General features: G+C 34.0%; 4 protein-coding genes across 4 annotated transcripts; 3 read left to right on the top strand and 1 right to left on the bottom strand.

Moving 5' to 3' along the window:
• Positions 1–3,577: 3,577 nt before the first annotated feature.
• Positions 3,578–6,340, bottom strand: LOC139881884 (uncharacterized). Its single transcript, XM_071866282.1, has 5 exons — positions 6,206–6,340; positions 5,028–6,123; positions 4,247–4,506; positions 3,974–4,120; positions 3,578–3,880 (listed from the first exon to the last, which is right to left on the bottom strand). The coding sequence occupies exons 1-5, from the start codon at positions 6,338–6,340 to the stop codon at positions 3,578–3,580; spliced, it is 1,941 nt and encodes a 646-aa protein (XP_071722383.1).
• A 7,960-nt stretch (positions 6,341–14,300) lies between these two features.
• LOC139881883 (F-box/kelch-repeat protein At3g06240-like) lies at positions 14,301–15,383 on the top strand. The gene has a single exon (XM_071866281.1). It carries the CDS (start codon positions 14,301–14,303, stop codon positions 15,381–15,383), a length of 1,083 nt encoding a protein of 360 aa, XP_071722382.1.
• A 16,242-nt stretch (positions 15,384–31,625) lies between these two features.
• Positions 31,626–33,657, top strand: LOC139881888 (U-box domain-containing protein 4-like). The gene is made up of 2 exons (XM_071866286.1): positions 31,626–32,603; positions 33,580–33,657. The coding sequence occupies exons 1-2, from the start codon at positions 31,626–31,628 to the stop codon at positions 33,655–33,657; spliced, it is 1,056 nt and encodes a 351-aa protein (XP_071722387.1).
• A 34,211-nt stretch (positions 33,658–67,868) lies between these two features.
• LOC139881889 (probable strigolactone esterase DAD2) lies at positions 67,869–69,261 on the top strand. Its single transcript, XM_071866287.1, has 2 exons — positions 67,869–68,239; positions 68,832–69,261. Exons 1-2 carry the CDS (start codon positions 67,869–67,871, stop codon positions 69,259–69,261), a joined length of 801 nt encoding a protein of 266 aa, XP_071722388.1.
• Positions 69,262–72,089: the final 2,828 nt, after the last annotated feature.

Below are 72,089 nucleotides of genomic sequence, written 5' to 3'. Positions count from 1 at the left end.
ACTGTTTAGGGTCAAAAGTTAAATGAAACGGTCGACTTGTGGCTTGTTCATTTAACCGTGTAAACAAGCTTGTCACCGTTAATGGTGAAAGTTTGATTAGAGGTGCCCTAGTTTGTGAGGATATGCAAAGACCTTGAATGAAGTTTATATGCTTTGCTGCTTACCTTAAAAGAATTGAACAAAACCAAGACTTAGTTACCTTGAAGAACAAGTAATCCAATGAAAGAAAAGTGTTCAACAAGTCAGACCAAAACGAAGCACCAGTTTGAAGAAGATTCAAATGTAAAATGAAAGTTTAGTCTAAATGCAGAAAGGAAGAGCGTGCAGAAGAAAGAATTACAGTATTTGGAAAGTTTATCTTATAGTTTTACCTTAGCTAACTAGGAGTTACTTTTGTCGACATGTGACAAGAAAAAGTAGCCTTTTGCTTTTTTTTTTTTTATTATTATTATTATTATTATTATTTTCATTTCCGAGCCGTTTGTGCTTGAGACACCCCTCCCTCCCAATTTCTCCTTAAGGACGGGAGATCACTCGAGAGGCGTCAGGGATTTCGTTTATAAAAAATGTTCAAATTATGATCTCTCCTACTACTATGTTGTTCTATGGACCGTGGGAGTCTAATTACGCTAAAAATAAATAGATTTGAGTACAGGGAGTGGTCGGATTTTACCTTCGATGATTCCGACCACCAATTCTCATGACGGCATCTAAGGAAGCTTTTGGATACCCAACTCGGTGAAGAATCGGTCGAGTAAATATCGACCCGAGTTCAACTCGGTGTTGACTCAGTGACCTTCCGGTGATTATTCGGTTCAATTCGACTGGTTCCGAACTCCTCTCCACTCCGTCCACAACATATATCGATTTGGGTTTATTCTGGGCAACTCGAATTTTTCGACAGTAAGTTGTTTACGATTTTGTAAATTTTGACAGTTTAATCTTCCGTAAGCTTGTTACGGAAGAACTTTGGACTAAATTTTTTTGTATTTGAGACTGGTTGTAATCTGTATTTGTGTCTTGCGTTAGAACTAAGATTGTTGTATATAACAAGCCTCTTGTCACTTGAATTATTGAATTTCATTTAATGAACCTAGGGGAGGCTTCAACGACACTCGGTAAGCTTTTTGACAATAACAGTGTAATTATCAGTCTCTCCCATTTTTTTGTTTGAAATTTGAGGCTGTGCATGTGAGGTTTGTGAAGAGAAGCTTGCTGACAAAGTAGAAAATGTGCAAAATGATTTGTCAACAAGGTAATAGTATAGTTGAAATGGAGATGTTGGTGGAATTGAAAGAAATGCCAAGTTTTCAATAAGTCATATTATATCTACTACAGTAGTGGTCAAGAGGATAGATAGATATTTAAATATTTATTTGTATATGTTAAAATTTATACTATTCTACTATTAGTTATTAAATTAATAGCATCTAAATCGTTACGCGGAAAAAAATAACTACGACTAATCGGAATATCTAATTATAATACGCGTCTAAATTAGAGTACGGGTGTTACAATTCTCCCCCACTTAAGATATTTCGAACTCGAAATAGTCCTAACCTGGAGGATTAAATAGGTGCAGATATTTGGCCTTCATATCCACTATGTCTCCCATGTCTCCTCCTCGATCCTAGAGCTCCTTCAAAGCACTTTTACTAACGGTATCACCTTTTTCGCATCCTCTTCTTGATCTATCTAAGATCGCAACTGAAACTTCCTCGTAGGATAAGTCCTCTCTCAACTCAACTGGAGGATGCTCAAGAACATGTGATGGATCGTGAACATACTTTTTGAGGACTGAGACGTGGAACACATCATGAATCTTTGCCATCTTCGATGGTAGGGCCAATCAGTATGCAACCTTACCGATCCGCTCTACTATTTTGTAGGGCCCAATGTATCTTGGAGTCAACTTCCCTTGTTTTCCAAATCGAAGTACTCCCTTCCATGGTGATAGTTTCAAAAACACCATATCTCCATCTTCTTCGCCTGCCTTGAATTCTAATGGTCTCCTTTTGTTGGCATACACCTATTGCCGTTCTTGCGCCATTTTTACTCTATCTCGGATCATTTTTACGCTCTCTGACATTTGTTGTGCTATCTCCGGAGTCATTAGTTGTCTGTCACCTTCCTCATCCCAACATATTGAAGTTCTACACTTTCTGCCATACAATGCTTCAAACGGTGTCATCTGTATGTTTGCTTGGAAACTGTTGTTGTAAGCGAATTCTATTAACTTGATGTGATCATCCCAACTGCCTCCAAACTCTAAAATACATGCACGCAACATGTCTTTTAGAGTCTGAATAGTTCTTTCTGATTGTCCATCTATTTGAGGATGAAACGCGTGGTGAACTTCAACTTAGTTCCCATCGCCTCTTGTACTTGCTTCCAAAGTCTAGAGGTAAATTTAGCATCTCTGTCGGACACTATAGACCTTGGAACTCCATGCAATCTAACAACCTCATCGACGTACAACTTAGCTAGTTGTTTTACATCAGTAGTTGTCTTCATAGGTACGAAATGTGCCGACTTAGTTAGATGGTCCACGATTACCCAAACTTTATCATTACCTTTCCTAGTGCGAGGTAATCCCGACACGAAGTCCGTGGTAATATCTTCCCACTTTCATACGGGAATAAGAAGTGATTGGAGAGTTCCTGCTGGACAACGATGTTCCACCTTGATCTGTTGACAAGTCAAACAACGTGATACAAAGTCTGCTATACTCCGCTTCATTCCAGGCCACCAATAACTTTGCATGATGGTCCTGTACATCTTGGTGCTTCCTGGATGCATAGCATAAGCTGAACTATGCACCTCCTCCATTATTTGGTTTCAAAGATTACCAACACTAGGAACACACAATCGAGTTCCATATAAGAGAACTCCATCATTGCTAAGAGAAAATTGAGTGATCTTCCCATCACGTATCCCTTTCTTAATCCCTTCAAGTATGGGATCTTGATCTTGAGTTGAGTTTATCTCCGATAGTAAGGTTGGTCTCACTCTAAAAGAAGCCAACAAAGCACCTATCTCATTGGTTCCGAGGTACGTCCCTATACTCCTTAGTTCCATCAACAACGATATTGGAGTAGCTGTCAAATAAGACAATTGCGCTTCTCCCGCCTTCTGGCTCAAAGCATCTGCTACTATGTTTGTCTTTCCTGGATGATAATCGATGATTAAATCATAATCCTTCAGTAACTCTAACCATCGACGTTGTCTCATGTTAAGTTCCTTGTATGTCAAAAAATACTTCAAGCTCTTATGGTCGGTGAAAATATGACAAGTCTCACCGTATAGATAATGCCTCCATATCTTAAGTGCGAATACTACAGCTGCCAACTCCAAGTCATGGGTTGGATAATTCACCTCATGCTTCCTTAACTGTCTAGAAGCATAAGCGATGACTTTATCATTCCGCATTAGTACTGCACCAAGACCTTTCCCTGAAGCATCACTGTACACCACAAATTCTCCACTACCTACTGGAAGTATAAGTATTGGAGCAGACATCAGTCTCGCCTTTAGCTCTTGAAAACTCTTCTCACATTTCTCCGTCCAAATAAACTTCTCATTCTTCCGTGTCAAAAGCTGTCATTGGTGCTGCAATAATTGAGAAGATCTCCACGAATCGTCGGTAATATCCTGCTAAACCAAGAAAACTTCTCACTTTTGTTGGAGTCTTTGACTGCTCCCAATTATTGATCCCTTCAAACTTCTTGGGATCAACATAGATTCCTTCCTTAGACACCACGTGCCCAAGAAATATTACTCGGTTAATTAAAAACTCACACTTGCTAAACTTGGCATACAACTGGTTTTCCCTTGGCGTCTGCAGTGCCAATCGCAGATGTTCTGCATGTTCCTCTTTAGACTTGGAATATATCATGATGTCATCAATGAAAATGATCACGAACTTATCCAGGTATTTCTTGAACACTCGGTTCATTAGATCCACGAAATATGCTGGAGCATTAGTCAACCCGAATGACATCACTAAGAATTCGTAATGTCCATATGGACTCCTGAAAGCAGTCTTAGGAACATCTTCTTTCATGATCATCATCTGGTAATAACCTGACCTTAGATCGATCTTCGAGAACACTGTAGCACCCTGCAGTTGATCAAATAAGTCATCTATCCGCGATATAGGATATCTGTTCTTTATGGTGATCTTGTTCAGTTGACGATAATCTATGCACATCCTCATAGACCCGTCTTTCTTCTTCACGAACAGTACTGGCGCTCCCCATGGTAAACTGCTTGGTTGTATAAAACCTTTCTCCAACAGTTCTTGTAGCTGAATTTTCAACTCCTTCAATTCCGTCGAAGCCATTCGATAGGGTGGCAATGAAATTGGTGTAGCTCCAGGAAACAGATCAATGTTGAACTCCACTTCTCTTTCTGGTGGCAATCCAAGTAGTTCTTCTGGAAATACATCCTCGAATTCACGAACTACATGGATATCGGTCAGCTCTGGAACTTCTTTTGTAGTGTCCCCTCACATGCGCCAGATAAGCGTGACACCCTTTTCTCATTAGCTTCTTCGCAACCATTGGTGACATTAGGTTGCGCCTCAGCTTTGAGGTTCCGCTATAGAAAATAATCTCATCCTCTCCTGGCTTCTTGAAGGTGACTTGCTTCAAACGGCAATCCACATTCGCATGATGCTCGACAAGCTAGTCCATACCCAAGATAACATCGAAATCTTGTATGGGTAGTAGTATCAAGTTCGCCTATAGGTGCCTCCCATTCACTTTGATAGGACAATTTGGATACCCTTCCATTGTCGTAAGCGTCTCCCCCACTGGGACATCTACCGCTAATCTTTCTATCAAGGGTCTATGTTGGACTCTAATGCATTTAGCAAATTTATGAGACACAAATGAATGTGTCGCATCTAGGTCTATCAGTAATGCGGTGTCATGACCGCAAACAGGGATTGTTCCTATGAGTCACTTACTCTAAGTGAGTATTCATGCTTACATTATTTATATTAAAATCTTTAAAATGATGCTTACCAGAAATGACGTCTTTGTTGCCCGTAACGTCTTTCTCATTCATGGCGAACACCTGAGCTTTGTTGCTACGATTCCCGGCTTGGGAGTTTTGACTCGTTCCTCCAGCTGCATTCTGCTGAGATCTTTGTTGTTGCGGCTGCTGGTGTTGGCGCCCAAATGTAGAGGCTGCATGAGACTGTTGAGTCAGTTGCGGGCAGCTAGATTTGTAGTGTCCTACCTCGCCGCAATTATAGCAAATAGTTCCCTTTTTGAACCAACATTCGTCTAGGTGTCTCTTGTTGCATGTACCATAAGTAGGTATTGTAGTGTTGCTCTGGGATCGAGCTGGAGTGTGAACCGATCCTTGACTTGGTTGAGCTCGAAAACCTCCTTGGTTACCCCTATGTGTCGGTGGCGTCGATGAGTAGCTACGACTCCTCTTGTTTGAGGGGTTGCGTGAAGTCTGCCTTGGTCCATCCTTCTTTTTCTCAATGTGCTCCCTTTGCCTGTTGTCAGCATCTTCCCATCTTTGGGCAACATCAAATAACTTCCCGAAATTCTTCCATTCGCGAGAAGTCAAATCCTTCATTAGAGTGGGCCTTAGCCCCTGCATAAACCTCTCGCATTTCATTTCTTCCGTCTGCACTAAGTGGAATGCATAGTGCGACAACTTGTTGAACCCATGGTGGTATTCATCAACAGTTTTGTTTTTCTGGGCTAGATCCATGAACTCTCTTATCTTTTGATTCTTGTGAGCATTCGGTGTGAACCTCTTTATAAAGCGTTTCTTAAATTTAGCCCATGAGAACTCTTGACCTAGATAACGCTCATTGATTTCATTCCACCAAGCATAAGCGTGATTTTTCATCATGAACGCGACACATTTGACCTTCTCAGCATCGGTGATATCCATTAGCTCAAATATGGTTTCAGTTTCGTGTAACCATTGCTCTGCCTTATTAGCATCTGGTAGACCTTCAAATTTTTTCTCTCCATAGGTTTTCAACTGCTTAATGGCAGATGCTTGTGGTGCTATAGGTTGCGGATGTGGAGGTGGTGGAACATGCGCCGTCAATTGTTGGAGTGCGGTTAACAGATCCTCAGCTGGGAATTGGAACTGCTCATTGGCTGGTGCATTTCCAACACTGGCATCTTCTTGCGGTGTCCTCGACCTTTGATGCGGATTCTATCGAAGCTACCGGTGGTGGAGGTGGTGCACCTCTACCCCGTCCTAGAGCTGGCATCCCCACTTGTCCACCACCCCTTCCATGAGGTGGTGGTGGTGCCTCCAATTGGTACCTTCTTGGTACAGGTGCATTCCTTCTTGGTGGCATCCTGTATGGATATAAAACTTAGATACAGACCTCGCAGAGCTTAATTTTTCCTAGATGTTTTTCTATGTTCATTTTATAACCCAATATTTTTTTTTAAAAGATACTTAACTTGGGCTCTGATACCTAAATTGAGACACCCCCCTCGCGATTTCCCTCTAAGGACGGGAGATCATTCGAGGGGCATCAAGGGTTTCGTTTATAAAAATGTTCAAATTATGATCTCTCCTACTACTATGTTGTTTTATGGATTGTGGGGAGTCTAATTACGCTAAAATAAATCGATTTGAGTGGAGGGAGTGGTCGGATTTTACCTTTGAAGATTCCGACCACCAATTCTCGCGGCAGCTTCTGCTTAGAATGACTCGCCAGCATCCAAGGAAGCTTTTGGATACCCAACTCGGTGAAGAATCGGTCGAGTAAATATCGACCGAGTTCAACTCGGTGTTGACTCAGTGACCTTCTGGTGATTATTCGGTTCAATTCGACTGGTTCCGAACTCCTCTCCACTTCGTCCACAACATATATTGATTTGGATTTATTCTGGGCAACTCGAATTTTTTGACAGTAAGTTGTAATTGAGACTGATTGTAATCTGTATTTGTGTCTTGCGTTAGAACTGAGATTGTTGTATATAACGAGCCTCTCGTCACTTGAATTATTGAATTTCATTTAATGAACCTAGGGGAGGCTTCAACGACACTCGGTAGGCTTTTTGACAATAGCAGTGTAATTGTCAGTTTCTCCCATTTTTTTGTTTGAAATTTGAGGTCGTGCATATGAGGTTTGTCGAGAGAAGCTTGCTGACAAAGTAGAAAATGTGCAAAATGAATTGTCAACAAGGTAATAGTATAGTTGAAATGGTGATGTCGGTGGAATTGAAAGAAATGCCAAGTTGCCAATAAGTCATATTATACCTACTATAATAGTGACCAAGAGGATAGATTTATATTTAAATATTTATTAGTATATGTTAAAATTTATACTATTCTACGATTAGTTTATTAAATTAAGAGTGTCTAAATCGCTACGCCGAAAAAAAATAACTACAGCTAATCGCGATATCTAATTATAATACGCGTCTAAATTAGAGTACGGGTGTTACAGTGCTCTCGTCGAATTAAAACTCGCCGGCTGTTGGCATGTTAGGACAAAACACAATAGGATTTCGTGAAGGATTGTAGTATAAATATCATTGGAAGCAGCCACCAAAAACTTAATGAAAGCAAAAAGGAAATTTTCATTCAATCTGTGTTTTTGAGTTTTTCCAGTGTTTGCAGCTTTCTTCTAACGTCTTCTACCAGATTTAATCTTTAATAGGATCATTAGGTATTATTCCTAGTGTGATTATTGAGTATCGAATCTTCTCACTCAAAATAGGATAGATTAGATAGGGTGAACTTGGTTTTTACTCTGTTTTTTCAGAGCAAAGTTTGTGTCTTTTTGGTTCTACACTGCCGGAATATCAACCGCCGGTAGAAATCTCAAGTGACCGTGACCTGTGTTAGTCTACAATAATATTCTAAAAAAAAGGACTAATCTTATATTCTTATCTAATGAGAGACTATCCAAAAGATAATCTTTACCGCAGTAGCAACATGTAGATAACATGATTTTTTTTATTATTTTGATAATTGGCTAAGCCATCCTTCATTCAATCGAAACGTCCAACCGGACAAGTTCTATTAATTAGATAATGCATGTGCGAGACAATCATAAGTTTATTACCGTATCTCTTTACAAAATTAAAGGAACATAAGGAAAAAGTAAGAGCTTCAGCTTTCAAATCTTTAATGATAAGTCCACAGGATGAGGAACTTTGACGATGGTTCTTCAATTAAGCAATGAGCCTTTGACAATCACCTTCGATTATAATCTTGGATAGCTTCAGTTGCTTTGCCAATAAGATGGTGTTATCTGCCGCAACTTTTCTGCACGAAATGCATCCTCCATAAGACCAAGTATCCCAGTTTCAGCCATCAAAACGCACAATAAATAAATGCTGCATCGAATTGATCTTCACCATATATGTATCAGGCATGCGGTCACCATCTCACATTAACGAGCTCCTGCACAGCTCCCGGAACCACCACCTGAGCTAACATATCAAGTCCATATATAAGATATTCCCAGAGCAAAATCAAATTAAAGAAATTACGAAGTATTCAAACACTTGCTAATATCTATTAGCTAATTAAGCCGCATTTCATTGACCTAAAGGGAAATGAACTCATAAATCCAAAACAACGACTACTTTCTCGAGTTTATGACCTTGGAAACCTTGGTTGCCGAAGCACCTTCTTTCTCCACAAAATTCGAACTTTCAAATAGTCACTTTGAAGTTGTGTTCACATATTTTATATATGTATCACCGAATGATTCTTGGGTTAATTCATTAAAGTGTTTGGTTAGAAGCTAAGAGAATAAGATCAAAGAATGTTACAAAACAAATATATACACCTTCGAGTTAGGAGTGCAACCTTCATTCAATATTATTATTATTATAAATATTATATAAGAGAATGAAAGACTTTTCAAAATCACTCACATATCACTATTCCTCCCACTGTTCATTGATCATGAGCCGTCCAATCTTCCACTTCAACTGATTTCGACCGTTGATCTTTCGTCTTCCCTATGGAAACCAGAATAGTGAACAAAGTTGATATGTTTGAACAAAACCCAAAACTCACAGACATCCATAGACCTTCTTTCTCATCTTTTATGATGAAACCTCACTTCCAGCAAAAACTGCATTTTAACTAGTCCAATATAAGAAAAGAAAAATAAAAGTATTAAAGAACTCAAATTTCGTTATATTTATGCCGAGTATAATGCTTGTGAGTAATTTGAGTTAGTGCATGATTTCAATAAGCAGTGACATTGAGATAATGAGGAAACCATTACATGCATATCACATGTCGACTTTTTTACCCGATACCTCAACTTCTAAGGCCATGCTTGCACCAAAGGGACGATGACAATGTGGACGAAGTATTGGCGATGTGGCTTGAGTGGAACCATACAAGTGTCTCCTTGGGTAACAGTAGCATATTTCCTTTTCTATTCATATGCAAGATAGTATCAGAGTAGGCATGAATCGATGTGCTCTATGAGGCAACATGCACGTGAGAGTATGTAAGTTGTTTCAATTTTCATATAGAGTATTGATATTGAGATAAAAACAATTTTTGATTAAAGGTTTTTTTCTTTCGTCGGCACAAGTGTTATATTGAGGTAGAGCAAGTGCCGTTCGGTGAACTAGGAAAGTCCATGCCGGGGTGCAATCAATGGTATTAAGTAGTGTAATTTTTTGTTAGCATGCAGCTATTAGTTTTTTAGTTTAGGGGATAGATATTGGTTGAGGAATTTTTTATATTTGACGGTTCATTTTGAGCCATTTTTTCGTAGGCCTCTCAATCCTCCAAATTTTAATGAGAAAATGGAGGATTACATCACTCAATCCACAAGTACGATTCCCTTTTCTTCGGTTTAATAAATCATTTAGCCGCCCGTCTGAAGCAATAATTTGATGAATTACATGCATGATTTCTTCTATTGCTAGGTTTGTGCAAGAAATTCTCCCGGTGAGCCTTTGCCTAATATATTATAAACACGATCTCATGATTCTATTCTATACATGATTAGGGAAATATATTAAAGTTAAAGAAACTCTATGTGTTATGCCGTCCAATTCATTGGGAAACGTCTCGTCATTATAATCCTATAAATTGTTATATTTTACAATAATTAATTTGTTATAGAAAACATAATTTTGTATCTTCAAAGCGTAACTTGAGCGCATTACGTCACTTTTTTTCTTTTACCTCCATCTCTTGGGCTGCCATGTCATAGATTTGAAAAGCATTTCCTATCCCATAAGAATATATGGTCATTGGTTTGAATCAATGTCAACATTAGCATTGTACTGTTGGAGATATTAGAAACAACAAACCGTTGTCATGACCGGAAAGACAAGAGCAAGTCAAGCTTTTCCGACCGAGACGACACCAACTAGTAGTTTTTGTGTAAAAAGAAAAATAAGTGATAGAGAGAGGTGCTTTAGAAAGAAAATATTTTTGTGGCAGTATATGAGAAATGAAAACACTATAATCGAGCACATAAACTGTGTTCATTATAGTTCTCAATAATGCAAAGCTCATATTGAAATAACTTCAAAAAAAAAAAATGGCTAAAACAGTAAAGTAGCTTAAGATAGTTGTGGATGGAAATTTCTTATTTTTTCTAATTAATTCGGCTCAGTCTCCCAATGAGACATTATATAGTGTTGCACATTACAAAACCCTAGAAACCTTAACTAATCAAGCCAAGACAGATGACGCTGTCTAATTCAATATAGCTTCCATTGGCTCGATCAAAGTTAAAGCTAAAAGCAAAATTTTCACTACAGACATACTAACAGCTAGTTTTTATCCTTCAGCTAGCTAGTCTTTGCAGCAGTGACTTGGTAAAAACGCATAGAGAGCTATCCTTGGTAGGTAAAACTCCTTGCATGACTTGAGTAATCATGGCCTCGACTTTACCAGGATGCCGACAACTTTACTCCTGGCATTTGGTCAAACACCTTGTCTTCGCGGCAGACTTCTTGTCCAAGCAATTAAGCTTGCTTCTTTGATAATGCATCCAATGCCAGCATCCAGACGACACACTCTAACTTCTAATTTAACTACTAACATGATAATTTAAGCTAATACAGACTCAATAACAAAAGCACAAATTACGTTCTATGCTACTGTTGACCTATTCTTCATTTCTACTTTTCGAGCATCTATCAATAAGCCGATACATTGCATCGAAATTCGAAAATTATTAGCATGCCAACTACTAATGCTAACTAACTGAAGCATTAATTTGACCTTAGCAAACCACAGAACACAATTCCCAAATCTAGCATTTTAGGGTTCAGAGGATAAAATACCTAGATTTAGAAGTAATCAAAATACCAAATTGAGGGCGTGGTGATGAAAATCTTGATGTTGCGAACATAATTCCTCAATGTATTCCGTCAATTTCATTGAGATTTGTGTTCGTCAAGAACAAATTCCCAAAATTCTTTAGAATTTAGGGAACCGTCAATTCCTTGGCTTTCCGGCGTCAACTGCATTTGGTTTGGTTCTCTCATTTTCGTTTTGGGTTCCGTCAATTCGTCTGAGAGAACCATCGGTTCCGTCAATTTCATAAATCATTCCGTCAAATTCTATGAAAGTTCCGTCAATTGCTTTATTTTATTTCATTTGAACCACAAGATTCTCCAAAGTTTACATTGCAGTCCTCCACATTTAAAACTCACTTCTTTTGAGTTTCAACCCTTTTCAGCTTCCCACTTCATTCTCTTCAATTTTTCACCATGTACGACAAGGTCCTCCTTTTTCTCACCAGCCACAAACTCCTCCTCACTTCTGTTTTCGTCAAGCTTCTTCACTATATTTTTTCCTTCAGCTTCCAATTACTCAGCAAGCTTACTGAACATTTGTTTGGCAACTGCACTTACAAATTGCACCTTCAATTGACATTTCTTCCTTCTCAGAATCTTCTTTCTTACGATTCAAGCCATCAAACTCTCTAAACCTCCATCGTTACAGGATTTGCGAAACAACCATAGTCAACACTTATTTTTTTATGAAATTTGCATAAAAAATGTGAAGTTAAATTAAAATGGTAATCAATCAAACTATATGTAATACCTCTCACATCAAGTATCTTGAATAGTGATCGTCGGATACTTTAAATTATGGTTATATTTTTTCTAATTTGTAATCTGCATCCTGACTGGATTTTGACTTATATATTATGTCGATACGTTAAAGTATAGAGAAAACTCAACTTTTGGTTCCTCACGTTTTACCCATAATACTTTTTTAGTCCCTTTCATTTTTCTGTTAGCCTAATAAACTTTCATGTTTTCATATAGCGGCCAAAATGGTCTCTCTGCCGTCAACTTCACCTATGTGGCACCTACGTGGCACCGCGTGGCGCTAACTCATGCATAATCAGCTAACAGAGTCATAGAATTTTGACACGTGGCAGCTTACACATCAAAATTTGACACGTCAACAACACTTAATCCATATCACAAAATCGAACAGGTTTGGTCCGATTCAAAGACGAACTGGTTCGGTCCGGTTCAAGGTCTAACCGGTTCGTTCGATTTAATTTTTATATTTTTTTTTTATAATTTATAAATATTTATTAAATAGCTTATTTTTAAAAATATTTCCTGTTTATTTCAAACATCAATAAATAAAATTATTTTTTAAAAAAATTATATTAATTTTGTTTGTTTTTATTACTATGTTTTTATTAATAATTTATATTTTAATTAAAGTTCATTTTAAAGTAATTAAAAATAAAAATGATTATTCCATCTGACGCGTTTTTGTTCGGAACGGAATATGCATTTATTATTTTATCCTTTAATGCTCCATCCGGCCTTGAGCTCCCTTTTTACACTTCATAAGAAAAGTTGTCAAAGACGTGAATTGATATGTAAAAAGTCCATTTTTACGTTTTTACATGGCCAATTCGTTTAAAATTGCAATAAAAAACGTGAGTGGACCAATACGTTTTAAATTTTATAAAAAAGTATTTTTTTAAAGTAGTTAAAATTAAACTAATAAAAATGATTATTTTGAAAATTGCTCTCTTTATGTTAATAATTTTTTTTTAAAATTTATTATTTTCTAAATTTTTTTAAAAATTTAATTAATTTATAAACAATTATTTTAAATATATGATTTATTAATTTGTAATATTAAAATTTTAAAATAAATATTTATAATTTATAAAAAAATCTGATTAGACCGGACTGAATCGGTTCGACTTTGAACCAGACCGAACCGGTTCGTCTTTAAATCGGATTGAATCGGTTTGGTTTTGAATCGGACCGAACTGGTTTGTTTTGAGTCGGACGGAATCGGTTGGGTTTTGTAATGTGGATTAAGTGTTGTTGACGTGTCAAATCTTTTATGCGTCAGCTTTCACGTGTCGAAATTCTATAGTTGGCGCTACGTGGGGCCACTTAGATGCCAAATGGGAGAAGTTGACGGCAAAATGACCATTTTAGCGGCTATATTGAAACGTGAAGATTTATTAAGCTAACGAAAAAAAAAACTAAAAAAGTATTATGGGTGAAACGTGAAATAAAAATTGGATTTTCTTTTTAAAGTATATATAGAATTTACATAATGCACAATTATTTTCATTGATTGATTACTTAATATTGTTCGATTACTGTTTATTTTTCTAATGGTCTAATAGTCACCTAAAGAAATTATTCACATTTAATATATTTTCTACATTTAACAAAGGTAAGTAAGGAACTAAATTGCCACGAATAGAAAGTCATAACCGACGATACTTAACGCCTGTGAAAAAGCATCAACACGAATAAAAAAAAGTATACACTAATTTCTATTGATGCTCAGTTTGGTCCTTTTAGTTTTTTAATTCGTTTGGGTCCGTCCAAATAATCAGCTGTTGGGGCCTTTCCTTTGGAAGTAAGCTTAGGAAGCTGGATCCAAGAAAGACAAGTTAAAGGATGAAAGTGGGACAAGTGAGAAAGTTGAGGAAGGACATCGATCTGGCATTCTGTCTGCGTATTTATCTTATCCGTAAAGTTTACCGCATATTATTAGAATGACAAGTGTCATATCAACAGACAAGCAAAAAAACATTACTACCATTTTCTCTAAATTGCAGTTATTCATTCATGTTTACATTAAAAACCAATTCGCATTCGCATTTCACTGTACCATAGATTTGGCAGAGGAGACGGAGAGGAGCTTCATCTCAACATAGGAAAAAAGGCTGTGCCGGTGAGTACTTTGTTTGGTCCTCTGCTCTGTTCTGATTCATTTTCAATTGTGTGTTGATATATAATCATATAGATAGATTTGATCTTTATACGGTTTATGCTTTTCTAGCCTTTACAGTTTGTGCTTCAATGATGGATGGTTTGCCAGATGAGCTTCTTCTCAACATATTCTATAGACTTCCTGTCAAAGCTCTTGGAAGTTGCATCCTTGTGAAGAAGCCATGGCTCTATCTCATCAAATCTCCTTCATTTATTTCCTCTTATAACATCAACGATGGGCAAAACAATGAATACTTTATCTTCTGTAACGGTAATTATGATTTGGAATTGCATGCTGATAATGAAGGATTCGATCTCCATAGGGTCTTCACTCGCTGGGAGCAAAGGAACACAAGAGTCCTTATTCCTGCTTCTTGTTGCAATGGTACAATGTGTGTTACCGATAATAAAAAAGGTGTTCCTATAGTGTTATGGAACCCTGCAATTCGAAAGACTTTAACACTCCCAAAGCCTAATCTGGTCGTTGCCAAATGCAATCATCTTCTAGGATTTGCCTACGATTCAATCGAAGATGACTACAAGGTACTTAGAATGCTTATAGACGTTCATTCTTTACCTCAAGTTGAAATTTTCTCCTTGAATAGGAATTCATGGAAAACAATTTCTGAATTTGCTCCCAACTTTAATTACCGCGAGCCTGTGCAACCATGTTTTAATGGTGCCCTGCATTGGATTGGCTACTACGGTTCAAATCACAAGGCAGTGATTTTGGGTTTTGACGTTAACAAGGAAGAGTTTCGAGTGCTTCCGTTGCCAGAAGCTTTGGAGGAAAACAAACTGAAACCTACATTATTAGTGTTTGAGAAGTCTTCCCTTGCATTGTGTAGGTATTTTGAAAGTCCCCAATTTCATATTGAAATATGGGTGATGAAAGAATATGGTGACGTGGAGTCATGGTCAAAACTATGGAATTATGGGTTTCATGAACTTGGTTATGGGGATGTGTTGGGATTTCGGAATGATGGGAAGTTGTTGTGTACAGTGTTTAACAGAGATCAGGTGGTAGTTTCAGTTGATCTCGAGACAGGAGAGTCGGAAGTGCTTCTTGAAGAAGCACCATATACTAGTTTTGATGGGCTAAAATATCGTGAGACTCTATTTTTATTAGACAATGCTCAAGCTCAGAGTTACATACCACATGCTCAAGCTTAGAGTGAGCTTGATTTTTCCATCTTCATTTTCATTAGATATTGTCTTATGCTATTTCTCTATAATCAAATCGTTATCAATAAACATGAGATGGTAAATCTTTTCTAATAGGAACTGAAGTTCTCTAAACTATGAGCAAGACCAATTTCATATTGTCTAGTGAAAGTCAAGATCTCATATACTAGTAGCTGCCCGTATATCAAGTTCTGCATTTCCATTTGTATGCTTTACTTGAGAGAATCGAATGGAAGTATGGAATAAAGATCAGTTAATAAATACACCACTATATATGATCATTACTAATTAAAACCATAATACAAATCATTATAGAAGTCATTCCTAATCAAAATTGATCATAGTGTAGTTCATTTCGGTAAGACCAACATATATCAATTCGGAAAGAAACAACATTACAAATAAGATATTGTAAATCAAGAATGGGTTGCTAACAATTATCATTCCTTGTAGAGCAGATGGAGCCCCTCAATGTAAATCAATTTTGATTCAAAGCTTTCATTGGCTAAAATTTATTTATTATCTTTGTAAAAGTTAGATTGGTTTTCTTATTTTTTATAAACTCTATATATAAATATATTTGTAGGGCAATGGCAATATTGCTGCAATGGTAAGTGAAGCACTTGTACATTCTTTCGATATTCCTATGTTCGTCCCATTTCCATCTGAACCAAAAGAGATCGAGAGTGCCAAACTATAGTTTTCTAAGCGTCGCAATCATTTCCGGCCATAAATCATTGACGCTATGTTTGAGAAATCCATTCTGAATATGAATCAGGCCACGAGATATTTTTCCTAGCCTTCATGCGGAAGCAGCGGAACCAATACAATTTCCTAATTAATGAAAGAATAATATTTTGTGATTATCACAATCTCATATCAAAGGGATTCCAGTACAGTTGAATGTTCAATGCTATAAATTGTCTAGAACAGCATATTCACGACTCAGTGGTTGTCAAAATCGTATGTATGAAGGTATTGGCCATTCCTTTTGAAACCAAAAACACCAATAATTATGCTTGATGATTAACTAAATGTAATCAAAATCTCCACAAACCTTTTTTGGGATAGCAATGCATTAGAATAAACCAACGATATTATCAATTGAAAAGAGATGTCAGAAGTATTTCTGCACATACATACTTTTGTATCACAAAATCTAGAGAAATAACATTCACGCTTATATATATCGGCGAAGAATTTCAGCATATATATACTTTTTAGAACAAAGTAACCTTTTGTCCTTATATATGATGGACGACCAAGTACTCCTAATCAGGGTGAAGTACAAGATCTATTGTCCGAAAAACAGAGAAATAAAGTAAACCAGCAACAAACCAGCAAAAATATTAAGAACAGAATTTAAAACTTGTAACAAAACAATAATAGGCACTCATGCTTTTTTATTTGATTTTAATGATGTAAATTGAGCTAATAGAAAGGGTTTGTGTTTTGATCCTAAAAATTAATTTAGGTGATGATTGATTTTCGTTTTTCTCTAGAACAATTTATTGATATAAAAAAAATGCAAAAACAAGAAAATGGAGCCTTTTGATTTCATTGCATAATTTCGGCTCAAAGATTTTTTGAGATACAAGAGAGCTTATATATTGCTCATTTTGCAAACCCTACTGATTTGGAAAAGAAATTACAGCTACTATTTCTTTTTTACTAAAACCAGAAAAACAAAAGTGTGAAAATGACATCTACACTACTTGTCAAAATTGCATAACAAAATTTTCTTACTCTCTACTTCTTCTCGTATTTTATTATCTTTAAAGATAGATAAAACAGTAAAATGTGAATGCCATATCAGTAAAACTAACCAGCTTCTTCTTTCTTTGTTTTCTAGAATTTCAAATTTGAAAAAAGTGTTGATCAATAGGTTGAGTTTTGATTCAGCTTGAATAATGGCAAATGCAGTTTGTAAACATCTTCATAATACTGAAATACACTTGTAGACTGAAAAATAAACTCATTTCTTCAACTGGTAATGAAAACTAACTTCTAATTTTTGCAAAAAGCTAAAAATACTAATCTGCTGCACTTTTCATTCCTATGAGCTAAAATCATCCGCAAACCATCTTGACATCTCACAAACACCTAATGTGAACTTTCTGAATGAACACATTCAATAGAAACTGACCTGAATTGATTTTGATCCTTCCAAGTACCATTATGTAGCAAAAGATCCATCCCAACATACATTTTTATTCATTAATACTTAGAATTAAAAATGGACTTCATAAATTGATTCAGTGACTCATTTCCAAGTTAAATAAACACTTAAACCAACCTTAACCATATCACTGCTGCATTTTAGATGAATTTCCAGAAAAGAGCACAAAAAGGCTTGTAATTTGACTTGTAGGTTGATTTTTCGATCCAGCTTAAAAAATGGCAATGTCTTCTTGTAGAAAGCTTCACTACACTACTAATGACTTGTTTGAATACTAAGATCTTCACTTGAATGCTTAAAACTGAAACTTGAAACTAAAATGCAGAAAATAGCTAAAACAAGCTACCACAAGCTTCAAAACCATTTCTGTGAGCTCTCATCATCCAATCACCATACAAACATCTTCCAAGGACTTAATGTGAGCTTACTGAATGAAAATCCCCATCAAAATCGAGCCATAACAGAAAAGCCCAAATTGCATCCACCATTTATGAACAATCGACAACTTCAGCAAACAATTTATTCTAGAGTAGTTAATTGATAAAATTGTCTTCATAAGTAGACTCGCAACATCATTTCCAAGCTAAATGAAGTTTTGAATCGTCTCAATCCATCAAGAAACAAAAAAGATATGACAAACCCTAATTTATTGTAGAAAACGAAATAGCAGAGTATTGTAGCATAAAACCTAATCAGAATTGGGGCTTCTTACCGCAAGAAAGTTCAATTGAATTACCCATTTTGGGGATGTAGGCGACGTCGTTATGAGTTGATTCGACATGCTCCGGTGGTCTGCCGAGTTTTCCGGTCAGGAGAAAGTCAATTGCATTGGCATGAATAGTGGCGTTCTGAGCTGCTGCAAATTTTCTAAAAATTCTACCTGAATCCTTGTATGTTTCACCAGATACACCAAGGTCCTTGAACTTCTTCCTGCATGCATTTTGGTCCATCCCAGTAAGACAACCTAGATTTCCAACAGAATTCACTCCAACATTATCAATCCATCCTGTATCAACTTCTAACACTTCACCATCATCCATTTTCTTCAAAAAAACCTCAACAAGGGTTTTTACACCCATTTTGATCAACACATATTTGCATAGGCTGTGCTTCTTCTTTTGCAAGGTTTGTTTCATCTTAAATTTTCTTGTTTTCTTCTCTTGCAAGCAGATGGGATTTTCAATCATGTTTGGCAAATCAAGCTTCCTGAAACAACTGAAACAAGCTCTTCCAACAGCTCCTCCTTTGTTGAAGGAAGATTGATTTGCAATCAAATATAATCCTCCAACACCTTCAATCATTTGTGCTCCTCCTTGATCTTGTAGAACATAAACATCCTTCATTCTTTTCAAGTCCTCAATCCTGAATTTTTCTACTGTATCCAGCATCTCTACAACATCATTTTTTGCTCTCTTTTCTATAAAACACACATTAATACCCCTCCTTTGTCATAGCAAGTTTCATCATACGAAAGACCATTTTCATGCTTTATCATTCTTTCATCATACAAGCTGTGAGGTGTTAGACAAACACATAGAGCATTTGTTCTAGCATCAATGTGGCACACATAAACCTGATTAGAGCAAGGTTTATCTAGCATCCATTCACTTCTTTTCTTAATCACAAATTCATCATATTCATGCACAACAAAGACATTTTTCTCCTTCCATTTCTTAAAACAGAACCATTCATCATGTCTTTCCAATTTAGAAATTTCAGGATCATCTTTGTCATTCAACAACAAGGTTTTCTCATCATATACACTACTTTCACAATACTAGAAATTTGAAACCATACCTCTTATAGTGATTAGAGGTTTCAAAATTCAAAAGCCTTATCATTTACATGAAATCCTCCTAAGCTCCATGATTGTTGCATTTGAGTGACAATAGAGTCCACCATTTGAGCTGCTTGTGGACCTTTAATGAAATATGTATTTCCAGTAACTTCAAAGATCATCTCCTCCTCAACATATTCCTCTTTTGCTTCAATACTTTCATTTGTTTCTTCATCAACACCTTGAATAGTTTTTAACTTTGAGCTTTCAATGAGTTTCTCCTTTTGTTCTATCTCACAAGCTTTGATTTCTACATTTCTAGGTTGTTCCTCAACATCAACGATCCACTTTTCACTTGAATCTTCAACTAACTTCTTCATTTTCTCCTCCTCAAAGATTTTCTCCTTTGTAGATTCAATTGTCTTTCCTTTGATAGATTCAAGATCTTCTCTTATATTTCTTATTACCGTTTGAAGAATGCAAGATCTAGCATAAGATCCACCATATTTATCTTTTAATACCTCCCAAGTCTCTATATCATAAAGTCTATCATGAAAACAGTACAATCTAGTTTGATTCATGTCTTTAAACTCCCTAATCCACACATCTTTATGATGTTCTCAAACCGACAACTCACTCTCTCTATGCTCAGCTATAGATCTAGAATGTGTATAACACTACTAACCTTAACACCATATCTCCTCTCTAAACTCCAGTTCTAATAAATCTCAAAATCAATATATCTATCATATGAATACCTTAATATCATCAGTTTTCCTTTCCATTTTGATAGGTCCTCCCAAGATCTCAACCTAAAATTCTGATACCACTGTTGGTGCACCTGTGCTCCTAATCAAGAAGAAATACAAGCACAAAGAACAAAACACAGTAAAAAAAATTCAACAAAACAGAACAAATAGATAACATAACTTGTGATTTTGTAATCGAATAGATGATAATCTAATTTGTGCAAATATTTGAATCTAATATGAGGCTAAACTTAGGCATCTAAGGTGTTTGGATCCTTATAAGCTAGTTTAGATTCGATTTAGTACTAAGATAATCACTCAAAACCAATGCAACCAAAATAAAGGTAATCTGAAACTGGAAAAATAAAACAGATGATGAACTTTAATGGAATTTTCTGAATTTGATTTTTCATTCAACTAAAACTCATGAAACGAAAAGAGTAAAGTTAAGGACCTTATATACTTGATCCAACTTCACCCTAGACGTCATAAAAAGATTTTTACAATTATGGAAATAAAAAATACAACTAGGAAATTCAAGAACAAAAATGCTTTTAGGACCACTTTTAACAAAATGCCACCTCGTTATTACAGGTCGGTTTTCTTGAGCACCACTCCTTTCCGAAAGTTTTAACTCATTCAGTAAAGTAAAATGGTTGATAATTTGCAGTAAAACTTCTCTTCTTCTTCTTTAAATTGCAGATGAATCCATAAAAATTTCAAATATTGACTTTGGAGTTGACTTCGGCGCAGCCATGACAGATAACGACAACCATTGCAAAAATACTCTAAATAACCTTTTAAATGATTCTACAACTCTACTTCTTCATTCTCTTTTCTGGAAATAAAAATAGCTACCGGACTTGTTTGAACTTAATGCTGAAATGAACTAATACAATGGCCATTCTCATCTTCTTATGCTGAAATCTTGCAGAAACCTCCATAACAACTTCCAAATGCATAGTGTAGCTTGACGAATCGAAAGGAACAAGAAAAATAGTTTGGATATAAAATCTCCAATTCTGACAGCAAAACCCATAACTCAAGTTGATCGAGTAGACATTTTAATCATTACTAGATAATTGCTAAAATTGACTTCATAATCAGATTCAGAGCATCAAGTCGACCCTAAATGGCCTTTTGAATCATCAAAATCCATCAAAAATAGCAAAAGATAAGCTAACCCTAATTATTCGGAAGAAAGATAAAACTGAGCAATGAAACAGTAACATGGAACCCTAGGCAAATTGGGACTTTTCGATCGGCTGATTTGCGAAGAAATTGAACATAATGTCGTTGTTCCTGAAGTTGTCACGATCATTTCCAGTTATGTCACGACCTTCACAACTCGGAATTTCGGTCGGTGGAATCTCAATTGCATTTTCGGCTTGACTGGTTTCAAAAACTTCGGCAGCATCCCTGACTTTTCTTACACAGACACCAAGATCCTCAAGTTTTTTCAGTGTGCCATTTCGTCCTCCATAGACAACTTAACTTCATCTTCTTTAATCTTCCCTGCATCATCCTTAACCGATCCAGTATTGATTCCCTTCACTTCAGAATCATCCAAAACACTCAAAAGAGCCTTGACAAAAGCATTGATCCTAATTTTGATGGCCTTTTTCATTGCATTTTTCTGTTTCTTCAGCTGCAAACTTCCTCTCTTCTTCTTTCTTGGCAATTTCTTCTCTTCAAAACAAGCCAGTCCTTCAATGAATTGTTGGAATGCAGGCTCAGCTAAACAACCTCTTCCAATAGCTCCTCCTTTGTTTAGTGGAGAATGCATTCCAATTAACTTCACAAGAAAGTCAAATCTCCATTTCTGAAGTGACTTAGGGAAAATATCTGCAATCTGGAAGTTTGTCCTACAATACACCATTCTGATTTCCTTCTTCTCAACCAGCTCTCTCATCAAATGTTACTTGATGTTCACATGCTTTGTCCTGAAGTGATCACTTGGATTTTCAGCCATAGAAATTGTAGAACTGAAATCATAATAGATTGAAACACAGATTTCTTTCAACTCCCCAATATCTATCATAATCTTCTTAATCCATATAGCTTGCTTAGCTGCCAGGTTGATTGCAATGTATTATGTTTCTGCAGTTGATTGTGCCACAGTCTTCTGACTTTTTGAGCTCCAAGAAAAGATTCCTGAGCCAAAGTTACTGCAGTATCCACTCCTATTTCTGCATCTTTCTTCAGTCCAATAACTAGCATCACATAACATTAACAGCTCTCCCTTTCCACCATTTTCATATCATAAACCATAATCACAGTTGCTTTTCACAAACTTTAGAACTCTTTTAACATATGCAGCATGTTCTTTAGATGGATTAGAACTACAACTAGAAAGCATATTAACCGTGCAGGCTAAATCAGGCCTAGATGCACACATATACATCAAAGAGCCTATCATGCTCCTACAAAGTGTAGAATCAAATTCCTCACCAGGCTTTGTTGGTTGCAGCTTTAATTAAACCTCCATTGGTGTAGAGATCATATTGTAATTCTCTATTTGAAACTTCTCCAGCATGTCCTGAGCATATTTCTTCTGGTGCACAAAGATTCCATCTTCTCTTTGCTCTATCTCAAGACCAAGGAAATATTTCATCAATCCAAGGTCTGTCATCTTGAATTCTGACTCCATCATCTTCTTGAAATTCAACAAGCTTAGGTGCAGTGCCAATGAACAATAAATCATCCACATAGAGTTAACATATCAACTTTTCTCCTCCTTGATGCTTGACATACAAGGTTGCTTCATTCTGATTCTTCTCAAAGCCATTCTGTAGTAGATAGGAATTGATTCTTGAGTACCAGGCCCTTGGAGCTTGTTTTAGGCCATAAAGAGTTTTTAAATCCTCCTCCTCTTATAAGCATTATTCTATTGTTAAATTAATGCAAGAACTGGTCTAAATTATATACATATTCCTAAATAAATTATTATGTTATTATTGTGTTTTGGTTTCTAAGTAAAATATATATATATATTATTTGTTTAAAATTATAATTTTATTCCTAATTGAACTCAAAGTTTTAAAATTCATGAGTAAAATTTCTATTCATCAATAAAATATCATCGAAATCATTCGAAGAAGACGTAAACTCCCAATGTACTCCCACTGTTTCCTATAGAGGTTCATGGCTTTCTTAAATAGAGAATGATCAACAACATAATAGATAGTATAGAAATTGGTCTACACCGTGTTTCAAACTTGAAAGTAGTACTTATGACTAGTGAGATTTATTCTCCAACCTAACTACTTGTAACGCGCTTACGACTTGTGAGATTTGTTTTTTATATTGATAACATAATGTTTTATGCCCAGCTCTTAACATTGACATATATTTTACGGCTCGTACATATTTATGTTTTACAACTCGCTTATTTCTATTTCAAAATAGATTGCACTTTTTTGCACTTTTAAAATGCATTACAATTCGCTTATCTCGTATTAGTTAGGTTTTACAATTCGCTTGACAGCTCATTCAAACTATATTCCACAACATGCTGCATCACAAGATACAAATAATAAACCCTAAAGTTTCTAGTCTGAGTAGTTCATCACAAGATACATTGTAAATTAAAATTTCACGCTAGTCTTTCGATGCAGTTTGTGTACAGAAATAACAAAGTTAAAAAGCACTAGTAACATACTCCCTACAATAATCCATTATATTAATGTATGGTAATATTAATATCATAATATGATAATATTCAGGTATAGCATATCATTATATGGTTATATAAATATTGAGAATCAAATATTCCAATTTTATTTACCTAATATCAAACTGAAATTTAAATTTTGTGAACAATAAGCAATTCTTCTGGTATTATTCTTAATACTATATATATTGATAGGATAATCAAGAAGGTGGAAGCGGGAGAATGTCGAGAGTTCTCTATTGGCGACGACAAAATCCTGAGATTTGGTTCTAGAATTTGTATTCGTACAAATGATTCTCTGAAAAGTGAGATTCAAAAGAAACCTCAAGAGTCTCGATATTCTGTATAACCAGGTGTGAGTAAAATGTACAAAAATTCAAGAAAGTCTTATTGATGGAAGAATATGAAGAAGGAAGTTGCAATTTTGATTCTCGTTCTTTGGTAAGCCAGCAAGTAAATATAGTGCGTTAGAAATTATAAGGATTGTTGCAACCACTTCCAGTATCAAAATGGAAGTAAGATGTTATTGCTATGAACTTCATGTCATTGTTACCAAAAATTCCAAAGGGTCGTGATTCTATATGGGTAATTGTTGACAGATTGACGAAGTCTACTAACTCCATCCCTCTCTCTTTAGATCGTTTAGCGCGTATTTATGTAATTGGGGTAGTTCGTATGTTTGCATGGAATTCGGGATATATTATCTTTGATGGGGATGCTTGATTCAAATCTCAATTGCTGGATAGTATTTAACAAGCTTTGGTTACAAAAATCGGATTTAGTACGACGATTCATCCTCAATATGATGGCAAGTTAAAGCGTACCATTCAAAGTCTTTAGGATATATGTGTGCTTTAATTAGATTTCAAAGGTAGTTAAGAAGATCACTTGCAATGATAGAATTTGTATGTAACATCAGATATCATTTCTCTATAGAGATGTCTTCTTTCAAAGCTCTTTATGGAAGAAAATGCAGATCACCTTTATTTTGTGATGAGATGGGTGAAGGAGTACTCGTGAGACTAGACGTAGTCCAAGCAACAATTTGTACAGTTCATGAAAGGTTGTTTGTGGATCAGAGTACACATAAGGGTTATGTGGGATCATCTATGCTTGTGAGGCATGAAGATTGATCATAAGTGCATTAATTAATAAATTTTTGAGCTTGAACAAAACAAAAAACCTTAGTTTTTGAATAATACTTTTTTTTAGGTCAGTTTTTGAATAATACTTTGTTACTCACCAAAATATTATTTTATAATCCAAGAAACTAGGGTTTTTAGATACGTTATTTTACTAATTTGTCCTTGTCATCATCGACGATGCCCTATACTATAAGATTTTTTATCATTGAAGTAATATTAAAAAAGATATATAACTAAGTTAATACAATAAGATGTTTAATTGATCTTATTAAAGAGGGTAAAATAGGCCTAAAACTTTTAACTAGCCTCAACAAGCATGGATTTACCGTAGCCCAACCATACAACTCATCATACTAAACCCTAAACATTCAAAGCCGTCCATGGTTATATGCATATATATCTGTGTGTGTTGAAGAGACTAATCATTTCATCATATCATCACCAATATTTCTTCTTCCTAGATATTTGTATGTTACTCATGTAAACGATTTTTTCTCCCTTCCAGAATTGATTACTACACAACCTGGTTACGTTGTTTTTCTTTATACCATACAAAATAAAATCCTTATATCACATCAATTTAAGTGATAAGAAGATAAATTTCAAGCTAAAAGATTTAGGATTGTTTCACAACCATACATATCAGATTGACAATTTACCGGAAGAAAGGTAAATTTCAATCATCTGTACTCTATTTCGAATCTTTGCCAAACCGCATATATACATACATACTCTATCTTATCATGTAATGCTTTTTAAAATTACATTTTCAACATGCATATTTATATAAGAAATTATCTTTACATAGATCACAAAACGAATTGTGCCTCGACAATTCCATAGATCTAAGCCATACCGTAATTTAACATTTAGTCATCATTTTGATTGATCTTTCACGAGTCTGATAAGTCCAAATTTTCATTAACATATATAATTTTTATCCAACAATAAATGATTTGCAACCTTGCTTTCGCTATATCGATATGAGTCAATCGTAATATTACTTATGTATGGTGTGTGAACCTCCTTTCCTCATATGTGAAAGGGATCATGTCGATCTCTTCGAAGGAGATTTGGGTGGCATTACTTTGTAAGGATAGTTAGCGTTAACAATCCATATATATACGCCCGATTTTTTCATCATGTTATAATCATTTTTTTCCTCTTAGTTTTTTATGGTAGCTAGCAAGTGAGGACCGATGATGAATATAAGTTCTTTTTTTTTCAATCTAATGAAGTTACTATATGAAATATCTTAATTAACTATAAACATCCTGAATTAAATTTAATTACATATATATTTTTTAATAAAAATCAAAATTCAGGTCCTAAAAGTCTACTCCCAAGGAGCAGACAGAGGAGAATGATGGGATGGTGAAAACAAGGAATAGTCATGCTAAGATTTGTAAGGCCAACAAGAGGATGGAGATGTATTAGTTGATGGGTGAAGTAATGAATCAATTGAAGAACATTGAAGATTCATTTCGTCGCGTTGTCGCTCGTCCTAAAGGACGTAGCTTTCCCAGATATTCGTGTGGAAGACCGGCTTCCAAGCGATGTCCTCATGGAAATTTCAAGAATAACCGATGTATACATTCTATTCTCCCTCTTGTTCACCTTTTTTCCCTTACTTGAATTGTTACTTGCATCAGTTTTAGCTATGCAATTTTATATGACTTGTCATTGGTCCCGTACGTTGAACGGATTTATTCTACATAAAAATACTTGATTAGATATTGAAAAAATCATGATAATATATATATATAGTGTATTTAATTTAAGATATTGTTTCTTACCACAAGCCAATGATAAAATTGTGTTTCGGGCAATTACCAGCACCCCATTCCAGATTATACCAGAAAACTCTATCTTTCTTTTTCTTAATAGAATAAAAACCATAATCAATAGTGTAAATACCTTCGGTTTTATCAATGTTGTTCTCACTTCCCTCCGGACAGCGACAATCTCACTTGTGATAGTATCTGACAACCTCCATTGGTCCAGGACTCTTTAACCAAGGCATCCGACTTCTGCATCACGGAAATCTATATGTGGATATTTATCTCGTAAAGCTTCGCCATTTAACCATAAATTAAACCATTCAATTCTATCTCGCATAACATATTTCTTTTATATCAAGAACAGTGGCGTACCTTTGTGCTTAAGCAATTCTCTCTGTAATTTATTGTTAATCATGTATATATACGGCATATTGAGATCATGTTGAATTAATACCAAGAGAGTTGCCTTGCACCACAAACCAAAATACTAAATTATTGTTGATCGGAGCTCTTCCAGACATGATATTGCCTTTCTTGATTCGTGCAAGCAATGGAGCGAATCCATGACCGTCTGAATAATGTGTGAATCACCTAACTGCCCATCAAGAAAATTGTTTTGCAGGCTTTAATGCAAGAAAAATTGGCCACTATTGAGTTCACTCCATCACATCCAATCAGATCCTGTCAAAATTAATATTGTTATTATTCGATTTGGGATCCTTCGTATTTTTTCTTCAAATCCCTTCAATTAGAGTTTTTAAATCCTCCTCCTCTAATAAGCACAATTCTTTTGTTAAATTAATGCAAGAACTGGTCTAAATTATATGTGCATATTCCATTAGAAAAACCAAATCTTCAATGGCAAGTTTCCTAAAAAGATTTAGCCTCATGTTAAGAGTATCAGCGAAACAACTTTTCTCACTTGAAGGAAATCCCAAATTATAAATGTCATGTTTTTTATGCAAAATACATATAAAAAGTGATAAGTATTTTGAGACGGAGAGAGTATTATATAGTGAGGAATGATCCATTGACACCGGAGGGAGTAGTATTTTGAGACCATATGAAAATGAATTACCACTTATATATATACAACACGCCTTATACCGTTGAATTCGTAACAAAACGATGGGTAAGATTAATTCAGTAAAACAGCTCTCTTTCCAGTCCACCCGCTATCTCTCGTTCACCCTTACAGTCAGGTTAACTTTTGTTTTCTGCTTTATAAAAGAATCTGGAAACAAACTTTGATGAAAATAAATTCATTTGGTATTTAATCTGTTTTGTATTAAATATATATAACATCCAATTAAAACTTAAGGGAAACATTGCGTTTGAACTTTGAAACCAAAGTTATTGTCAAATCAAATTTGCTTCATGTATAGTAAAACTACTAATGGATTGGGTTAGAAATCATCCATTAAACCGCTAACGCTATCAACAGGTTGCTTTCTAATCGAAAAAACGTAATGATTGATCTTGGAAAAACCTTCATCAGGCTATGGTAATTGTTGCCACAGGACGAGCTTGTTTAATGTAGAAAGTACAGGATTTAAGAATGTATAAATTTAAAATATAGATGTCTAATTAATGTGATCTGTTGTGAGGTGAAGATATGAGTTGCATTGAAAATCTGTGGTGCCTCCAAGGGAGAAGACGTGATTGGAGTGGAAAAAGGTAATGTTTTAGCAAGCTAATTATTCCAGCCATCAATTTGTTGTAATAGACTTACACATGGTGTTTCAGGATCTCTCCCCCAATATGATTACATCTAAAATGATAATAACTTGAAGAAGGTCGAATTTCCAGCTGCTTTGATAAAACTAGAACTTCAAAAAAGCAATGGATTTTGTAAAATATAGTATCACGATGAAAAAATATCAACTTCGAAAAAGGTTGGTGCAGTCGTATCTATAAATGCATCTCCACATTATTAATCAAGATAAGTAAATCACAGTTTAGTCCCCCACACCTCCGCCTCTTGATATGGGATAAGTAATTGGCCTTAACCAATTTTCATATGACTAGTTTAGCCTATATAAAACTGATTGATAATCTAAAATGTAATTAAGTTCAAACTTAGATCAAAATTTTTTCGATAATCCAAATTGATCACTATATCTATCGATGACGTTTCAAGGCAGAGGAAATGACTCCAACAAACCAAAAAAGTTAATCCAGACAGTTTTGGGCGAAACTGATTTTCGAGCGGAAAATAAGAGCGACTTTGGAGCAGAATTTAGGATGATTTTTCTGAATAAAAAGCCGTCGAATCTTGTGCTCAAAATGAATGTCTAGATGTTTTCTTTCCAACGAACTGAAGAGGAGATTTTCCTAATGAAAAACGAAGCAGAAATAGATTTTCGAAAACAAATGTGCAGATTTCGTACTTGGAAAAAATGGTCCTTAAACAAAGATTTCAGCCCAATTAGGTCCAAAGTCATCAAAGAAGGAAAATTAGCTCTAATCTTGCTAGGATAATTCGGCTATGCCATGGGCTGGCTCCTTTGAGAAGCTTCTCCTTGGCGTGACTTTAAAAGCGCTCGTATCGAAATAAAATTTATTTAAACTGATACAAATTCACTTTAATTTGTACCATAGAATATTACTACTTATATCATATTACGAATCGCACTAATTTTATTTCTTTTTGTGTCAAATCATCCGGAACTCAAATGTAAATATGTAAAGTTATGGTCAAACAAAACGTGACCCAACAGTTAAGATATCTTTTTTTAATTAAATATATAGATTCGATTCTTAAACTGGATTTTGGATGGATAAATTGTATATTTTTATTGGTTATATCAAATGAAAAGATAAGTTATGAGTTCTTTTTTCTTTTATGATAGCCAAATTTGAGCAACTACCCAAAAGAAGCATAGTAGGTGGGTGATGGTTTGAGGTTAACCTAAGTTGACCACACGTTAAACATAAGGCGACTTTATAATTGCTTACCATGGCCCATTGCATTGTATTGCATGGCAGCCTCAATAGTAAAGCACATATTTTCTCTTGTTGCTTCCATAATCTAATTGGCTAACCAAACTGATAATATAAATTTAAACTCAATCTAGAGTTAATACTAGTAATATAAATTAATTAAGATAATAAAGTGAGATATCTCTGCAAACAGAAAATGCTTTTTATCGAACCACGAAACTAATCTGCACGCGAATAAAGATATGGAGCCTTCACACGTGTTGAACCTGACTCAGATTTTGGTACCATGAATATACAACATCGTAGTTGATAATCTCAAAACCCAATTATATTTGTTTGTTTATTACATCTAATATTTGTACGGCACGTTTCGAACTACTCATCTCGGGTGCAGTATTTTTGTACACTGTAGCGAAAAAAGGTGGACACAAAATAGTCGTCTCGAAAACCTCGTTTCCGGTTCAACTAATCGTGATTAGGGAGGTCATTAATTAATTAAAATCGAGACTGGGGTTTCCGGTTTTAAGTAAAACCGGTATTGGGAATTCCGGTTTGTTCTTTGACCGGTAATGCCATATACGGTTTGTCCATTGACCGGCATTGTGAAACACGGTTTGTCCATTAACCGGCAATGAAATACCCGGTTTTAATTATTTTTTCTTAAACCGGTACTCATGTACCCGGTTTTAATTAATTAAACATTTTCTCTTTCTTTCTTTTTCTTCTCCGGCGAGAGCCGCCAAATTCCGAAAATCTCAGAATGATCCCAAAATCATATATGTTGCACTAGAGACAGCGAGGAGCGATTTTTGTAAAAGGAGTATACCGATTTGGAGGCCGGAAACCACTGAGTCGCGATCAAGTTGTGGTCGGGCCAAAACTGAGTCAACCGAGTCTGGCCGAGATGAAGGTCCAGCGAGTCCCAGGAACCCCGGCGACCTCATCCGAGCAAGAGCCGCCGTGAAACGTAGTGGCTGGAATCCCAATTTGAAGTTTTTCAAAATTCTACCCGAAACCCAAAATTGAAATTAGAGACTAACGGAACAAAATTGGCGAAAACTAACCTTAGATTAATGATCCTTGTGTTGTTGCGCGTCGAACGGTACCCGAGTTGAGGCCGGAGGCCGCGGAATCGGCAGAACCACGACCGGCATAGAGAGAGGTCGGGGAAGGAAGAGAGAGAAAGAAATCCGGAGGAAGAAGACCGGTATTGGCATTACCGGTCTTAGCTTTGACCGGTGATCCCAAACCCGATTTTACTTAACTTTAATTATGGAGATTAACTTTTGGGACCGAGAATGAAATTTCCGGTCCGACTACAAATATTCACCATCTTATTCTTTTTCAATAAAATATTTACCTTATTTTTTAAAAAAATATATTTATAATTTTCTCCTACTCATCTCATTAATAAAAATACATGTTCATCAATTGGATCATGTTGGGGTAATCAATTCTCCCATTATATTTGTTTATAGAAAAAAAAGTCCAGTTATATTTTTCCATGTCAACAACTCAACGCATCTTTTTTCATCTTATTTAGACTTTTTTTGTCTCTCTCGCTCTACTCACGATCGGGGAGACTAATCACTCGTACTAATTATATTATTTGGATTTAATATTTATACAATTCAACATAAATGAGTCATGAAAGATTAATTTACATTAACTCTAATGGTTAAAGAGAGATCGATCGTACTAACTTAAAAAAACCAATAGTTTATATTGAATTCATATCGAGCTCGGAACTTTTAACATTTTAAATCAAATTCGCACACGTGTCAAGTCTCTTGTTAGGTCCAGGTGTTATCGTTATAATAATATAGTCGCTCGCTCGCTCATTTCTCTTCTCTTCAACACTGCCTGCCAGTCCCACTTTCTCTCAACCCGAATCTCTAATCCACTCCCGGATCTGATTTTGACCCGAATTTAATTACCAATTGATTCGAACTTTGGATGCACAGAGGAGCTTAATTCAATCTCATGGGAACGGAAAGTCCTAGCAATTTCACATACATGGGTCGGAATTTCAGCGACATCAAGGACGATTCTTCGTCGGCTTTCAGCGATTGCAATAGCGATATCTCCGGTGAATTCGCCACGACGTCGTCTCAGAGTCGGCGGCTTTTTCTCGCCTGCGCTTCTGAAAATTCTGACGAGCTTATACGGAACTTAGTTTCCGATCTGGAGTCATGTTCGATCGATGAACAGAAGCAGGCGGCTATGGAGCTTAGGCTTCTGGCGAAGAACAAATCGGAGAATCGGATAAAAATCGCGAAAGCCGGAGCGATTAAACCGTTGATTTCGATTATTCTATCGTCCGATCCACAGCTTCAAGAGTACGGGGTCACGGCGATTTTGAATTTATCGCTTTGCGACGAGAACAAAGAATTGATCACTATGAGTGGAGCGATCAAGCCGTTAGTTAGAGCCTTGAGATCAGGAACGCCGACGGCGAAAGAAAACGCTGCGTGTGCACTTTTGCGGTTATCGATGATCGAAGACAACAAAGTCGCGATCGGACGGTCAGGAGCGATTCCGTTGCTGGTGAATCTTCTAGAAATCGGGAATTTCCGCGGGAAAAAGGACGCGTCAACGGCGTTGTACTCTCTCTGTTCGGTGAAAGAGAACAAGATCAGAGCCGTCCAATCCGGGATCATGAAACCGTTGATTGAATCGATGGCCGATTTAGGATCGAACATGGTGGATAAATCGGCTTTCGTGATGAGCATCTTGGTATCGGTGCCGGAAGCTAAGACGTCGATGGTTGAAGAAGGTGGGATTCCGGTATTGGTGGAGATTGTAGAGGTTGGAACACAGAGGCAAAAGGAAATTGCTGTTTCGATCTTGTTACAGGTTTGTGAAGAGAGTATAGTCTATCGAACCATGGTGGCTCGAGAAGGTGCGATTCCTCCGCTCGTCGCTTTGTCTCAGTCCGGCACCAATCGCGCTAAACAAAAGGTAAAACCAACATATTCATCTTACACGTTTCCGAATCCGATAATTAATCTTTTTTTTTTTTAATTTTTATGGAAGTGCTCTAATCATCACTAATTATTAAAGTTCGGTAATTCCGGTCGAGATTTCTGGTCGGCGGCTGACATGGCAGTGCCTTTTTTGAAATTAAAAAGAAAATTCCATTTTTAGGTTTCATCAAAGGAGTGATCAGTGTTTTGCCACGTAATTGTAGTGAACTGTTAGATTAAAAATACAAATAATTTGAAATAAAAGGACAAAAAATCATTTATTGACTTACTAATGTCGGGCTAAAGATCTGTTTACTATTTTAATATCATTGCTAATTTGTGTACTTGATACTAATAGTCTAACTTATTTGTGATATTTTGTTGTAGTTGTATGGAGTATATTATACGAATGAAGTATCAAAAAATATTTGTTACTTAAAATAGTAATATTAGTGCTAAATATCTGCTATTCCATATTTTCCACTTAAAATCGATTTTCAATCTGATGGTAAACACTTTCGTAACTGTCTACAAAATCAGCTTTTACACCGCTTTAGAAAACTAATTAAATACGAAGTATGTATTTTGGACTAAATTATCTCTAAAGTGTTTTTTTTGGATATTTATTTTGTGAAAAAGAGGGAGTAATTTTTTTTACTTAATTCATTTTATTTCGGCTTTAATAGTAATGTACGAACCACGTACTTATATTGATATTTTAATCTCCAATTTAAAAATAATATTTTAAGTGAATTATTTAAGTAGGCAATGGGTTCAGAATTGTCGTTTTATGTAGCCAATTATATCACTAATGTAATCTCTAGTTATTAATTTAATCTCAATAATGTAATGTATACCAACTTAATCTCCATTTAATACTCTACTTTGATTGGTTTATAGTGTGATTTATTAACGTAATGCGATGGGATATTAATTAATTTGTCGTTTGTGTGTCGATCGAATTATTATAGGCAGAGGCATTGATCGAGCTTCTACGGCAACCAAGATCCGGCAACGGCGCTGCACGGACAGCACAAGTGTCAGTGTAGAATGTGTCTCTCTGTCACTTCAAATCATTACCAAACATAACCCACATGACATGTGACATGACCCCTCACATCATCATCATCTGTGTAATAATTATACAAAATCAAAAATACTCTTTTTTTTTTTTTTTTTTTTTACTTTTTTGAATTGTAAATATCCTGTTCCACCACAACAGGAGCGTGTAAAAATTTGGGTTTTATCTTCTTCTTTTGGGGTTTGCTCTTTGTGTATTATTTTTCTTTTCTTTTTTACTATCGGCCGGTGTTACTACTTCTATAATTTTGGGATCTCACGCTTCTTTTTTTGGGTTGATTTGTAACTCCAATTTCCTTTCCTTTTTGTTTTTTTGTTATATTAGTCACGCTTTTGTAGCATTTGAGTATAGTATTTGATCGGCTATTTTTGTTTGAAGCAATGTGGCATCAAAAGTCAGCTTTTTCTTGTCCTTAATAATTAGATCGTTGCTTATGTTACAAAACGGTGCATTAATACGATTCAAACGGATGTGGTTTACCAAATGTGGTATGACTAGACATGATTAATCCAATCAAGGCTCATAAATCATGAACTACAAAATATGGACAATCACTCGACACAGCTTATAACCGTTCTAAGAGGATGAGAGATATACATGGACAATGACTCGTTTATAACTGAGCCGAAATCAATCGACGGTTCATAAAATCAACATGACTCGTTGATAAAGGTTTTTTAGGTGTGGGAATGGATTGCTGCTGGTACTCTGTCATTTTCTTCATCACACGAGTCCATGTGGGACTTGTCTCTTTATGGAGCCTTAAAAGAGCGAGAGAGATTATATTTATTTTGAAGTCGAAATCGAATTTTCATCTATCGAACTTGAACCGCTGATTTTCCTTTAGTCTAACTAGTTGCCACTTGGTGCAATTAACTGAAGTTTCGGTTATACTAATTGACAGTTCCTATAATTTGGGGTCACTGTCTGGGTCCCGCCATCTTTGACCGCTTCACATCGTTTGTTTGCTGTCCATTCGTCACCATATCGATTTTTATTTTTCATTTAGGTGCATAATTTGATTGATCCTAAAAATTATTTAATTTTGGAAGTCACCTTTCCTACCTTCAAATTTAGACATTGTTTTCCCAATCAAATGTTGGAGTTTAGATGGGGTTTGACGCTTGAGAGATCTTTTCGAAGATTAAGCTAGCTAATTCAACACTTTCAAACTTATATCCATGAAATTATAAGTTACGCATAAAAAACATTTTCAAACTTGAGTATGTTATTAATTTGAAAGTTTATAATTTCATTAAACGTTTCTTAAAAATAAATGTATCAAAGTTTCAATATTTACTTTTCTCGTATTTCTACATTGAAGGGTGATTTAAAACATTCTCAACTGGATTATTTGTCTATAATATTATTATTTCTTTAATTATTGGAGCTTTTTTGTTCCAAGTCCGAAAAAAGAATGTAGTCGATTTGATCAAGTCTATGAGTTTTATCATGAAGAAAGGAGTATTTTATCTCTTGATGTTGACATTGCAACTGTTGTGGAAAGAAATAGGAAATCAAACGGTCACTACATATATATCTATTCATATACAATTATTTTATTTCCTTCTTTTTTCTCCCGCAATTGAGAGATAGGAATTATGTGGGTACACCATTTTTATATATGTTAATCTTAGAAGGTGAATACGTAAAACTTTTTTGGAAACACGAAATACGGTTTCACTAATTTCCCTAATTAATCACTTATATGTGGGTCCCACATTTGTCTTTATTTGTTTAATTTTTATCTGATAATATAACTTAGTCCTTCTAAAGTTTATAAAATTAAAGTTTGGTCCTTACAAAGTTTTTTCTAGTTTAGATTATATTGTTAGTAGATGATTATTTAATTTTGATAATTCTTTTTGTATATCATTATTTTTAGAAGACGATGATTCTTCTTCTATTATGTAATTAATATTATCTCTAATTAATTTCATACTCGGCCTACGAAATATTTGTTATTTTATTATTGTATTATCTATTCTAGGTACCGAACTAATTGGTGTTGTTTTTATTGTTCCTACTTTTGCTGTAACGCCAAATAAATCTTCTAAATAAATTTTATCTTTATCTTTAAATTGTATACTATGATGACTATTTGATAAGGCATATCCTATTTCATAAGTTATTGTGAATGGGTAGTCTTCTTTTGCCATTAAATTATTTCTATAAAATTTGTATGCTATTATTAATGATCTATCTAAATTTTCTGTACATAAAGGTATTCCTAGTTGTAGTGATACATTAAATTTTAATTTTGTATATGCTAGATTTCCATTTACTATTCCTATTATTCTATCTCGTGGATCTTGAATTCTATCATCACAAATTGCCAATCTTATTGGTGAATCTATTCCTTCCATGAATGTTGATTTTATTAAAATCTGAACAGTTGATATGTGAATATAACCTATTTTATTTATTTCTTCTTCTTTTATATTTAGCTTATCAATTTTTTCATTGATTTCTCTACCATTTATAATAGGTATACTTATTTTTCCAGTTGTAGTTGAAATTTCTATTGGATATTCAGCAGTTATTTTTCCGAAATAAAGTATATTTTTTCTATTAGGAGATTTCTTAATGACTTTTTTATATCTTGTCCTTCTTTTAGATTTAATTCTTCTTTTTTAATTTTTTTGATTATATTTTTGCTAACTAAGATGTCTCTTTTGAAGGTACATTTTTTTTCTTGTAGATCTAAGTAGTCTATAGTATTAATTGATGATGATGTCGAAGCTATTTCTTTTTCCATTTTTATCTATTGTAAAGTCTAAGTTGTTCTAGAATGATGCAATAAAGATCAATTTTATGAGATATTTCTAGACGCATATCATTTATTTCGATATTTTCTAGATCTAAATTTCTGATAATTATAAGATCATTATGACATTCGGCTATTTTATCTTCGCAATGATTTATTAGACTAATTAGATCTGGGCTATTTTTTCTTAAGTACATAAGATATATTCCTTGTGTTATATTTCCAATATAATTCATTATTTTCTTTGCTAGCTCTGATACCAAAATTTAGAACGCGGATTAGAATTTGAATAAAAAGAAATAATTTTTTATTAATAAGATAGGAATACAGATGCTTGATATAATTTAAATAGATTGGTCTGACCAATCTGTATTATTATCTTCTTCAGTATCATAGTAAATATTAGTTTCGTATAGATATTCTAATTGTATATCTATATGGGTTAATATGTCTAGATTTCTTCAATCTTTTTATATGAATTTGCTATTAACGATTTTAGATAGCTTTCTTTTTTGTTGCTATTTTTTTGCTAAATCCGAAGATAATATCCTCCTGAATATTATTTCTATTTCTCTAATTCTTCTTATATCTATTTTCTGACTATAATCAGAAATTGTTTCTTCTAATTGGATTATTTTTTTATTAGTTTCTTTTTGTAAAATAAATAATTTTGCAGTACTCGAACTTTCAATTAAAGATAAATCAAGTGTATTAGTTGGCGAATCCATACCTGAATCTTTCTGCTTTGTGAATGTTTTTGCTGGTGAGCTTCTTGGTTTCTTGATGATAGATTGCTTGATTTTTATGTATTTGGTATTATAATATTTTTGTTGATTTTTGCTTTGGTAAAACAGATTTCCTATAAACGGGAAATCAAAACGTTGGGTTTGTTATCAAACAAACAAAGGAGAATTTTATTTCACTCAATAAACTATGAGTTCTAAGTGAACCAGAGGGTACATATTTATACACATAATAAGTGGACTATATTCCACTTAATACTCTTAGATATTATATTATTGATATATTATTGATGCCCTTAAAGATTTACATCAGGGCTTACGTTTTATTGCAAGAAGACACAGATGTCTACATCTTGCTTTAACTAGTAGATGCAATTATTTCATCATCTTTATTGGATTCCTTTGGCTTTTCTTCTTTGTCTTCTTTCTCTTTGTTGTCTTCCATTATTATTGAGATAGAGTCTGTAGAGTTGTTGTCTTTATTGCTGTGTAGGAGAGTGCATATTATTTCTTTTGTCCTATAAGACAGGTATTGTAGTGGTCCAGAGAAATCCGAAAAATGGTCCTTCGAAAATTTGAACTGCTCTTAATCCTTCAGCACTTATTTCTTGATTATACTTTGAGTATATCAGAATATTCTCACTCCTGTAGTTAATAAAATACTTTTCATGAGTATCAATCTTTCCGGTGTTTCTTAGTATTCCGGCGAAATATTTGGCATTGAGTTCTTCAACCTCGTTCTCTGATAGTTTTCGTCCAGTTGATCCATCTCTTGGTGGATAATTTTTATTTGATATTCCAAGAACCATGACTGCATAACTTGGAACCATTATCTTTTCTTTGTTGAATACTGGAAAAAAACTATATATTTTTATAAATATTTCTCTATCTTTTCCTATTCGGGACATATAGTTTCTTATAGCATGAGCTGGTCCTAGAGGGAATTCTGAAAGTAGGTTAGTGCCCCTTAGATAGATAGTATCTATTAAGCCATGAATAAGAAATTTATATAGTGTTAGAGGGTTTGCATCAAGGAGAAATATTGCTTTTGGACTGGAATCTAGTTTGACTGTCGGGTAGAAGTGTTGGCTCATTTCTTTTTCTGAATAATGACTGAGCATTGAATAACACTCATTAAATGATGAAATTGATGGTTGTTTGGCTTTATGTTTTTCTTCTCTAGTGGGGATGTTAAGAATACTAGAGTTGGGAATTTTACCTATTGGGATCATTTTTCCTGAATGCGTGATCGAGGATGATGGTGTTGAGAGTAGTTTGGATTTGTAGTAGGGAGTTTCTGTTTGGATTTGTCGAATTTGGTATTCTTCATAGACTTTTTGAGCCTCTTCTCTGGTTGTGAATGACTTATGTTGAATATTGGATTGTCCAATAACAAAGGCAGAAATTTTGTGCAAATGATTGTAGACTCCTTTCATGGGTCCATTAAATATTCCATAGAATTTCGTTTGGGATGACTTTGTAGTGTCGTACTGTAATGTTGGGGGAATATTTGACGAGGCTGAATTAGATGAAGATCCAATTACTGTTGTTGATGTTGATAATGGTAATGGATCCACCATGTTTTTGCTGCATAGCTCTGATGGTTGGGTCTTTCCTCCTAGTTGAATTATGGCTGCTTCAAGTTGAGATATTTTCTTCTATCTTTCTGCTATTTCTTTCTGTTTTTCTTCAATTTCTTTTCTATTAATAGCTATCTATTCTGTCATTCCTTTGATTACTTCTTCCATTCTCTTGTTAGGGTGTCTGCGATGACGTTGTTTTCTGACTTTATGTATTTTATTATTGCTGGAAATTGTCGTAGCTCTAGCTGCCACCTGATTAGTCTTCCTTGATTGAAGTTGCTTCGGATTTTGTATTGAATGAATCCTGTAAGATATTTGCTATCAGTACGGAGTTCAAACTCTTTAGGAAGAGGTTCAATCCTCCATTTTCTCATTGTTTTAAGACAAGCAAATGTCTCTTTTTCATGTATAGGATATATTTGCTCAGTTTCTGAGAAAGTTCCTGATATGTATTTGCATAGTCTTTCGACTTGTATATTTTTTGACTTTTCAGTCTGTATATTGATTTTTGCTTTCATACAGCCAGCCCAAGTTTCTTGAGAGGCGTCTGTCTCTACAATCAGATAATCATCACTTTGCGGATTGTATAGTTTCGGAAGATATTTACAAGCATTTTTCAGCTTGTCTATAAGTATTGAATCATTATTACTCCAAGTCCATAGGACCTTTGTACTTAATTTCTTTTGTAATAATCTTCTTTCTTTGGCTAAGGACTTAAAAAATCCTTGATCTGAAATGTAATTTAAGGATCCTAAAAACCTTTGTAGCTGTTTTCTATCTTCTATTTTTGAAGGAAAACTATTTAATTTTTTTATAACGTTATCTTGTAATTTTAATTCTCCATTTCCTGATATAGTGAATCCTAAATAATCTATTTCATTTCTAGCTATTATTGCTTTCTTTTTACTCAGAATTAAACCTTTTTCTTTGATTCTTTCTAAGACTAGTTTTAATTTCTTATAATGATCTTCTAACGAATTATTTGTATAGATTAATATATCATCTATATATACTAAGCAGAATTCTTCTAATCCTTTCAAATTTTTATCCATAAATCTTTGATAGATTCCTGGTGCTTGTTTTAATCCAAATGGTAATACGGTCCATTGGTAATGTTTATGAGGAGGACATGTAAAAGCTGTTAATGGTTTGGTGTTATCATGTAACCTTAATTGCCAAAATCCTGATTTAGCGTCTAAAGTACTAAACCAATGACTTCCTCTAATCTTTTGAAGTATATAATCTTTTCTAGGTAATTTATAAGCATCTCCTATTATTGCTTCATTCATTTTTGTATAATTAATTACCATTCTTCTTTTTTCTCATTTTATTTCATTATGATTTTCTACATAAAATGCGGGTGCAGCATGCCTATTAGTTGATTCTTCTAATATTCTTTTTTCTAGAAGTTCAGCACATTTTTTTTGTAAATTCTTCTACATCAATTTTTAAATATGAGATTTTATTTTCTACATTTACTTCTTGATTAGGATCTCTTAATTTCATTTCTATTAGTTTCTGATTATTTTTTTTATTTTGATCTAGTGGATTATCACTACATACATCTTCTAATAGATTTTCTACTTCTTTTTGTAATTCTATAGTATACCTAACCTTTCATTTATAATTTTAAGTTTTTGAGTAATTTATAATTTATTTAACCTTACTAATATTGGTATTTTTATAATTGTGCTTTTCTGATTTTTGTAAGATGGTGCAGTTAGCTCTATATGATGCAAGTATTGACAAAATGGCTGATATAATTTTAGAAAATTGTTTCCTATTATTATAGGTAATCCGGATTCTTGTTGATATATCGATGGTACTATAAATATATAAATTCTTATTTTCATTTTATTAAAAAATGATGCTTTCCATATAAGATGTTTGCTACCATCTGCTATTGATATAACTAATGGTTTTTGTAGTTTATTCCATTGAAATGGAATTTTTGTTGAAGTAAAACACAAAGTTGCTCCTGTATCTATATATGCATCATAAGACTTTTCTTTATATTTTATTTCTATGAATGTACAATTAGGATTAGGTTTATTCATTTGAAGATGAATAATCTTCTTCCGAATCATAAGGTTGACTACTATCAGATACTAATTCATATATTTCTTCTATTTCAGAATCTGAATCTTCTATTGGTTCTAGATGATTTTCTATTGCTATATTTAATATTTTTAATTTTTCTTTATTTTCAGTTTTCTTTTTATTAGGACATTTATTTGCATAATGACCTTCTTCATTACATAGCCAGCATCTACATGTTTTCTTATTTTCAGGGCAATATTTTTCTTTTTTATATGGTAATCTTCTTTTGAAAAACTTTCTTTTTCGAAAGTTATTTTTCTTATAGTTGTATTTTCTATATTTATTTCTCGGAAATTTCCTCCATCTATATTTCTTTATGATTTTTCTTTTTTCTTTGTTACATCCATAATTACCGGGTATTCTAGGATTATTTTTACAACATAGTTGTCCGATAGGGTGTTTAAGTTGGTTTTTTATAGATCGTTGTAAACATTGTTCAACTATATAATTTTGAGTTATTTCTATAGCTCCTCCTAATGTATGAGCTATTCTATTATTTGATACTTCTGCCATATATATATATCTTTTATAGTTTTACTTAGTGGCCATGGTAATTTATTTAAATATGGTTCTTTGTGTGCTTCTCTAGATTCTGCAGGTAATTTATAATAGTATTTTTGAAATTCACATGTATAAGATTCTAGATCACACATATTGCAAATTTGTATATTATTAAGATGCCATAAAGCTTTTTCTGCTTCAGCGGCTTCAGACGCTTTTTTCTTATCTACATCATCTTTTCCTAGGAATTCTCTATTTATGGTATCTACTAATGTGAAAAAAACTTCTGAGTTTGTTGTTTTTTCTCTTAGTAAAATATCTATTTGTGCTTGTGGTAAAGTTTATAAATAGTTTTTCATGGATCCTGTTACTTTGTAAGTAACAAAAGTCCAAATTAGATTAGGATTAAAATCTTGAAATATTTTTTCTAGTTGAATTAATAATCCTGTATTATTTATCCAAAGAGTTAAAGCTTCTTCTTTATTCTGAATACAGTCTAGATTTAGAATATCTATATTAGTTTTAATTGATGGTGTATATTCATCACGAAATTTTTTTCATTTGTCATTTTGTTTAGTATAACCTTTTTCATTCATATAATCATTATGATAAAATTATCTTCTTCTTTTATGACCTGAAGTTGATTCTGGAATTTCTTCTAGTTTCATTCTAAACGGTAAATCATCTTCTGATTCATATCCATATACTACTTCTTCTTTATCATCATCTATGTTATAATTTTTATGCTCATAAGTTTCTTTTTCTTCTTCAATAATTTTTAGTTGAGATAAAAGTTGCCTAACTTCTGATATTTGGTCGGATATATTTTCTTGTTCCTTTATACAATTCTACGAGGTAATTCTAGAGTAATTATTCTTTTAGGTTTTGTAATAATAATTTCATGTTGGATATTTGGGTATTGAATTATAGATTTTCCTTTTTCTGAATTTAATTTTTCAAATTTGTATAATTCTTCGTTTAATTTTTCTATTATATCTCTCTCTTCCTGAAAAATTTTTTCATTCTGATTTTCTAATAGATCTTTAATATTTTTAAGATAATTTTTTGAATCATTAATTTCTTGATATATGTCTTTTGATTTATGTTGATTTATATATTCATTTATTATAGAAAACGATTCTTCAATAGTTTTTTTGTTTTCTATAATCATATTTTCTAGATTATTTAGTTTTTCATTTAATTCATTTTTAATATCTTTTAAATCTTCTTTTATTTTTACTATGTCAGATGTTATTCCCATCATGTAGTTTCTAATTGTACTTTTAAAGTTTCTAAAATTCTCAAATATTTTTTCTCCTTTTTTAATATTTGTTTAGTATATTCATATTGATTTATAAGATAACCGGCGTAATGTATTGTTTTCATTTCATGATGCGCTCTTATTAATTCTTGAAAATGTTGTATATTGTCTTCATAAATTTCTATCATGCCTTTAGCTATTAGTATTTTTTGTCTTAAATCGATTAGTTGGTCACGTAAAACAGTATTCATAATAAAATGACTATTTTGTTATTTCAAAACTTGAAAGTACTTTTGTGAATAGGTAAAACAATGTTTTTAATTAATGACATATTTTTAATTAATGGCTTCTCTTTTCGTGAATATAATTTACGGGAAGAGTACATTTGTTTACGGACATGAAAAAACATCATATTTTATCTACGTTTTATGGTTTAATGGTACATTTATAATTTACTCGGAATTATGTACCTGCCTATTTTAGCAGCCGCAATTGATGAATTATTATGTGTTACTCCACAATCAATACATCTCTTATTGTCTTGAGGGAAAAAAAAAAGCCCTAATATCTTTTATATCTATTCCAAATCTCCTAAGAAAATACAACCCTATTTTTTTATCTTTTTTTTATGTTTTTTATTTACATCTTCGTTGACGATTTTTTTGTCATTTACTAGTATTTTATATTGAAATTGTCAATATAAATATTACTCCCTTTATCTCAAAATAGATACAAATTTTTTAATGCAAATTGTATGTAAAAATTTGTATCTATTTTGGGACGGAGGTAGTATATTTTTCTATATATTTACACACTTGCATCACAATAACACAATAACTTCAAAGATTTCATTGACATTTTTCTTTTCTGTTTTTATGCTTCGATTACGCCTCTAGATTAAATTAGACACAAAAAACTCGACTAATCGAACCAAACATAATGATAACCACTTAAACTACATGTGAAGCTTTAATTAAGCATTAAAAAAAACTAATATTGAAATGTAGGGTGGGGAGAAACCAACACACCGACTAAAACTATTCACTTGAATCTTTCGTGAAGGATCGCACATGAATTTAAATGGAAAAAGAAATTTAAGAGAAATGATTATAATTCCCTGGAGTGTTGCTAGTGTTTCGGAAGGTTCTGAGTCGGGACCCTCCAAATCATCGGGATTCTGGATACCATTTCTCTTTTCTCGTTAGGTAGCTCGACGAGTCCAACGACCACGAGATCGTCATCCGCGCCTAAATGGTGCTTTCTCGAGGTCCTCAGCAGTCAGCTCTTTCTTTTCGACAGTGTGAGCATCGACTGAGGTATCCTCGCCGACGGCATCCTCTTCAAGATCAATAGGGTCCTGCTTGATGAGGAGGATCCTCACCGCCTCTTTGAGCAACATATTCTTGGCCATGTCAATGTTTTTTGCAAAAGCAGACAGAGACTTTGCAATAAAAAGATTTGTGAACTAGCAAAGAGTAAAGATACAGTAACTTTTGATACAATTCCCCACGGTCCCCGTTAACGTTTTGTCAAGAAAACGTACGAATTAATTGAGATGGTCGGTGACCGGAACGGATTGTTGTATAAACTGAGATCTCCTACACAAGCTATCGGCAACTTCTACAGTTCTACTGCAAGAAAAGTATAAACAGGAAGCAAATACCTAGATCTATGAGACTAGATTCAACCAAAAGCAAACTCGTGATAGTTTCCAATTTTGTTTTTGATTTGATGCTAAATACTTGATGAAATTGGTTTCCTTACGAGGTTTTGGGGTTTTCAGAATCCTAATACTAATTTAGTTGAAGGAAATTCGTGTTTACCTAAACCAATGCAACGATAAATGAAAAACAAGGCTTTTTCAGAAACTATAAAAATAAACTTTAATGGAATCTGCAAAAATGCTTCTATTGATCCAAGAAATGTTTTTGCAGCTAAAAGTGTTAATAAACTTTATATAGAGTATCCAATAAGACTTAGTGCTGAGATGGAACAAGATATCACAACCTGATTTACAATTTTAATCCGGAAAAGTAAAACGGAATTTGAAAAACCAGAAATGCAAAAATGAGAAAAAGCGAAACAGCTTTTTTGCAAAATCACTCTGTCAAAGCCAAAAGCTAAAAGTGCCTGGTTTACTTGCTCTTCAATCATCATATTCCTTTTGATTCACTTTTCTGGTAAATTTGTGAATGGTTAAATTGCAGCACTCACAAACTTCATCTTCAATATGCTGTGATCAAATATGCTCAAAACAGTTGACTTTGCAATTGACTTTTGATTCTGACATAGAAATGAGAATGGCTTCTTTCAGAAAGCTTCATTACACAAATACAAACATAAATGCAGAAGGAACTTTTTCTTTTCTTTGACTGGAAACAAAATGATCATCTGGTTTTTCTTGAAAGTAAAACTGATATAGGCCTCTTCAATGGAAAAACTCATTTCCATAGTCTGTAATCATCCATACACCTTCATAACATATTTATATAGCATAATGTGATTTAACCGAATCGAAAAATACATTAAAAGAGAACTGCAGCAAGTTTCCCCAATTCTCAGGTAGCATTTTCCATTTCCAGCAAACCCTGGAGACATTTTATTCTCTAGTTGATATTAGGTAAATTTGAATTAACCAATCGATTGGTAGCATCAATTTTAAGATAAATGGACCTTTTAATCGATCAATTTCATCAAGAAATGCAGAAATTAGAAAATACCTAGAAATGTAGAAAACGGACTGATAAACCCTAGCGCGAATTAGGGACTTTTTATTGAGGATATTGCAGTCTAATTAAAGACCATGGATGGATAGGTACCGTACATATGATCATATTCAGCTATCTTCGGTGCTCCACCGATTCTGTTGCCGGCGTCAGGAAAAATGGATTCTTCATTAACGGGAAAAGTGGGCTCAGCTTCAACGAGAAAAACGGATTCATTCCCAACGAGGTCCTTATGATTTGTTTCAGGTACAAAAAAATCCTTCAACTCTTCATGATGTGCAGTTTCATCCTTTTCTGCAGAAACTTCACTATTCTCACCGGCAAACCCTGAATCGATCCTGGTCGTGCTTCCACCACATTGTTTCGGTCTGGTCTGATTTAGGTTCATCAGAAATACTTAAGGAATATTTTAGAAGCAAAATTACCCCAAATTGTGGCTTGTAGCTTGAGCTTCTTCTTTTTTCTTCATTTCTCTTAATCACGTTTCTCTTCTTTCTTCCACCATTGTTGCTTGGTTTGAATTTAGAGCTCAGTAGACACTCAAAAAATGTCTTGGTATGCAGGCTTCACGAAACAATCCAATTCAACACGGATGAGATCTCTCTTTACTTAACCTCTTTCAAGCTCGGGAATCTTTTATTCCTGTTATGATGGTAGAATGACTGATTCCTTCTTTCCGTTAGCTCAATCCGCTTTATAATGACTTCAGTTGGTGCTAAATGCTAATTGCTTAGAAAGTGAAAGCGACCAGACTATACGCTGGTCCTTCGTTAATTCTTGAGCCGATCTTACAATTTTCAGATAACAAGGAATTCAAGACTTTTGCCAAAGTACTCTCCGCTTTCCTCAATCAGTCAATCTTCTCACGAAGGAATTTTAAGAGCTCTCGCGTAGCGGTTTTCTTTTCAACTTTCAAGGGATAAGATTTAAAGGAAAGTTTATGCGTTACTACGGAGTAGAAAATAAAAAGAAAGTCAGAGTAATTTGTTTGTCTAAGTCATCCATCGCAAAAGCTATACATGCTTCCTAGTCTGATTAGAGCCCAGTCAGCGGACTAAGGTATAAAGCTTTTCTAACCGTACATGAATTAAGCTGCCTATAATCCACAGAAAAGGTTTATTTTTAAAAAATTTGAAGTGTAATTTAAAAAAACTATGAAAATACATGGCAAATGACTAAATTACAGTACAATGCTAATCACTATCTCAGGTGGCTTTGCTATTTAGACCTCCCTTTTTCTTTTGTTTTTGTTTTTCTGTTTTTAAATAAGAGGTTTCGAGCAATATCATAAACTATCATAGTTCCTCGAAATCTTTAATGTGTTAAAAAGACATAATAATACATACAGTTTACAAGGTTTACGGAGGCTAGCTATATATTACATGGACAATTTGTTAGAATATTAATCTCTGTATAAATTTTACTCGTCCATTATGCCAACATCTGGCAACCGATTTCTCTACATCGCAGCCTGTTCCATTTGATAGAGTGACTTGTGGCTAATCTGAATAGAAAGATTCTGTGGAGGAGGAACTTTTGCTGAGCTTTTCACAAGGGGCATCAACCGATTCGATATTAACTTGATGGTTGGTATTTAATGGATGTCTTGAGCAAATCAATAACGTTCTCTCCACCCGTTTTGGATTGTCGTCACAAAGGGATGCAGTAATTTCTTCTGGACCAATTGGTTTCATAACATTTCCAGGTGCTTGAAATACTCATTTGAGTATTTTCTGAAACATGATGTAAGTTAGTTTTCACAATTATTACTAAATTTCAAACAACTATCATATAGAAATTTCACAATACATAATGTCCGATCACCATAACCAAGAAACTAATTACTATAAAAACTTCTATACGCGATCTATTTCACCATCTAGCTTTAAATTAGTCATGATTGTGTAGATGGGGCATATGTGAGGATAATCTTTGATGCTTTTGTGCTCAGCATGAGGAAACTGTATATATATATATATATATATCACATAACCTTTAAACATTAACACATGTTGATGCATATACAATGTAAAAATATATTGAAAAGGTTGGTGGTCAATCTAATTTTGACCAAATTTTTTTGTAGAATCCACTCGTTGTTTTGTCCAAAACATTACTAGAATATGTTCTCAGTATCCTACACTAGCCTCTACAACATTATTTTTTTTAGGAACATCTAAGTTTCTTCCAGATACCCTTCCAGCCTCTTTCTTTTCTTCCTCTTCGTCCATTATACTATTTCCTTAACATGCTATCAAGATGTACTCGCACAAATCACCTGCAAAAAAATATCAGAATGAATGAAAGCAATCCTAAGTCTAAACATACACTACAGGAAAAATGTTATAATTGGGAAATCGTTTAGAACAGAGAAATAAAAATTCGACACAAGTGATGAGACAATGTGACGTGGAAGGAGCAGTTACGTATGTCAAGACGGAGCTGTAAAGCCAGGCTGTGCTCTGTCACTTGCTGTAACAAACTTGAGCTAGCAAGCATCAGAGCATAAGGAGTCGAACCATTGTCAAGGATATATTGGCACTGAGAAATGTAATCAGTGTTGACTGGAAGCATTTTAGAGTGTTCTCAGCGTGAGCTCTTTCAGCTGAATCCTGCGAGTTATACAGTCTCTCGCACAATGCCTCTAACTGCATGCGCCAAACTCTCCATTATTGAATCTGTCTGCAAAAGCAATGATCATCCACATTATTATTGATGTGGGAATTTGGATACCTCCATTTCAAATAAATTTGTACACACGCCTATACTTATCTTAGGGTACAGGTGAGGTTAGTGATGTTTGGGAGTTCTCTTTCCTTCTAGAACGATAGCTAAAAAGACGGAGAGTTTCAGGGGATTGGATGAATGAAATATACACATGGAGAGTGACCAGAAAATGGAAAAGGAAATTGTAGCCATCGTAAAATCAAGGCAACTAACTTAATTCTTTGTTGACAATAATGTCAACGTCACCGATCCTCGTACGTTATCATTTCAACTTAGCAGTAGCCCACTGAAAAAACACGAGAGTTACAGATTGGGGAGGAATGAGAGTTTGAGCAATATCTGAGCGAGCGATAAAAAGTGAGGATGTGAAGTGCAGGATTCAGATGCTGGGACGGGGTACGATACTAGATAGCAGCTTTCTCGGCCACTGTAGATCTGAAGGTATATACCAATATGGTTGAAGTTACGAAAGACAAATTTATTTTCAGAGAGTTGTGGGTGGGTATTGATTGGGGCACATATATGCGTACAGGAAGAGTGAAAGAGATTGACCAGCACTTGAGGAAAAAATATTAAAATCTAGATCTACGTACGATTATGAGGATGAGATGTATATCAAAAAAACAAACAAAAAGTAAATAAGTGACATTCTAGAGAGAAAAAGATTTTATTTTTCTGATAAATCATTGATCCGATTAAAAATTTTTAATCATCATCAATGGACTTAACCGAAGTCCCTCGCCATCGGCATTTTTCTTCTGCAGCCGGCATTCTCACAATCTTAAATATGATTGTTGCCCTAATTTCTATCGGTTAATATATACTACTAGAGAAAAAGTACACATTGGAGTCTTTAAATAATAGAATATCAAATTATACTTGCCCCAAAAAATAAATATCTCACCATATGACTGGTACACGTGGCAAAACTTTTGCTAATGTCAGTGATATATATATATATATATATGCTACATTGTGACGTACGATAGAACGTCTTCCCAAAGATTATCTCGTATGGACCGAGCGGCACAAGCCCAAATTACATGACAAGCCAACAAATCGTAAATGCGGAAAAGTCAATTGATTGATTTTCAATCAATCATAATTCAAAACTCAATTGGAAATTTGTTTTGGACCTCATCCGAACCCATTTTAGACCATAGGATGAGCCACTTAGGTTTTTGCTTATCTTCTCATTTATCCGATTTTTGTCGAGTCTCCTCGGTCCTCAATCAGTTAGTCTTCTCATAGTTGTAGGCTGACAAAATTTTGTAATACAACAAGGAATTTTAATAGCTCTGCTGCCTGCTGCTGGCAGAATCTTTGATGTCCTAATTAAGTCATTACTCCTTGGAAAAAGAAAAACAAGTATAGTAATTAGTTTGTCTAAGCCATAGATTCGAGAAGCTACAAGCTTCTTTGATGACGATTCGGGTCGAGAAAAGGCGATTCCCGATCAAAATCAAATGGAGAAACACAAACCCGAAAGTTTCACTCGCGAGCAGAGAAATAGGGTTACTTTGAAACGACAATAATGAGCTTGATACTGGTTAGAATTGAGCAAAATAAAATGGAAAATCATAGCTCAGGATTCCTACTTTCCAACGGAATTGGAATCACTCAATTCTAAGTTGTAACAAAACGGGAAACAGCCGACGAAAATCAGTAGGTCGCTGTGGATCCGGCCAGAACGGATGATGCGTCTTCAATTATCAAAGAAATTGAACAAACTCTTGATTATTTTCGGTGAATAATCAAACCCAGGCGAATTTTAAGTTCTCCCTGAAAACTAGAAGCTTAAGGCTTACTTTCTTTCTCAATTCACGTCTGTTTTATTTCTTTCCATTCAATAGTTTAAATAGGAAATACAATGAAAAAGGAAAAGACAATAAACAGAAAAGGAAAAGCAAAGAGCCACATCTGCTCATGTCCTTTCCTATACACGGTAAATTAAAAGGGAAATAAAAGACCACTATCCTAATACATAATTTAGCCAAATTAAAAGAATTGCAATTAAAACGGTTTGCTAGAAAGTAGCATGAATGTAACTGGATTCTGACAGAAATCGTCAGTCAACTTGCAATGTTCATACCGGGTGCTATAGTGATTGGAAATGGGTCAAAACAGTACTCAAATTGAAGCTCATGATGTCTTATTTATAATGGTACCAAGAACGCATTTTTTCAATGAGTAAGGATCGAGAAATCTATGTTGGAAATTGGATGGGCGAAACTGTAACGGCCCGTATGAGTGTTAAATGTAGGATTTGAATTACAAAGCCTCCTTATTTAGACTCCTTTCGTACTCTGTCAAATGGAGAAAATGCCCAACTTTCAGAAGTGATAAAATGGTCCTCAAATCCTCGTTTTGGCCTAAAAGATCCAAAATGCAAAAGCTTGGCCTTATTCTTGACGAGATACTTCAAATGTGATGTATCCTCCATGTTGACGAGATTAATCGAATGAAAGATGGATGGTCCTCCATCATACTCCCCCTCTAAGAATTATTCAACATTCTCGGAAACAAAACCAACAATGTCCAGGCAATGATCTTTCAACTCCAGAACTCGAGAGGATGAAGAACGGTGGAAACTGGTTCTCGGCAGAAACTTATTGTCGACTTGAAAGCTCTCTTTAGGATGCAATCACATTCTGATTATCAGCACCACATTCCAAGAAAACACCCTTATAAATACCACGATCAAAAACGTTGAGGAAACTAGCATCAATACGAGGCAAACAATTCTCTTCCACAATTGTCGACTTCGGGTAGGAAATACAGCCAGCTTGTAACGAGGATTCTTAACAACTTTGTGAACCAAAATGTATGAAATTGGTACTCAAATCGAAGCTCTCTAAGTCTTCTTTCGTTCGAGCTAAAGAAAACATTTTTCTTATGGATGGTTTAGGAGGAATCGATGATGCAAGAAAGGTTGTCAGAACTGCTCGTCCAGGGGAATCTGTTCGGACTTCACGAACTATGCCAGGATCATAGGCAATAACAAAGCTAGCAATTGGCACATACTTATTGAGTGTAAAGCCCATAACAAGTAGCCGATCATAATGCACACGATTGTTTTCCACATCATGAGCTAAGTGCACAAAACTTTCATCTCCAAACGTCTCAACATAATTCCCACTAAAGTTTCCTCTAACAAGTAAATTTGCTCCCATATCAAAATCAACGTGACAATGATCATCAACCATATCAACAACGAATTAATCATTCTCAATCTCCTAAACATAAGTCTCACGCTCAATATATTTTTCAGCAACTTTAATAAGGGGATTATGATATACCTCAACGGGAGCAATGTTTTCTTCCTTGCACTTCTCCTTCTCATCGAGAACAAGAGGATCGTCAATGGGCTTGGTTACTTTTCTCACCAATGTCTTTGGTTAGAATCTCCTTCTTCTTCCATATGATTCTCCTCCAATTCAATAGGCTCAAAGGCTGGTAATTCTTGCATGATAATTTCCTTTGAAAAGCTAGGCCAAATTTTCACCTCCTCTGATTTATAGGGCACCAATTCATACACAATTTTTCCACGAGTAATGATATAGGAATTTGCTCTACCACAATGTAAGGCATCATTTTCAAGTATCCATCGGTGACCAAGAAGCAAGGGACATATAGACATGGGCACAACATGACACCAAACTTGATCATTGAACGGTGGAACATCAAACGAAATCAAAACCCTTTTCGTGACAACAAATTCATGCTTAGAATCCAACCACACAAGTTTATACGGCTTAGACAGATCTCAGTTTGGAGATTCAATTTCTCAATCACAGTATAGGAAACTAAGTTTTCACATGCTTCATCATCCAGAAAGAATTCGTAGACTTTACCTTATATGGCGCACTTTGATCAAAAAACTTTGTTGCGCTGCGATTCGGTGTTGCACGATTCTGCCATGGCCAAGGTTCGAAGGTGACACTCCCAAGAATGTGGCTTGATGCTCTGATACCAGCTAATGACGATTTGGGTCAAGAAAAAGCGATTCCCGATCAAAATCGAATGGAGAAACACAAACACGAAAGTTTCACTCGCGGGCAGAGAAATAGGGTTACTTTGAAACGACAATAACATTTTGAACAGGATGGTAATCGTGTAATCTCAATTGAAGAATTGACACGAGTATGTTGAATTCCTGCTTTTGGAAAACAATCACTCAGCTCCTCTTTATTTGCATTGCATCTTTCTCTGATATATGACATTTCTCCATATATATGGATGCAGTAACTTAATGCCGGTCCATCAGCATATTCAATCCTAAAAGACATAATCAAGTAACCAATAATTACATAAACTTTCTATACACAATCAAATTTCACCATGTATCCAATATCCATAAGTAAATTGTACATGTAATTTTAATAAACATTGTTTTGTTGGTTGGCTTGCTATTCAAAATCATCTATTAGTAACTGTTGAGTCCTAACTTGTATAGATGGGGCATATGCGAGTTCTCTAGTTTTGTTGGAAATTGGAATACAGTTATGAGTAAAAGCATTATCTGGAGGAGATACCTTTTATTCGGAGAGGAGGAAATAACTAGTTTTTTCAATCTAGGAAAGTCCATGTTGGCAAGAGTAAGAAGAAAACAACAGTGCGGTTTAGTTTTTTATGGATTAAGAATATTTTTTTAATGGAAATGTTCTTAGAGTCATTCAGAGGATTACATAGACTACTTTAGGTACTAATAGTCATATCTTAAAGTAATAGTGATCTTAATTTGTACAACCTTTATCTCAAAATACATGATGTTTTGATTATTGTAATATGTGTAATTTAAGAGAGCTGGATAGTATAATTGTACTGTTGACTGAGTTCTAAAGTGCAGTGCAATAAAACATTTTGAAGTGTTCTATGGTTTTTTAACCTCTTGGGATAAAAATAAAAATAAACTATTAACAAGACTAAAGTTATTCTAACATCTGACATAGAACACGTTCTATCATTATGAAGCATACACAGAAAAGAACACGAGAGTGGCAGATGAAGGAGAAATGAGAGTTTGAGCAATGCGAGAGATAGAGAATGTGGAGGGGAAGTCCAGGTTTCAAAAGCCCAGAGTCGGCCGGGGAGATCGAGATTTACCACCACTTTAGGAAAAATCCTGTCAACTTGTTCTGACTAGGATAATAAGCTCATAGGCTTGGTGATGGTTCAAAAAAAAATTTGAAATAAACATAGATCTGCATATCTAACATGTTACATGCGTATTAAAACAATCAACACAAAAACAAATAATGTTCTTAAAAAAATAAAAAACTTACATTTTTTTGATAAATCGTTGATCTCATATATGTAATTATTGACAAATGGCGTGATCGATGTCCATTGCCATTGGCGCTTTCCCCCTTCTCCCCTGCGGCGGGCATTCTTGATTTCTTAAATATGATGCATACCCTAATTTATATAGGCCAATATATACTAGAATCTCATAAACAACTCGAGAATGGGATTTCCCTAGTCGAAGAGCCACCTGTTGTTTTATTCAAGTCTTTTTTATTATAGACTACATTTATTAATTAACATATAAGTTTCTTTTCTTTTTTTCTCTCTTTTTTTCCTTCTTCTTCTTCTTTTCTTTTTTCCTGATAAATACATGTAAAATCTTGGTTGTATTCGTCATTAAGACTGTGATTAAACAGCATTTAATTAGTAGAGAAAAGACATATATAGAAATATACTTCATCGATCTTAAAATACATGATGTTTTACGTTTTGTTCATTCAAATAGACATATATTTAAATACATGATGTTTTACGTTTTGTTCATTCAAATAGACATATATTTAATTGATTTAATACATTTTTATTTGAATGTATGTTGATACCGAAGGAGTAGTACCTAAAACCTCCATTCATTCACCATATGACCGGATAAATGGCATTGTTTTATAATGACTAATGTACTCAGTTTAGACTATCAAAAAAAAATGTACTCAGTTTTAGGGTTGGGCAAAAACCGGCCGACCGATCCGAAACCGAAAAACCGGATGAAACGGTCGGTTTTTTTAGCGTCCGGTCGGTTTGACGGTTTCCGATCCGGTTTGCATTTTTTGAGGTTTTCGGTCGGTTTTTGACCGGTAAACGGTCGGTCGGTTAACCGGTCAAAAATCGACCGAAAAAACAATATTTTTTTATATATATATATTTTATATAATAAACAGTTTCCGGTAGGTCGGTTTCCGGTCGGTCGGTTTTCTATATATAATTTTTTTTATTTATAAATAGGCTGTTTTTTTTTTTAATAATTTTTTTTACTTATAAATAGGCTGGTTTTTTTTTTAATAATTCAAAAAAAAAACCCGACCGACTGACCGGAAACCAAATGGAAAATTTCGGCCCGTTTCCGGTTCGATTTGGCTTTCTAAAACCGATCAAGGTCCGGTTCGGTTTTTTTGGCAAAAAACCGACCGACCGACCGGTGCCCATCCCTACTCAGTTTAGAGCTTTAGGCAGCCGAAAAGCAAAAAATCATGAAATAATTAATAATATGTCGCAATGATTTTAAAAATGATTTTTGAATTGAAGATTAAGAAATAGTGTGATGTGTTTAATTTGTGATATTTGAATCTTAATATAAGTTTATTAAGACTGTTATTTTTAAACATTTGAATATATCTTAATTATTCACAAAAAATATAAATATATTAAATAATATAAAATAATAATAATAAAACATAATAACTTAAATTGTCAAAACATAATGCAAGTTCATGCTAAAAAAAATTAAAAATTCGATATATTTCAGTTATTGGTTATTCTTTGTTTAAGTTGAAGTGTAATTTCGTTCTTCAAATTTTTCATGAAATGTGCATATCTATTGTTGTCCAATTAGTTCTATTTGCTTTCTCCAAATTTTTTTCTTGTTGTCCTTCCTCAAATATTATTTGAAACTTGTCAAATTGATTGAACAAATCGTCATTAATATGATCCTTGCTAATGAATTTATGAAATGCAAAACAAGCAATAAAAGCATCTGTTTGAATGTTCAATCTATCTTGTCCAATATTGGAAATCTTTCTTTCAAGACGCCAAAGGCTCATTCTATAACATTTCTTATTCACGCATGAGCATGATTAATTTTTAGTTGTAGCACGTCTACGATGATAATCTCCAAATCAGTATTGAACATTACGATATGATGTTAAAAATCCTTGAGTGGTTGGATATGCATCGCAGAGATAGTATTTATCTGAAATTATAAAAAAAGAGAAACAACTAAATAGTCAAGTAGAAACCTAAATTATAATTTCAATAAGTATTGTAGTACCATATACTTAGAGGAGGGAATGAAAAACAATTATTTGGATTAGATTATATTTTTCATAAAACTAGTGAATCATATGACAGTTCTTCCCATCATGCATATATATATGTGAAGACCATATTGAAGTCACATATTGTCAAAATATTTTAATAACATATTTCCTTTCCTTTTCTTCTATAAGAAATTTGTTGATTAGGTGGGATAATAGTATGTATAATGTCCCATTAAGAACACCCACAATCCTCCCCGGAAAAAAAATATTTATTAAAATTTAAAAGTATAATATTTTGGTATCGTATAATTATATTAGGTAAATATATTATTTTAAATATTTTACATATATTTTTATAAGTGTCAGGAATATCGGGATTGTGATCAAATATTGTAGGCACTACCATTTCTTTTACGAACTTCATCATTGCTTCAAGAATCTCATGAAAAATCTTGTAAATAATATGTGAAGAATGTTAAAATCTCCTCTTAACAACAACAAAATGTTCATCATGTGCTATGATGGTCAAGAATATTGTTGCTATCTTTTCTTCAACACTTATGTATTAACTAACTTTAATCCATTGCTTCTGTATAAAATAATTGCATAAATGCACATATGCATACGAGACATCCACATCAACTCTATGCATTGTCAATTTAAGCTACGCAATAATTTCAAAGTGTATTTTTCACCCGATAGAGACGATATATTGTTTTTAATTCTTTGCATTCCATTGGATTGGAATCGATCGACTTACCAATGAATGATTATTAAGAGTACAAGGTGGTCCTCCTCAATCTCCATGTTAGAATATCTAAACATGATAACATCCCAATATAATGTACGATGAGAAGAGAAACAAAATAAATTTCTAAACTTTCATAAACTAATCGGTGAATCAGATAAAATTCATTTTTCGTCACAACCTTAACCCAAGTCTCTATCATATTAACTTCTTGCATTTTCATCCATGCTTTTTATAGCTATATCACCTTCAAAAATTATACCATCACCAGCCATCGTTAGTTGTCCATGCCACCCGCTAGCTGAGAATGAATATTTTTCTTTTAGATGGAAAATTGATAAAAATTTCAATGCAACTAAATGCCTTCTAAAAAAAATCCAGTGTAAATTCGTTTATAAATAATATCTCCTTTTTTTACAAATAAATAAATTATATTTCGACAGCTTGACTAAGTATCAGTTTGGCAGGGTTAGGAAACAAGATATGATTTTGATAGCTGAGAAACAGTTATAAACAGAAGATGATTATGAATGCAAACTTTTATTTGTCTAGACATAACATAATCTAACATATGTATATTTTGTATATAAAAGTCAATTCTAATGCACGCGTGCAATCCCATATCTAATCGCACCCTTCGTCCTTTGATTCACAACATTATTCTGTTGCCATCAAATCCGATATGTATCGGCTAATTTTCCAACAATATGCTATAATATGCCTAGTGTTGCTGATGTTATTAAACCATGATAGAAATTATAAACTAGGAAAACTATTTTATACAGTAATTGAGAGTAAATTAAGAGAAATTTTTTGGATGGACTTAGGCTAACACCTCAACTTAGTGCGTGTGTAAATAATTAGTGTGTCCAAAAGAAATTTGAAGCCGCAAAAAGAAAGAGGAAGCCTTGGATTTAAAAATTAGCGAAGATTTACTTTGAAGGAAGCTAATAAGTACTACTCCATTTGTGTGGCAATCGTCTCTGTAGGATACTTTAAATCTTTATTTGGACAAAAAAAAATTGTGTAGTGTGACAAAACGCAAGATCATGATACACAGTCGTGGAAGTCCTTTTAAAAGCTTCCTGCCTACATATTCATTCTTATTTTTCTGCTTTGCTTATCCATGTAAACATTACATTATGTCAAATCTATATACTGTATAAAGAGAACATCAAAATTAGAACATCACTGTAAGTGTCACACTCAGAACTGGGAACCACATTCAAGTGGAAGACATGGCATCTACACTACCATCCATATGCTTTTAGTACTTGAAAGGAAAGCTTGGACTCTACTTTCTCTCTTTTTTACTAGAATAAATCAATAATAATAATGGCAAGGTGAAAAACTTGGCCTTATAAAGAAGAAGGTAGCACAATGGATTTTGTACACTAGTAATTATGATGTATATAACGAATTTTCCTTACCAACAACATGCATCCTATTTATGACATCCAAGAACGATACATTTCTTAATGAATCCCTTTTTTTAAAAAAAATATATATATATATAATAATAATAATAATTATTATTAAATTTTATAGACAATGGAACAACCCAATTTTGTTCTATAAGATAAGATTACTAACCTTAGTTATAAATATAGGATAGAGACATGTACAAGAGATTTATCATTATTCGATGTATATAACACACCAATACTTTCATTTCTTTCGAATTCAGTTCTCAATCTAATCAACATCACTACCTTAAAAGCTCTAAGTAACTTCAAGGCCAAGCTACACTTCCACTTTGAAATGAACTAACAAAACATGTAATTACACACTAATAATTATGGTGTAATTACACGATGACTTCCAAACATATCCTAAAAAAGATTTTCAATTCCTAACTGTCTAATTTTACATTTAAACCGAGTTCTTAATCAAAGAGGAAATAATCCAGTAGGCCAAACATCCTGTTAAAGTGTGCGTACGTAGTAGATGGGAAAACGAAAGTATATATGGAGTAGAATAATTAAGATAAGCTCCATGAGTCATCAAAGCAATTACAAAAGACCAATAAAAGTTTGGAAAAAATTAACTTTAATTGACTTCAACAAAAGCTTTTGTACGTACGGTCCACGTCCATCTTCATTCATTATATATATATACCCTATCGAACGTCGATGTTTGAACAATATGCCATGCCAGCTTCAATATACTACTAAAGAGGGCCCAAACACATCCATGAACTTATCTGCCCAGCTTTTCCTAGTTATATAAAGTGATTTTTTGGCACTTGCCCTCTTCTAATTTGACGGAAGCCTACATCAACAGCTAACTATATATACACATTAATACCTAATTATCACTTATATTAGTAGTGCCTTTAATGCCCAATTTCTTCCCTATTATCACTTCCAATACCCTTGAGCTCACAATATCTTCAAGCATTTTCCATAAATTTATAGAAAAGTGCTCTATCTTTTGAATCATGTGATCCCAAACTCAATATAAACCAATCATGCATTAGTAATACATGGCGTGAACAGTAGAAATCCAAAATTTAAAAGAAGTTAAATATATGTTGATGTGAGAAAAGGCTTTAAGTCTATATACTAAATTCACAATTATCAAGTTCATGACGTGTAACATAACTCTATTAATTTGTTTTGTCAAAGTATATTTTTAAATTTATTTCAATTTGTTATGTACCAATCAAATGTTGACAGGCATACACTTACTTTCCATCTCCTTCAAATTGGTGCAGGATCACGAGACTTATTGTGGTACTAAGGAAGGAAGTTTATGCATTTCACTGCTCTAACAAGAATTGCAAAAGAATTAAGTACTTTTTACATGTCATATCTTCACAAAAGAAAAAAGATAGAAATATACATAAGATGCAATTGTGGGGTTGACAAAATTAATATCGGCCAGTCAGTTTTTGGATGTGGCAACAAGAAACTAAAACTAAAACATGGACCATATATATTCAAATTGAATACCTTATACTCAATGAATCAGATTCTGATGTATATATATGTGACCCTACTTCTCTGTTCACGATTAGCTGTGTAGATAGAGATTCTACTTATCGAACAGCTATATATATATATGCATAGATAAAATTGGAAAAATATCAATAAAAAAGAAATGTTGGAGAAAGGTCTTGTAATGTTTCTATCTAATGTTCCTCTCGACCAATCACTTTGATGCATGGACGGATGGATGCTCTGTGATCTTCATCATCATCTTATGTCGAATTTTGTGCAAATCACTTTCTAATTAATAATCCCATCTGCTCGCATGTTAATCTGTCATCTTTTTATCATCACATTAGTATAAGTCATATTGAAACTATTCCTCTTAAATACCCCGTGTAGATAAGATAAATGTCAGGACAAAATATATTGAAGTTACTATGAAAAATTGAATAGAAATATTGTAACTATAACTGTAATTACTATGCATCATGGTAACTATATAAGCTACTCAAAAAAAAAAAAAAAAACTAAGCTACTCATGGAAAAAGAGAAAAGATATATACTATTAAGATTCTTTTGAGTATACGCCATAGGTTTTTGAAGGTATTTGATAATCTCAAAAGTTTCATACTCTCATCCGGTCCGTCAGGTGATCGGAATATGGACTGAATCCGACTTATATTAGTTGAGCTGTCTACATATACATTTAAAGAGAATCGAGTTATCCGCAGTTCTTCTGTGGCATAACAGTCTTTTGGCTATTCGGAGCGATCAGAGTTTTTTTTTTTTCCTAATCCTTTGTGGCTAATGCTTGAGATCATAAGAGCACTTACCCTATAGTGATTCTCAAATTATCTTGTTTTGTCCTATTATTTGTGTTATGATCATGGTTTTTTTTTTTTTTTTGAATTAATAGTCATGCTTTTAAAGGAGGGACTTTTTTGGTCCCTAATTAATGTGATAATGAGGGTGTTATGAGTCATTACGTGAGAGGTTTAAGAGGGTGGTAAAGATAATTAATGATCATAATGAGGTATTTTTTAGATAATATTAGTATTCAATAGGCTATGACTAATTCTTATGAGGGTTAAACGCTCCCTCAAAGGTTTTAAACAGTAAAGGCCCCCTCACAAGTTTTTATATACTTATACTATTAAGATTGAAACCTTTAACCGGTGTGAATTATGTGGAATCAATCCTCTAATTCTTTAAGCTAAAAAAAAATTAAAAAAAAATTCCTCCAATTCCTTAGAGTCTTTGAAATTGGTATACCACTTTCTAAAAGTGGAAAAACAGTATAATTTGGTGTTTCTGATCATGCTTATCCAATAGTATTGATTAGATTACCATCATTAGCTGGTAAAGTAGCAGCTGGTCAAATATAACTAAGTAAGTTTCGATCCACACCACGTCAGGTAAATCAATGATCAGATTAGTAATGAATGATGTTCAATTGCTCTCATAATTTGGGAGTAGAAGATCGATGTCAAAATATTTATCCACATAAAATTCAATCACTCTTTACCATTTTCTACCTTTTACTGTATCTTTTTATATGAAAATGGAAAGAAGGGAAAACGACCACTATCTTGGAATGTTGTCATTTCAAATTCAATACCATAACGTGAAAAATAAAAATAAAAACGTATGGATCTAGCTGTTTGAAGTGGTGATCAATGTTTTCTCGATTATTCTATATAAAAAAATATTTTTCTCTCTTTTGTTATTAGTATATGAAAAGGAAAGGTTATGTAATTGTGCAATTTTAGATGCACGGAATTAAAACGCCTAAGTTTCTGTCATATCCTAGAATAAGACCAAACACAAGGCATCCACTCAACAATTAACACTAAAGACCATCGTGAGACCTATAGTATCTCTAGATTCAGTCATATAATTTAAACTGTATCTTAGTAATATTTACAAGAAGAAAAACCCGGACTATAAAGGAATAAATTTCTTCTATTCCTGATCAGTTGGGGTTAATTTATATAGTCTCTAATTTGTCTTAGGCCAAAATTAAAAGCGATTCTTAAGTCAAATTTAACCTATTTGCATATACAAAAACATAACTCATTTGCGGTTTTCCTAATGGATAGATTTTTAGGAAGAAAATTATAACAATGAGGTGGCCATGGGTTGCTAGTCGAGGAAAGACGAAAAATAAATGAAGAACTTGATGATCAAACAAGGAGACTATGGATACATACATATACATATGTATATGTATATGTATGAGACCTTTCATTTCATGTCATGCAACCCAAAGTGGCGAGCGCACAAATGGAAATAAATTAAAGGTGTGGGCCAAATAAAAAAGGAAAAATTACATGAGGGGTCCTTAAACTATGTGAAGAATCACGGATGGGTCAGTAAACTAAGTAATTCCACATAGAGTCCGTTAACTACGGTCCGTTTAACATCTAGGTCAGTGCCATTAATACTGGCCAGCATGGCCGTTAACAAACAATAGACGCCACCGGTTTGATGACTGTTTGATGACATGGCAACCTAAAAACGTTTCGTCCATCTTATCTTCTTATCTGCAAAATCTTATTTTTCTTTCCCTAATTCTATGGACAATCTACAATACGACTGTTTTGAATTTCCAATTCCATGTACATCACCGGTTCGCCTCTCTCTCATCCCATCTAAGATTCTGTAAAGTGAGTTTTAAAAATTACATCTTATTGAACAGTGTTCTGTTCTCAATTTTTTTTTAAAAAATTGATCGATCCCAATTTGCATTTAAAGCTAATTTGTTCTTCACCGTCTTCATTTGAGCTTCTTTGAATAATCCCGATTCGGGTTCGAGCTACTTTGGGGTTTGAGCCGGATCTGAGCTACATGTGGCGTCTATTGTGGGGTTAACTACGTCGTTAGCACTGCGCTGGCCATTAATAACCGCGGGGACCTCGATATTAAACGGACCATAGTTCATGGATCCTTGTCTGGTGTTAATTAGTTTATGGACCCATCTGTGATTCTGTCCATAGTTTAAGGACATCTATGTAATTATCTCAATAAAAAAAGGAAATACAGTACTTGCTAGTGCTAGCTATACGAATGTACGTATGCAATTATTTGTCTGCAGCTATAGGTCGATCGAGATGCCAAAACACGAGGATGCAAATTAGGAAGAAAGTCAATGACATAACGTATATGTTGTTCACGCCATATATATAGAAGATCTAGATAAAAGAATTAGGCCCCATGATAAAATATCAACAAAAAATAAAATAAGAAAGAGGATATATATCATCTCAGTTCTTTTCAATTCTAGACAGAGTATGGGACCAAGATTGAACGAGGCCATAACTTCTCATTTACAACATTAAGATTTTTGGAGGTTATACAAGTTACACGCCGTGTATAATCCACTAATACTAATAAAGAGATTATTATACACATTCATATATTGCTCACGTATATATTTTTAGTCCTACTAAGTGCTGTTTTGGATGGGGATTAATTTCATGGGATTGGGGATCGATTTAGGATTAGATCGGACTAGATTTTGAGCGCTGATTTTTCAAATCTCGTTGATCCTTTGATTCACAGGATTCAATTCGTAGGATTAACCACTCAAATACAGTTACGTCTTTGGAACGAGTTTTTCACCATACGAATTGTAAACACAATTATTCTTTTGCCCATGTTATCTCAACGCACCGTTTTGCCCATGTTACCTCAACGCACCGTATTACCTTTCTTTCCCAAATAAAATTGGGACGTTGCTCTTCTTCACCCAAAAACACCAATTTAGTTTCATGACCTAATCTCTCTATTTCTTACGAAATGTCGTTTCAAGGTGATCGTACAAACCCATTCTACGACGATTCATACTGTCCTTTAGAGAATTTTAGTGACGATAACGTCAAGATCGCTCTGAATCTTGGGTATGAGGTGGAAGGAATTTGGTGTGATTGTCATCTTCCAGCTTTGTTGTGTACCGACTACTCCACAGAGAATTGTGGAAGGAGATTTGCTGCTTATAACACATATTTGGAGGTATTTTCGAATTGTGATCTTCTATTAATTATGATCTTTTATGAATTAGTGCATTGATAAAAGTTTATAGCTGTGGTATGTTAATAATAATTGTGATTTTTTATGAATGGCTTACTATTGTGTCTGGTTTGTTATCATAGAATGGAGGACAATGTCAGTTCCATTCTTGGTATGAAGAACCCAACCAATGTAGTGGATGGGCTGTGAAATGTTTGAAAATTTTGCTTGGATCCTATCTTATGGAAAGAAAGAATAAGCAAGCTGTCAAGTTGAATATTGAGCAATTGAATCAATCTAGATACTGGGAGATGAAGGTAGAGAATGAAGAGATGCTAAAGAAAGTTGTGAAATTGAAGGCTAAATGAGATTCGTTGAGGAAACAAATCGAGAACTTCCAGACAATTCTCGATATTAAGAATCTTTAGAATTGGTTAAGTTTTTGTATGGATTATGTAAAATAATGTTTCATCTCCTTTTCGTATGGATTATGTAAAATAATATTTAGAATTGGTTAAGTTTTCATTGATGTATTATCTGTGATTCTCTTTTAATTGTGTTCACATGTCAGTTTAAAGTGAACACTAAAACTAATGTTGTAATCAAGATGAACACAAATATGGATAACAAAATTAAGATAGAAAATGATATACATAAAACCATAATAGTTAGTTGTTTTACCTAGAACCAGAACATATACATAGTTAAGCCTGAAAACATACATCAGGCAAGAGAGATCAAATTGTTTAACAAGAACATCAAATCATTGTTTGATCAGTCTGGAAACATACATCAGGCAACAGAAGTTTTCATAGATGAACATACATATGTTCAATAAACAAAAGTTTTGAAAACATGAACATTAATATGTTCACCACCAAAAGTTCAAATCTATAAGGAGTCACTCCATTGTAGAACGAGCACCCCTCCCAACCAAGAAACGGACATAGGATTCTCTGGTTTCCTCTACAACCGACCATAATTTGTCAACACCATCTTTGTCTGCCATAATCAACTCTAATGCAGGTACCCACTGCTTCAACTGCCTAAAACTTTCCATTTTAACAAACTCAGCCTCAACAAATAGAATGAGACCAAATAACTCAGCTTGTACCAATTGTAAATGAAACCAAAGAACTCACCTTCTACCAATTATAAAATCCAATGACTCCAATGCAGATACTCACTGCTCCAACTGCCTAAAGCTTTCCATTTTAACCAACTCAGCCTGAACAAATAGAATGAGACCAAATAACTCAGCTTGTACCAATTGTAAATGAAACCAAACAACTCACCTTTTACCAATTCTAAAATGAAACCATAAAACTCAGCTACTACTACAAGTCATATTCAAACAAAACAAAACATCCTACAAGTCATATTTAAACTAAACCAAATAATCAGATCATGATAGGCTTACAAGTCATAATGAATACAAAACATGCTCAGAAAATAGAAATATGAAGCTTTGAATTAAGAAAATCCTTACTGTGACATCAGTCTTTCTTTTCACCATCTTCTCATCAAACTTGAGATGCTCATCCAGGATGCAAGTGAGACTCTTCAAGTGTTTGTTCTGTTCAGTGAAACACTCCTTCATGTTCTCAACGAACTCTCTGACATCAGATTGGTCATGCCTCCTTCTGTTTCTCTTGCCATTCACCTCACTCTGAGTGTTTTGAGTTAGGTCAGCTTCATCTCCAGGAGTCTGTTCTGCTCCATAGCTCACATCATCGTCACCCAGATGAATTTCCTCTTCAATCCTTGACTCGTCTGTAATATCATTTGGTAACTGAGCTCTGTTATCTTTGGCAATGTCATTTTCCCAAATCTTTTGTAGCCTGTCAAAGTGGGGAAATGTCTTGTGCCTAAGGTCCTTGGCAACCTTATGAGACTAAAATTAAAACATAAGAAAGTCAGATACCATATACACTGCAAATAGCATGTAAGGAAATGATGAAATGGTTCATACCTCAAAGAATCCATCCCAAACCTCATCACTGTCTACAAGAATCTTGCATTCCTTACTATCCCATCCAAACCCGCTAGCAGCCTTCATACTCACATACAGAAGAAAGGTCATTTTCAACATATTAAGCTTCTAATCGATATGTGGTTTTACCTTCAGATTGCATCCAGGGAATCTCTTACTAAGTTTCTGTTCGAATTCCTTCATCACACCAGGCTTGAAGCTACTTGCATCACCTTTCCTGTTGTTGTACACAGCTTCTTCGAGAAATTCAACCAACGTCGTTTCTTCGTCACGAGAGGGGGTGTGAATGGATTGGATTGGATTTGAGGAAAATTTAATCAGATCCGAGCAAATCCGTGTGGATTTGAATTGGATTGGATTTTAATTTTTTCCTCAAAATCCAATCCGATCCAATCCGAAAAAATGGATCGGATTGGATTGAATCGCTTCGATTTGACAATAAATATATTCTATAACATTTGTTCGACAAATTTCGTCCTATCGATTATGAAATTCCAAAATTCATATACACAACGCTACATAAATATCAAAAACACCTAAAATTATAATTAATTAATAAATTTTCATATACGCGTACAATAAAATGCCAACATCGGTGATATTAAGAAAGTATACATATATTATACTAATAATATCATGATCCAAAATAAATAAACTTAAACATGCTAGTAATAACTTAGACTTCCACATTCTTTTTTGTGCATAATGAAAATCAAGCACCAATATCCTCAATAGTCAAGGCAAACAACACTTGAAGACTCGAAATCTTAATGTAAAAAATATAAATTTGAAGAGTTATATATTAAATATAATAATATATTTAATATATACTTGGATTTTTTCAATCCGTGGATTGGATTGGATTTTCATTTCGCAATCCATGATCCGATCCAAATTTTTTTGGATTGGATTGGATTGGATTTTTTTCTCCGAAATCCAAAAAAAATCCAATCCATTTGGATTGGATTGGATCAAATCCATTCACACCCCTAGTCACGAGACTAGAAACGTCGGACTTCTTTTTCGACATCAGCGTCTGTTTGAGTTTGCTGCTTGAACCCTTACCCTTAACACTACACAACAACAAACCACAAATCTCATCAACAAAATCTACTGTCGAACGCAAATAATATAAAACGACTAACCCTAACCCTAAAAAGTAACCCATACTGAATCGAAACCATATACCCAGACGAAATCGATTTCAGTCATCGATTTCCACAAAAAATCTACATTCATCTCCAATTACAAACTAGAACAAACCCTAACAACTCGATATTTAGAATGGAATCGTCAATAACAACAGATAATACTTACGTTAGAGTCTTTCTTCCCATTGTTGGTGTTCGGAACGAAGATTCAGAACTAAATCGTCAAGCTAGGGTTTGAGAGGAGAGATTGAAGCTGAAACGAAAACGAGGGAAAGTGAAATGGAATGGGAAGGAAAATGATTTATATAGGCAAACAATTATGTGGACAAGGGTAATTGATATCTTTATAATAAATATGTGAGGGCAAGAGTATAACTTCATCGAAAATTTTGCAAGTAAGCGAATCCCACGTTTGTAGGTTTCGTGAAAAACACCACCCCCCATTTTTCACGAAACACACGATCATGGGATTTGAGCAACTTATGTTTCGCGTAACCGTGACACCAAATCACAGTATTAGCCAACTTCGACTTCGCAAAACCTAATTCGATCCTGAAAACGCCCGTCCAAAGCAGCCCTAAAGATACATACTGTATATTTTTACATAACTCGAAAGAAAAGGATGTATTTGTTGGAAATTTTAAGTTGTCTTTATAAATGGAAAAAATTATCTAATCATTTTCGTATCATTTCATACGTTGACAGTTGGATTGATGGATTAATTAGTCTTATGACTGTCGGCCGTGAAGATATTTGTGGAGAGTTAAAAAATAAAGGAACTCAACCTATAAAAAAAAAGGATTGTTATGAAAGTTAGGGCTAAGAATAGTAAATGATTTTTATCATTAAAATAAATCAATTTTGATATTAATATTTGGTTAAAATAAATATTTATTGGATTGAATAGTTTTTGAAATTGACATAATATTTCAAAAGCTCCTAACAAAAATAACTATTGGATAAACATACACGTCATTTCATTCATAAACCTCTATATATAAGATCTTGACATTCTTTCATTCTAAAGAGATTTCTTTCATCCTTCTTATGAGGATAGATGATATGTTTAGTAAAATTTTGGATGAATATTGTCTATAATTCAAGAAAAAATATAATGAGGACATTAATTCCTTAAAAATATTGAATAATCAATATGTAAGCATCCATCCAACCATTTTTTACGAACTTAATTTAAATGATTTCCCCTACGGTAACTAAAACCCTTAAATGATTAACATAAAAAAGAAAAAGAAAAAAATCCTTAAATGATTAACAAACTTAACTTAAACGTACTTAAATTAAATGATCACAGTGTAGAAAAGTTTCTACCCAATCATTTCCCCCATGGTAATGGTAAGTAAAGTAACACCCTTAAAGTGAAGGAGTTGAAATTGACCAATCTTTTAGCACAGACCAATCAGAAGAAAGCAAGAATAGATACCAACCGTAACAATATAAATACATTGCTTGTACAATACAAAGTATGTAGTGCACAAAAACTAAACTTCCATTAATATGGGCATTTATTTAACTCACACGGTCATATACACCTACCCATTAAATATATATTTGACATATCCTTATAAACCAACAACAGTATCTACTCTTCTCTCCCACAAAAAACTCTAACTTTAATTTCCTCTGAATTTTTTTTTTCAATGGGCAATTCGCTGTTAGAAGCTCTGAACGTCCGAGTGGTCGGTTCAGGCGAGAAAATACTGGTTCTCGCTCATGGGTTCGGCACGGACCAATCGGCTTGGCAACGCATTTGGCCATATTTCTCACCAAGCTATCGAATCATCATGTACGATTTAGTTTGTGCTGGCAGTGTCAATCCCGATTACTTCGATTTCAGGAAGTACACGTCACTCGATGCTTACGTGGATGACATCATCAACATCCTCACCGCCCTCGGCGTTGACCGTTGCTACTACGTCGGACACTCTGTCTCCGCCATGATCGGCCTTCTCGCCTCCATTCGCCGCCCTGAGCTCTTCGCTAAACTCGTCCTCATCGGCGCTTCTCCGAGGTAAAATCAATCCCTCTACTTTATCTTAAATTTTATATTAGTCCTTATATTCCTTGTAATGTCGAGCTTTATCCTTGTTTTAATTTTTTCCTTCTACAATAAGGATGATCAATTCCTAATGTTTTAAAATGTAAGGTATTGTGGATAGCTGACTATTTATTAAAATTTAATTTTTAGGTTGTGAACCTTGTGGTAGGATTTTTGAACGATAGCATTATGCTTTAAAACGTTAGGAGTTGATCCTTATTTTTATTTCCTCCCCCTCTGAAACAGGGACTTGTAGATACATTTTAAAACATAAGGATTAATACCTGTTTTGGCTAAAATAGAGTGAGTAATTGATGTATTACCCCCTAATACATAACATGATGAACTAGTTAATCCTTTATTTGAAGTAGACTTCTATACTGGTCCTTATAATTTGAAACGTCCGAAATTAGCCTTTATTTTTGGAATTTTATACCTCCACTATAGGGATTAATTTAATATGCTGTATAATATGAGGACCTATGTAAACGTTAGTAACCGACTTGCTACTTTATGTTGTATATTTATTAATGGTTACATTTTTAAAATTGTGGGCCGAATGTAGATTTTTGAACGATAAAGACTACCATGGAGGATTTGAACCTGGTGAGATTGAAAAGGTGTTTTCAGCAATGGAGGCTAATTACGAGGCATGGGTCAACGGGTTCGCACCGTTAGCCGTGGGGGCTGATGTACCGGATGCAATCCGTGAATTCAGCCGCACCCTTTTCAACATGAGGCCGGATATAACTCTATTTGTATCTAGGACAGTTTTCTTTAGTGATTTTAGAGGAGTCTTAGGTCTAGTCAAAACTCCATGCTGTATCATTCAGACAACTAAGGATCATTCCGTTCCAGCATCGGTGGCCGAGTACTTACGCAGCCACCTAGGCGGTCGTACCACCATGGAGACGCTCCGGACGGAGGGTCATTTGCCACATTTGAGTGCTCCTCACTTGTTGGCTACTGTTCTGCGAAGGGCACTTTCACGGTGAGGTAGAATCTCTCTGGATGATATAGTCCTATACCTAAAAATTTAGGGGTCAATTTGAAAGGAAAAAAAAATTATGTATTTTTAATGTGAGGTGGGGTGGGGTATGTTAACATCCTTAATGAATCTATCTAGTAAATAATTTGAGGACATTAGTCCTTTGAACTTGGGGATTTATGTGATGTGATATATATAAAAGGATGAGGATGCCCACGTGATCATCACGTGATGACGTACCTATTTTTGTCCTCCCCTTTGTTTTTGTTTTTCCATGTAATTTTGCTTTATCTTTATTTGTTTCGACTTACAATCCTTTCCACAAGCAAAAGGCCAAATTATTTGCATTAATTTGGTTCTTCTATATAAGTTCTATCTCATTCTATTTTACTATGCAATTTTGTCTCGCATCTCATAGTGGATTTTTCTTGTTATCAATTGAATAGTAGATGATATGGATTTTTATATCAAACCAATTGTTGTCATTTTCGTATCCAAGTGACAATGATCGAACATAAGTAATGAAAATAAAATTTCAATAATTAACATAAACTGGTGTATCAATCAAAATGTTCATATTACCGACATCTAGAAATTTAGCCGATCAGTCGTTAGCTCATTGTAATATTCATTTCTTTGAAATTGTGTTTTAGAGTTGATGGGCAAAATATTTTAACCTAAAGAATGTAAATTTCTATAATCTAAAACATGAATTAAAATTTAATCCGTAATATATATATATATATATATATATATAGGGATGTAGAAGTTAGGTTTTTAGTCAACCTGTAGCATGGAATTTTTGTATGCATCAGGCACTCTCATGAAGTCATGATGATTTTCCACGACCAAATGTATAAATGTTCGATTGTAAGAAGTAAGATCCAAACAATTAGAATGACCCACCGGCCACCACTTGACTGGTAGATAGATGAAACTACAAAAAAGGAAAAAGGATAGATGGTATACTTAAATTTATGGACCAGACTCTTCCTTCCTTATTTAGCTCAGATTCTTTCTGTTTTTTTTTTTTTTTTTTTTTTTTGCTTTTTATACTCTATTTTTGCCGTCCATTTAATAATTAGTATTATATTTGTGCACACCTAGGCAAGGCTAATTCCCTCTGCTCTTCCTTTTGTTTCCGGACAGAGTTTTGATAAGATTCTTTAGGTCCGTTAGGTTTAGGTTTGATGATATTTTCTAAATGAATATTGAACATTTTGACAGTTTTACATGATCGAACTTTGAATTATTGTATGAGATCTTTTGTAAATAGGTTTAAGCTGCGGCCCAACTTAAATTTTCATTCATAAACTAACTTTTATTTTCTTAAGATTTTTGTATCAATATATTCAATCAACCAGCCATGCAAGTAGTATGTCCTCCTTCCTTACCTAACGGTAACTTTTATAAATTTTATTAAAATGAAGGAAACATGAAAGTAATTTTTTTTTTCTTATATTTGTATGGATAAAAATATCCTTAACTTCATCACGAAGTAAAAAAAAAGTATATTGTAACTATGCAAATTTCTATTTCACTCTGTTGAAGAAAATTCCGCTTGTTTCATTTCTTTTTCTTTAAAAATTTAAGTAATGATCATTAAAGTTTTACGATCCTGAAATACTTGAAATGTTTCCATGACCTCATCTCTCTTCTTCTTCGATCTCACCTCACAACTTTCTGGAAAAAAATTGATGAGTATCAGAAAATCGCTATTGATCCACCGACGGTGGATTATAGGGGAATTCTTGATCTCAATGAAATCTGCATAAGTCTAATTTGTTTACTGAATCATTCATATGTCAAACTTTTACAAGAAGGTATGTTTTCTCATGAATTTATATAATCGGAGTATTCGACACATTTGTTGAATGTTCTCAATGAATTTATTTATTCTGTTTTACCTTCGTTTTTGTTTCTACTTTGGGAAATTATCATTGATAATTAAAATTTTGCTTGTCAATGCTTGATTTTATTAATATTCCGACTAATCCCACTTTTAATAATATGTAAAATGTGATTCATTTTGATGAAAGGTGGTTCTATATCATGACTAAGAAAAAAGTTATGCATTACTTGTTTCCTCGAAATTAATAAGATCTTCATTGAACCTGTCAAAATAAAAATAATATCGTTTAGATTATGTTTATGGAGTTTTAGCTCGTTCACGAGGTGCAAGGGGCCATGGAATATTTTTAGGGAAGATTGATATATTTCCTTATGTCACTCAAGAGCCTACAAAAAAATTAGCCGCAACCGACACTATGGTAACAAGGACAATGACATGTGTGAAGATACACACTATTAGAGAACTTATGGTCAAGCATGTATTACCACCAATTAAGAAAAAATGGCCAAAAGAGGAATTTATGGTTGCCAATTTTTATACAACAAAATAATACAAGGACTCATATCAAATCGGATGATGAAGAATTTTGTCGAGTTGTTGTAGGTCGTGGACTCGATATTCGTTTAATCAACCAGCCTCCTAACTCTCTAGACACACGAACATCCTAGAGCTTGGATTCTTTAGTTCATTTCAAGCCTTACAACAACAATATGCTCTTGGAAAAACATATCAACTAATTAGTTTGGTGTCAAGTCATATGAAAAGTATCATATATACAAGTATAATCAGATATCCCAAATTTGTAAATTTATATGAGAAGTGCCATGAAAGAAAATGGTATAAGTATAACATCAAACACTTGGCTAAACGAACGTCGGAAAAAAATATAAATCTTCCATGCTGATTGAGTGTTAATCCTTCAGTGGTTCAAGATGTCATTAATTACCTAATTAATGTTAGTATGAAGCTTCATATCTTGCTTC

This window comes from Rutidosis leptorrhynchoides, unplaced genomic scaffold (assembly GCF_046630445.1).
Source record: "Rutidosis leptorrhynchoides isolate AG116_Rl617_1_P2 unplaced genomic scaffold, CSIRO_AGI_Rlap_v1 contig206, whole genome shotgun sequence".
In the NCBI taxonomy this organism is placed as follows: domain Eukaryota; kingdom Viridiplantae; phylum Streptophyta; class Magnoliopsida; order Asterales; family Asteraceae; genus Rutidosis; species Rutidosis leptorrhynchoides.
This window is presented reverse-complemented; position numbering and strand designations above follow the sequence as displayed.

Excerpts from the sequence above, each read along its gene's own strand:
- LOC139881884 (XM_071866282.1), bottom strand. The coding sequence starts at position 6,340 with ATGCCACCAAGAAGGAATGCACCTGTACCAAGAAGGTACCAATTGGAG. Across the intron at positions 4,121-4,246 it reads GTTTACCATGGGGAGCGCCA|GGTGCTACAGTGTTCTCGAA; the intron begins GTACTGTTCGTG and ends GATCAACTGCAG. Across the intron at positions 3,881-3,973 it reads TCGGGTTGACTAATGCTCCA|TCTAAAGAGGAACATGCAGA; the intron begins GCATATTTCGTG and ends ATATATTCCAAG.
- LOC139881883 (XM_071866281.1), top strand. The coding sequence starts at position 14,301 with ATGATGGATGGTTTGCCAGATGAGCTTCTTCTCAACATATTCTATAGA.
- LOC139881888 (XM_071866286.1), top strand. The coding sequence starts at position 31,626 with ATGGGAACGGAAAGTCCTAGCAATTTCACATACATGGGTCGGAATTTC. Across the intron at positions 32,604-33,579 it reads CCAATCGCGCTAAACAAAAG|GCAGAGGCATTGATCGAGCT; the intron begins GTAAAACCAACA and ends GAATTATTATAG.
- LOC139881889 (XM_071866287.1), top strand. The coding sequence starts at position 67,869 with ATGGGCAATTCGCTGTTAGAAGCTCTGAACGTCCGAGTGGTCGGTTCA. Across the intron at positions 68,240-68,831 it reads CTCATCGGCGCTTCTCCGAG|ATTTTTGAACGATAAAGACT; the intron begins GTAAAATCAATC and ends GGCCGAATGTAG.